A 72,089-nucleotide genomic window follows, 5' to 3' on the forward strand; every position below is an offset into this window, starting at 1 on the left:
TCTAATCTGCTCTGTCGAAAGAAAGGTTCAACTCTGTGAGCTGAATACACACAACACAAAGAAGTTACTCAAAATTCTTCTGTCTAGCATTATATAAAGAAATCCCGTTTCCAAAGAAGTCCTCAAAGAGGTCAAAATATCCACTTGCAGACTTTCAAACAGAGTATTTCCAAACTGCTCTATGAACACAAAGGTTAAACTCTGTGAGCTGAATGCACACATCACATAGTAGTTTCTGAGAATGATTCTGTCTAGTTTTTATACCAAGATATTTCGTTTTCTAACATTGGCCTAAAATCGCTTGAAATCTCCAATGTCAAATTCCAGAAAAAGAGAGTTTCAAATCTGCTCTGTCCAAAGAAATGTTCAACTCTGTGAGCTGAATACACACAACACAAAGAAGTTGCTCAAAATTCTTCTGTCTAGCATTATATGAAGAAATCCCGTTTCCAAAGAAGTCCTCAAAGAGGTCCAAATATCCACTTGCAGACTTTACAAACAGAGTGTTTCCAAACTGCTGTATGAACAGAAAGGTTAAACTCTGTGAGCTGAATGCACACATCACATAGTAGTTTCTGAGAATCATTCTGTCTAGTTTTTATACCAAGATATTTCCTTTTCTAACATTGGCCTCAAATCTTTTGAAATCTCCAATTGCAATTTCCACAAAAAGAGAGTTTCAAATCTGCTCTGTCCAAAGAAAGGGTCAACTCTGTGAGCTGAATACACACAACACAAAGAAGTTACTCAAAATTCTTCTGTCTAGCATTATATAAAAAATCCCTTTTCCAACGAAGTCCTCAAAGAGGTCCAAATATCCACTTGCAGACTTTACAAACAGAGTGTTTCCAAACTGCTCTATGAACAGAAAGGTTAAACTCTGTGAGCTGAATGCACACATCACATAGTAGTTTCTGAGAATGATTCTGTCTAGTTTTTATACCAAGATATTTCCTTTTCTAACATTGGCCTCAAATCGCTTGAAATCTCAAATTCCAAATTCCAGAAAAAGACAGTTTCAAACCTGCAGTGTGTAAGGAAAGGTTCAAATCTGTGAGTTGAATACACAACACAAAGAAGTTACTGAGAATTCTTCTGTCTAGCATTATATGAAGAAATCCCGTTTCCAACGACGGCCTCAAAGTGGTGCAAATATCCACTTTTAGACTTTAGAAACAGAGTGTTTCCAAACTGCTCTATGAACAGAAAAGTTAAACTCTGTGAGCTGAACGCACACATCACTAAGTTGCTTCTGAGAATGATTCTCTCTAGTTTTTATACCAAGATATTTCGTTTTCTAACATTGGCCTAAAATCGCTTGAAATCTCCAATTGCAATTTCCACAAAAAGAGAGTTTCAAATCTGCTCTGTCCAAAGAAAGGTTCAACTCTGTGAGCTGAATACACACAACACAAAGAAGTTACTGAAAATTCTTCTGTCTAGCATTATATGAAGAAATCCGGTTTCCAACGAAGTCCTCAAAGAGTTCCAAATATCCACTTGCAGACTTTAGAAACAGTGTTTCCAAACTGCTGTATGAACAGAAAGGTTAAACTCTGTGAGCTGAATGTACACATCACATAGTAGTTTCTCAGAATGATTCTGTCTAGTTTTTATACGAAGATATTTCCTTTTCTAACATTGGCCTAAAATCGCTTGAAATCTCCAATTGCAATTTTCCCAAAAAGAGAGTTTCAAATCTGCTCTGTCCAAAGAAAGGTTCAACTCTGTGAGCTGAATACACACAACACAAAGAAGTTACTGAAAATTCTTCTGTCTAGCATTATATGAAGAAATCCCGTTTCCAACGAACTCCTCAAAGAGGTCCAAATACCCCTTGCAGACTTTACAAACAGAGTGTTTCCAAACTGCTGTATGAACAGAAAGGTTAAACTCTGTGAGCTGAATGCACACATCACATAGTAGTTTCTGAGAATCATTCTGTCTAGTTTTTATACCAAGATATTTCCTTTTCTAACATTGGCCTCAAATCTTTTGAAATCTCCAATTGCAATTTCCACAAAAAGAGAGTTTCAAATCTGCTCTGTCCAAAGAAAGGTTCAACTCTGTGAGCTGAATACACACAACACAAAGAAGTTACTCAAAATTCTTCTGTCTACCATTATATAAAGAAATCCCGTTTCCAACGAAGTCCTCAAGAGGTCCAAATATCCACTTGCAGACTTTACAAACAGAGTGTTTCCAAACTGCTGTATGAACAGAAAGGTTAAACTCTGTGAGCTGAATGCACACATCACATAGTAGTTTCTGAGAATCATTCTGTCTAGTTTTTATACCAAGATATTTCCTTTTTAACATTGGCCTAAAATCGCTTGAAATCTCCAATTTCAAATTCCAGAAAAAGAGAGTTTCAAATCTGCTCTGTCCAAAGAAAGGTTCAACTCTGTGAGCTGAATACACACAACACAAAGAAGTTACTGAAAATTCTTCTGTCTAGCATTATATAAAGAAATCCCGTTTCCAACGAAGTCCTCAAAGAGGTCCAAATATCCACTTGCAGACTTTACACAGAGAGTGTTTCCAAACTGCTGTATGAACAGAAAGGTTAAACTCTGTGAGCTGAATGCACACATCACATAGTAGTTTCTGAGAATGATTCTGTCTAGTTTTTATACCAAGATATTTCCTTTTCTAACATTGGCCTAAAATCGCTTGAAATCTCCAATTTCAAATTCCAGAAAAAGAGAGTTTCAAATCTGCTCTGTCCAAAGAAAGGTTCAACTCTGTGAGCTGAATACACACAACACAAAGAAGTTACTGAAAATTCTTCTGTCTAGCATTATATGAAGAAATCCCGTTTCCAACGAAGTCCTCAAAGAGGTCCAAATATCCCCTTGCAGACTTTACAAACAGAGTGTTTCCAAACTGCTGTATGAACAGAAACGTTAAACTCTGTGAGCTGAATGCACACATCACATAGTAGTTTCTGAGAATCATTCTGTCTAGTTTTTATACCAAGATATTTCCTTTTCTAACATTGGCCTCAAATCGCTTGAAATCTCCAATTGCAATTTCCACAAAAAGTGAGTTTCAAATCTGCTCTGTCCAAAGAAAGGTTCAACTCTGTGAGCTGAATACACACAACACAAAGAAGTTACTCAAAATTCTTCTGTCTAGCATTATATAAAGAAATCCCGTTTCCAACGAAGTCCTCAAAGAGGTCCAAATATCCACTTGCAGACTTTACAAACAGAGTGTTTCCAAACTGCTCTATCAACAGAAAGGTTAAACTCTGTGAGCTGAATGCACACATCACATAGTAGTTTCTGAGAATGATTCTGTCTAGTTTTTATACCAAGATATTTCCTTTTCTAACATTGGCCTCAAATCGCTTGAAATCTCCAATTTCAAATTCCAGAAAAAGAGAGTTTCAAATCTGCTCTGTCCAAAGAAAGGTTCAACTCTGTGAGCTGAATACACACAACACAAAGAAGTTACTGAAAATTCTTCTGTCTAGCATTATATGAAGAAATCCCGTTTCCAACGAAGTCCTCAAAGAGGTCCAAATATCCCCTTGCAGACTTTACAAACAGAGTGTTTCCAAACTGCTGTATGAACAGAAAGGTTAAACTCTGTGAGCTGAATGCACACATCACATAGTAGTTTCTGAGAATCATTCTGTCTAGTTTTTATACCAAGACATTTCCTTTTCTAACATTGGCCTCAAATCGCTTGAAATCTCCAATTGCAATTTCCACAAAAAGAGAGTTTCAAATCTGCTCTGTCCAAAGAAAGCTTCAACTCTGTGAGCTGAATACACACAACACAGAGAAGTTACTCAAAATTCTTCTGTCTAGCATTATATAAAGAAATCCCGTTTCCAACGAAGTCCTCTAAGAGATCCAAATATCCACTTGCAGACTTTACAAACAGAGTGTTTCCAAACTGCTGTATGAACAGAAAGGTTAAACTCTGTGAGCTGAATGCACACATCACATAGTTGTTTCTGAGAATGATTCTGTCTAGTTTTTATACCAAGATATTTCCTTTTCTAACATTGGCCTCAAATCGCTTGAAATCTCCAATTGCAATTTCCACAAAAAGAGAGTTTCAAATATGCTCTGTCCAAAGAAAGGTTCAACTCTGTGAGCTGAATACACACAACACTAAGAAGTTACTCAAAATTCTTCTGTCTAGCACTATATAAAGTAATCCCGTTTCCAACGAAGTCCTCAAAGAGGTCCAAATATCCACTTGCAGACTTTACAAGCAGAGTGTTTCCAAACTGCTCTATGAACAGAAAGGTTAAACTCTGTGATCTGAATGCACACATCACAAAGTAGTTTCTGAGAATGATTCTGTCTAGTTTCTATACGAAGATATTTCCTTTTCTAACATTGGCCTCAAATCGCTTGAAATCTCAAATTCCAAATTCCAGAAAAAGACAGTTTCAAACCTGCAGTGTGTAAGGAAAGGTTCAAATCTGTGAGTTGAATACACACAACACAAAGAAGTTACTGAGAATTCTTCTGTCTAGCATTATATGAAGAAATCCCGTTTCCAACGACGGCCTCAAAGTGGTGCAAATATCCACTTTTAGACTTTAGAAACAGAGTGTTTCCAAACTGCTCTATGAACAGAAAAGTTAAACTCTGTGAGCTGAACGCACACATCACTAAGTTGCTTCTGAGAATGATTCTCTCTAGTTTTTATACCAAGATATTTCGTTTTCTAACATTGGCCTAAAATCGCTTGAAATCTCCAATTGCAATTTCCACAAAAAGAGAGTTTCAAATCTGCTCTGTCCAAAGAAAGGTTCAACTCTGTGAGCTGAATACACACAACACAAAGAAGTTACTGAAAATTCTTCTGTCTAGCATTATATGAAGAAATCCGGTTTCCAACGAAGTCCTCAAAGAGTTCCAAATATCCACTTGCAGACTTTAGAAACAGTGTTTCCAAACTGCTGTATGAACAGAAAGGTTAAACTCTGTGAGCTGAATGTACACATCACATAGTAGTTTCTCAGAATGATTCTGTCTAGTTTTTATACGAAGATATTTCCTTTTCTAACATTGGCCTAAAATCGCTTGAAATCTCCAATTGCAATTTTCCCAAAAAGAGAGTTTCAAATCTGCTCTGTCCAAAGAAAGGTTCAACTCTGTGAGCTGAATACACACAACACAAAGAAGTTACTGAAAATTCTTCTGTCTAGCATTATATGAAGAAATCCCGTTTCCAACGAACTCCTCAAAGAGGTCCAAATACCCCTTGCAGACTTTACAAACAGAGTGTTTCCAAACTGCTGTATGAACAGAAAGGTTAAACTCTGTGAGCTGAATGCACACATCACATAGTAGTTTCTGAGAATCATTCTGTCTAGTTTTTATACCAAGATATTTCCTTTTCTAACATTGGCCTCAAATCTTTTGAAATCTCCAATTGCAATTTCCACAAAAAGAGAGTTTCAAATCTGCTCTGTCCAAAGAAAGGTTCAACTCCGTGAGCTGAATACACACAACACAAAGAAGTTACTCAAAATTCTTCTGTCTACCATTATATAAAGAAATCCCGTTTCCAACGAAGTCCTCAAGAGGTCCAAATATCCACTTGCAGACTTTACAAACAGAGTGTTTCCAAACTGCTGTATGAACAGAAAGGTTAAACTCTGTGAGCTGAATGCACACATCACATAGTAGTTTCTGAGAATCATTCTGTCTAGTTTTTATACCAAGATATTTCCTTTTTAACATTGGCCTAAAATCGCTTGAAATCTCCAATTTCAAATTCCAGAAAAAGAGAGTTTCAAATCTGCTCTGTCCAAAGAAAGGTTCAACTCTGTGAGCTGAATACACACAACACAAAGAAGTTACTGAAAATTCTTCTGTCTAGCATTATATGAAGAAATCCCGTTTGCAACGAAGTCCTCAAAGAGGTCCAAATATCCCCTTGCAGACTTCACAAACAGAGTGTTTCCAAACTGCTGTATGAACAGAAAGGTTAAACTCTGTGAGCTGAATGCACACATCACATAGTAGTTTCTGAGCATCATTCTGTCTAGTTTTTACACCAAGATATTTCCTTTTCTAACATTGGCCTCAAATCTTTTGAAATCTCCAATTGCAATTTCCACAAAAAGAGGGTTTCAAATCTGCTCTGTCCAAAGAAAGGTTCAACTCTGTGAGCTGAATACACACAACACAAAGAAGTTACTCAAAATTCTTCTGTCTAGCATTATATAAAGAAATCCCGTTTCCAACGAAGTCCTCAAGAGGTCCAAATATCCACTTGCAGACTTTACAAACAGAGTGTTTCCAAACTGCTCTATGAACAGAAAGGTTAAACTCTGTGAGCTGAATGCACACATCACATAGTAGTTTCTGAGAATCATTCTGTCTAGTTTTTATACCATGATATTTCCTTTTATAACATTGGCCTCAAATCGCTTGAAATCTCCAATTGCAATTTCCACAAAAAGAGAGTTTCAAATCTGCTCTGTCCAAAGAAAGGTTCAACTCTGTGAGCTGAATACACACAACACAAAGAAGTTACTGAAAATTCTTCTGTCTAGCATTATATAAAGAAATCCTGTTTCCAACGAAGTCCTCAAAGAGGTCCAAATATCCCCTTGCAGACTTTACAAACAGAGTGTTTCCATACTGCTGTATGAACAGAAAGGTTAAACTCTGTGAGCTGAATGCACACATCACATAGTAGTTTCTGAGAATCATTCTGTCTAGTTTTTATACCAAGATATTTCCTTTTCTAAAGTTGGCCTCAAATCTTTTGAAATCTCCAATCTCAATTTCCACAAAAAGAGAGTTTCAAATCTGCTCTGTCCAAAGAAAGGTTCAACTCTGTGAGCTGAATACACACAACACAAAGAAGTTACTCAAAATTCTTCTGTCTAGCATTATATAAAGAAATCCCGTTTCCAACGAAGTCCTCAAAGAGGTCCAAATATCCACTTGCAGACTTTACACACAGAGTGTTTCCAAACTGCTGTATGAACAGAAAGGTTAAACTCTGTGAGCTGAATGCACACATCACATAGTAGTTTCTGAGAATGATTCTGTCTAGTTTTTATACCAAGATATTTCCTTTTCTAACATTGGCCTAAAATCGCTTGAAATCTCCAATTTCAAATTCCAGAAAAAGAGAGTTTCAAATCTGCTCTGTCCAAAGAAAGGTTCAACTCTGTGAGCTGAATACACACAACACAAAGAAGTTACTGAAAATTCTTCTGTCTAGCATTATATGAAGAAATCCCGTTTCCAACGAAGTCCTCAAAGAGGTCCAAATATCCCCTTGCAGACTTTACAAACAGAGTGTTTCCAAACTGCTGTATGAACAGAAACGTTAAACTCTGTGAGCTGAATGCACACATCACATAGTAGTTTCTGAGAATCATTCTGTCTAGTTTTTATACCAAGATATTTCCTTTTCTAACATTGGCCTCAAATCGCTTGAAATCTCCAATTGCAATTTCCACAAAAAGTGAGTTTCAAATCTGCTCTGTCCAAAGAAAGGTTCAACTCTGTGAGCTGAATACACACAACACAAAGAAGTTACTCAAAATTCTTCTGTCTAGCATTATATAAAGAAATCCCGTTTCCAACGAAGTCCTCAAAGAGGTCCAAATATCCACTTGCAGACTTTACAAACAGAGTGTTTCCAAACTGCTCTATCAACAGAAAGGTTAAACTCTGTGAGCTGAATGCACACATCACATAGTAGTTTCTGAGAATGATTCTGTCTAGTTTTTATACCAAGATATTTCCTTTTCTAACATTGGCCTCAAATCGCTTGAAATCTCCAATTTCAAATTCCAGAAAAAGAGAGTTTCAAATCTGCTCTGTCCAAAGAAAGGTTCAACTCTGTGAGCTGAATACACACAACACAAAGAAGTTACTGAAAATTCTTCTGTCTAGCATTATATGAAGAAATCCCGTTTCCAACGAAGTCCTCAAAGAGGTCCAAATATCCCCTTGCAGACTTTACAAACAGAGTGTTTCCAAACTGCTGTATGAACAGAAAGGTTAAACTCTGTGAGCTGAATGCACACATCACATAGTAGTTTCTGAGAATCATTCTGTCTAGTTTTTATACCAAGATATTTCCTTTTCTAACATTGGCCTCAAATCGCTTGAAATCTCCAATTGCAATTTCCACAAAAAGAGAGTTTCAAATCTGCTCTGTCCAAAGAAAGCTTCAACTCTGTGAGCTGAATACACACAACACAGAGAAGTTACTCAAAATTCTTCTGTCTAGCATTATATAAAGAAATCCCGTTTCCAACGAAGTCCTCTAAGAGATCCAAATATCCACTTGCAGACTTTACAAACAGAGTGTTTCCAAACTGCTGTATGAACAGAAAGGTTAAACTCTGTGAGCTGAATGCACACATCACATAGTAGTTTCTGAGAATGATTCTGTCTAGTTTTTATACCAAGATATTTCCTTTTCTAACATTGGCCTCAAATCGCTTGAAATCTCCAATTGCAATTTCCACAAAAAGAGAGTTTCAAATCTGCTCTGTCCAAAGAAAGGTTCAACTCTGTGAGCTGAATACACACAACACAAAGAAGTTACTGAAAATTCTTCTGTCTAGCATTATATGAAGAAATCCCGTTTCCAACGAAGTCCTCAAAGAGGTCCAAATATCCCCTTGCAGACTTTACAAACAGAGTGTTTCCAAACTGCTGTATGAACAGAAAGGTTAAACTCTGTGAGCTGAATGCACACATCACATAGTAGTTTCTGAGAATCATTCTGTCTAGTTTTTATACCAAGATATTTCCTTTTCTAACATTGGCCTCAAATCGCTTGAAATCTCCAATTGCAATTTCCACAAAAAGAGAGTTTCAAATCTGCTCTGTCCAAAGAAAGGTTCAAATCTGTGAGCTGAATACACACAACACAAAGAAGTTACTCAAAATTCTTCTGTCTAGCATTATATAAAGAAATCCCGTTTCCAACGAAGTCCTCAAAGAGGTCCAAATATCCACTTGCAGACTTTACAAACAGAGTGTTTCCAAACTGCTCTATGAACAGAAAGGTTAAACTCTGTGAGCTGAATGCACACATCACATAGTAGTTTCTGAGAATGATTCTGTCTAGTTTTTATACCAAGATATTTCCTTTTCTAACATTGGCCTAAAATCGCTTGAAATCTCCAATTTCAAATTCCAGAAAAAGAGAGTTTCAAATCTGCTCTGTCCAAAGAAAGGTTCAACTTTGTGAGCTGAATACACACAACACAAAGAAGTTACTCAAAATTCTTCTGTCTAGCATTATATAAAGAAATCCCGTTTCCAACGAAGTCCTCAAAGAGGTCCAAATAACCACTTGCAGACTTTACAAACAGAGTGTTTCCAAACTGCTCTATCAACAGAAAGGTTAAACTCTGTGAGCTGAATGCACACATCACATAGTAGTTTCTGAGAATCATTCTGTCTAGTTTTTATACCAAGATATTTCCTTTTCTAACATTGGCCTCAAATCGCTTGAAATCTCCAATTGCAATTTCCACAAAAAGAGAGTTTCATATCTGCTCTGTCCAAAGAAAGGTTCAACTCTGTGAGCTGAATACACACAACACAAAGAAGTTACTCAAAATTCTTCTGTCTACCATTATATAAAGAAATCCCGTTTCCAACGAAGTCCTCAAGAGGTCCAAATATCCACTTGCAGACTTTACAAACAGAGTGTTTCCAAACTGCTCTATGAACAGAAAGGTTAAACTCTGTGAGCTGAATGCACACATCACATAGTAGTTTCTGAGAATCATTCTGTCTAGTTTTTATACCAAGATATTTCCTTTTCTAACATTGGCCTCAAATCTTTTGAAATCTCCAATTGCAATTTCCACAAAAAGAGAGTTTCAAATCTGCTCTGTCCAAAGAAAGGTTCAACTCTGTGAGCTGAATACACACAACACAAAGAAGTTACTCAAAATTCTTCTGTCTAGCATTATATAAAGAAATCCCGTTTCCAACGAAGTCCTCAAAGAGGTCCAAATATCCACTTGCAGACTTTACAAACAGAGTGTTTCCAAACTGCTGTATGAACAGAAAGGTTAAACTCTGTGAGCTGAATGCACACATCACATAGTAGTTTCTGAGAATGATTCTGTCTAGTTTTTATACCAAGATATTTCCTTTTTAACATTGGCCTAAAATCGCTTGAAATCTCCAATTTCAAATTCCAGAAAAAGAGAGTTTCAAATCTGCTCTGTCCAAAGAAAGGTTCAACTCTGTGAGCTGAATACACACAACACAAAGAAGTTACTGAAAATTCTTCTGTCTAGCATTATATGAAGAAATCCCGTTTTCAACGAAGTCCTCAAAGAGGTCCAAATATCCCCTTGCAGACTTCACAAACAGAGTGTTTCCAAACTGCTGTATGAACAGAAAGGTTAAACTCTGTGAGCTGAATGCACACATCACATAGTAGTTTCTGAGCATCATTCTGTCTAGTTTTTACACCAAGATATTTCCTTTTCTAACATTGGCCTCAAATCTTTTGAAATCTCCAATTGCAATTTCCACAAAAAGAGGGTTTCAAATCTGCTCTGTCCAAAGAAAGGTTCAACTCTGTGAGCTGAATACACACAACAAAAAGAAGTTACTCAAAATTCTTCTGTCTAGCATTATATAAAGAAATCCCGTTTCCAACGAAGTCCTCAAGAGGTCCAAATATCCCCTTGCAGACTTTACAAACAGAGTGTTTCCAAACTGCTGTATGAACAGAAAGGTTAAACTCTGTGAGCTGAATGCACACATCACATAGTAGTTTCTGAGAATCATTCTGTCTAGTTTTTATACCATGATATTTCCTTTTATAACATTGGCCTCAAATCGCTTGAAATCTCCAATTGCAATTTCCACAAAAAGAGAGTTTCAAATCTGCTCTGTCCAAAGAAAGGTTCAACTCTGTGAGCTGAATACACACAACACAAAGAAGTTACTGAAAATTCTTCTGTCTAGCATTATATAAAGAAATCCCGTTTCCAACGAAGTCCTCAAAGAGGTCCAAATATCCCCTTGCAGACTTTACAAACAGAGTGTTTCCATACTGCTGTATGAACAGAAAGGTTAAACTCTGTGAGCTGAATGCACACATCACATAGTAGTTTCTGAGAATGATTCTGTCTAGTTTTTATACCAAGATATTTCCTTTTATAACATTGGCCTCAAATCGCTTGAAATCTCCAATTTCAAATTCCAGAAAAAGAGAGTTTCAAATCTGCTCTGTCCAAAGAAAGGTTCAACTCTGTGAGCTGAATACACACAACACAAAGAAGTTACTGAAAATTCTTCTGTCTAGCATTATATGAAGAAATCCCGTTTCCAACGAAGTCCTCAAAGAGGTCCAAATATCCCCTTGCAGACTTTACAAACAGAGTGTTTCCAAACTGCTGTATGAACAGAAAGGTTAAACTCTGTGAGCTGAATGCACACATCACATAGTAGTTTCTGAGAATCATTCTGTCTAGTTTTTATACCAAGATATTTCCTTTTCTAACATTGGCCTCAAATCGCTTGAAATCTCCAATTGCAATTTCCACAAAAAGAGAGTTTCAAATATGCTCTGTCCAAAGAAAGGTTCAACTCTGTGAGCTGAATACACACAACACAAAGAAGTTACTCAAAATTCCTCTGTCTAGCATTATATAAAGAAATCCCGTTTCCAACGAAGTCCTCAAAGAGGTCCAAATATCCACTTGCAGACTTTACAAACAGAGTGTTTCCAAACTGCTCTATCAACAGAAAGGTTAAACTCTGTGAGCTGAATGCACACATCACATAGTAGTTTCTGAGAATGATTCTGTCTAGTTTTTATACCAAGATATTTCCTTTTCTAACATTGGCCTAAAATCGCTTGAAATCTCCAATTTCAAATTCCAGAAAAAGAGAGTTTCAAATCTGCTCTGTCCAAAGAAAGGTTCAACTCTGTGAGCTGAATACACACAACACAAAGAAGTTACTGAAAATTCTTCTGTCTAGCATTATATGAAGAAATCCCGTTTCCAACGAAGTCCTCAAAGAGGTCCAAATATCCCCTTGCAGACTTTACAAACAGAGTGTTTCCAAACTGCTGTATGAACAGAAAGGTTAAACTCTGTGAGCTGAATGCACACATCACATAGTAGTTTCTGAGAATCATTCTGTCTAGTTTTTATACCAAGATATTTCCTTTTCTAACATTGTCCTCAAATCGCTTGAAATCTCCAATTGCAATTTCCACAAAAAGAGAGTTTCAAATCTGCTCTGTCCAAGGAAAGGTTCAACTCTGTGAGCTGAATACACACAACACAGAGAAGTTACTCAAAATTCTTCTGTCTAGCATTATATAAAGAAATCCCGTTTCCAACGAAGTCCTCAAAGAGGTCCAAATATGCACTTGCAGATTTTACAAACAGAGTGTTTCCAAACTGCTGTATGAACAGAAAGGTTAAACTCTGTGAGCTGAATGCACACATCACATAGTAGTTTCTGAGAATGATTCTGTCTAGTTTTTATACCAAGATATTTCCTTTTCTAACATTGGCCTCAAATCGCTTGAAATCTCCAATTGCAATTTCCACAAAAAGAGAGTTTCAAATCTGCTCTGTCCAAAGAAAGGTTCAACTCTGTGAGCTGAATACACACAACACAAAGAAGTTACTCAAAATTCTTCTGTCAAGCATTATATAAAGAAATCCCGTTTCCAACGAAGTCCTCAAAGAGGTCCAAATAACCACTTGCAGACTTTACAAACAGAGTGTTTCCAAACTGCTCTATCAACAGAAAGGTTAAACTCTGTGAGCTGAATGCACACATCACATAGTAGTTTCTGAGAATCATTCTGTCTAGTTTTTATACCAAGATATTTCCTTTTCTAACATTGGCCTCAAATCGCTTGAAATCTCCAATTGCAATTTCCACAAAAAGAGAGTTTCAAATTTGCTCTCTCCAAAGAAAGATTCAACTCTGTGAGCTGAATACACACAACACAAAGAAGTTACTCAAAATTCTTCTGTCTAGCATTATATGAAGAAATCCCGTTTCCAACGAAGACCTCAAAGAGGTCCAAATATCCACTTGCAGACTTTACAAACAGAGTGTTTCCAAACTGCTCTATGAACAGAAAGGTTAAACTCTGTGAGCTGAATGCACACATCACATAGTAGTTTCTGAGAATGATTCTGTCTAGTTTTTATACCAAGATATTTCCTTTTCTAACATTGGCCTCAAATCGCTTGAAATCTCCAATTTCAAATTCCAGAAAAAGAGAGTTTCAAATCTGCTCTGTCCAAAGAAAGGTTCAACTCTGTGAGCTGAATACACACAACACAAAGAAGTTACTGAAAATTCTTCTGTCTAGCATTATATGAAGAAATCCCGTTTCCAACGAAGTCCTCAAAGAGGTCCAAATATCCCCTTGCAGACATTACAAACAGAGTGTTTCCAAACTGCTGTATGAACAGAAAGGTTAAACTCTGTGAGCTGAATGCACACATCACATAGTAGTTTCTGAGAATCATTCTGTCTAGTTTTTATACCAAGATATTTCCTTTTCTAACATTGGCCTCAAATCTTTTGAAATCTCCAATTGCAATTTCCACAAAAAGAGAGTTTCAAATCTGCTCTGTCCAAAGAAAGGTTCAACTCTGTGAGCTGAATACACACAACACAAAGAAGTTACTCAAAATTCTTCTGTCTAGCATTATATAAAGAAATCCCGTTTCCAACGAAGTCCTCAAGAGGTCCAAATATCCACTTGCAGACTTTACAAACAGAGTGTTTCCAAACTGCTCTATGAACAGAAAGGTTAAACTCTGTGAGCTGAATGCACACATCACATAGTAGTTTCTGAGAATCATTCTGTCTAGTTTTTATACCAAGATATTTCCTTTTCTAACATTGGCCTCAAATCTTTTGAAATCTCCAATTGCAATTTCCACAAAAAGAGAGTTTCAAATCTGCTCTGTCCAAAGAAAGGTTCAACTCTGTGAGCTGAATACACACAACACAAAGAAGTTACTCAAAATTCTTCTGTCTAGCATTATATAAAGAAATCCCGTTTCCAACGAAGTCCTCAAAGAGGTCCAAATATCCACTTGCAGACTTTACAAACAGAGTGTTTCCAAACTGCTGTATGAACAGAAAGGTTAAACTCTGTGAGCTGAATGCACACATCACATAGTAGTTTCTGAGAATGATTCTGTCTAGTTTTTATACCAAGATATTTCCTTTTTAACATTGGCCTAAAATCGCTTGAAATCTCCAATTTCAAATTCCAGAAAAAGAGAGTTTCAAATCTGCTCTGTCCAAAGAAAGGTTCAACTCTGTGAGCTGAATACACACAACACAAAGAAGTTACTTAAAATTCTTCTGTCTAGCATTATATGAAGAAATCCCGTTTCCAACGAAGTCCTCAAAGAGGTCCAAATATCCCCTTGCAGACTTCACAAACAGAGTGTTTCCAAACTGCTGTATGAACAGAAAGGTTAAACTCTGTGAGCTGAATGCACACATCACATAGTAGTTTCTGAGCATCATTCTGTCTAGTTTTTATACCAAGATATTTCCTTTTCTAACATTGGCCTCAAATCTTTTGAAATCTCCAATTGCAATTTCCACAAAAAGAGGGTTTCAAATCTGCTCTGTCCAAAGAAAGGTTCAACTCTGTGAGCTGAATACACACAACACAAAGAAGTTACTCAAAATTCTTCTGTCTAGCATTATATAAAGAAATCCCGTTTCCAACGAAGTCCTCAAGAGGTCCAAATATCCACTTGCAGACTTTACAAACAGAGTGTTTCCAAACTGCTCTATGAACAGAAAGGTTAAACTCTGTGAGCTGAATGCACACATCACATAGTAGTTTCTGAGAATCATTCTGTCTAGTTTTTATACCATGATATTTCCTTTTATAACATTGGCCTCAAATCGCTTGAAATCTCCAATTGCAATTTCCACAAAAAGAGAGTTTCAAATCTGCTCTGTCCAAAGAAAGGTTCAACTCTGTGAGCTGAATACACACAACACAAAGAAGTTACTGAAAATTCTTCTGTCTAGCATTATATAAAGAAATCCCTTTTCCAACGAAGTCCTCAAAGAGGTCCAAATATCCCCTTGCAGACTTTACAAACAGAGTGTTTCCAAACTGCTGTATGAACAGAAAGGTTAAACTCTGTGAGCTGAATGCACACATCACATAGTAGTTTCTGAGAATGATTCTGTCTAGTTTTTATACCAAGATATTTCCTTTTTAACATTGGCCTAAAATCGCTTGAAATCTCCAATTTCAAATTCCAGAAAAAGAGAGTTTCAAATCTGCTCTGTCCAAAGAAAGGTTCAACTCTGTGAGCTGAATACACACAACACAAAGAAGTTACTTAAAATTCTTCTGTCTAGCATTATATGAAGAAATCCCGTTTCCAACGAAGTCCTCAAAGAGGTCCAAATATCCCCTTGCAGACTTCACAAACAGAGTGTTTCCAAACTGCTGTATGAACAGAAAGGTTAAACTCTGTGAGCTGAATGCACACATCACATAGTAGTTTCTGAGCATCATTCTGTCTAGTTTTTATACCAAGATATTTCCTTTTCTAACATTGGCCTCAAATCTTTTGAAATCTCCAATTGCAATTTCCACAAAAAGAGGGTTTCAAATCTGCTCTGTCCAAAGAAAGGTTCAACTCTGTGAGCTGAATACACACAACACAAAGAAGTTACTCAAAATTCTTCTGTCTAGCATTATATAAAGAAATCCCGTTTCCAACGAAGTCCTCAAGAGGTCCAAATATCCACTTGCAGACTTTACAAACAGAGTGTTTCCAAACTGCTCTATGAACAGAAAGGTTAAACTCTGTGAGCTGAATGCACACATCACATAGTAGTTTCTGAGAATCATTCTGTCTAGTTTTTATACCATGATATTTCCTTTTATAACATTGGCCTCAAATCGCTTGAAATCTCCAATTGCAATTTCCACAAAAAGAGAGTTTCAAATCTGCTCTGTCCAAAGAAAGGTTCAACTCTGTGAGCTGAATACACACAACACAAAGAAGTTACTGAAAATTCTTCTGTCTAGCATTATATAAAGAAATCCCTTTTCCAACGAAGTCCTCAAAGAGGTCCAAATATCCCCTTGCAGACTTTACAAACAGAGTGTTTCCAAACTGCTGTATGAACAGAAAGGTTAAACTCTGTGAGCTGAATGCACACATCACATAGTAGTTTCTGAGAATCATTCTGTCTAGTTTTTATACCAAGATATTTCCTTTTCTAACGTTGGCCTCAAATCTTTTGAAATCTCCAATTTCAATTTCCACAAGAAGAGAGTTTCAAATCTGCTCTGTCCAAAGAAAGGTTCAACTCTGTGAGCTGAATACACACAACACAAAGAAGTTACTCAAAATTCTTCTGTCTAGCATTATATAAAGAAATCCCGTTTCCAACGAAGTCCTCAAAGAGGTCCAAATATCCACTTGCAGACTTTACACACAGAGTGTTTCCAAACTGCTGTATGAACAGAAAGGTTAAACTCTGTGAGCTGAATGCACACATCACATAGTAGTTTCTGAGCATCATTCTGTCTAGTTTTTACACCAAGATATTTCCTTTTCTAACATTGGCCTCAAATCTTTTGAAATCTCCAATTGCAATTTCCACAAAAAGAGGGTTTCAAATCTGCTCTGTCCAAAGAAAGGTTCAACTCTGTGAGCTGAATACACACAACAAAAAGAAGTTACTCAAAATTCTTCTGTCTAGCATTATATAAAGAAATCCCGTTTCCAACGAAGTCCTCAAGAGGTCCAAATATCCCCTTGCAGACTTTACAAACAGAGTGTTTCCAAACTGCTCTATGAACAGAAAGGTTAAACTCTGTGAGCTGAATGCACACATCACATAGTAGTTTCTGAGAATCATTCTGTCTAATTTTTATACCATGATATTTCCTTTTATAACATTGGCCTCAAATCGCTTGAAATCTCCAATTGCAATTTCCACAAAAAGAGAGTTTCAAATCTGCTCTGTCCAAAGATAGGTTCAACTCTGTGAGCTGAATACACACAACACAAAGAAGTTACTGAAAATTCTTCTGTCTAGCATTATATAAAGAAATCCCGTTTCCAACGAAGTCCTCAAAGAGGTCCAAATATCCCCTTGCAGACTTTACAAACAGAGTGTTTCCATACTGCTGTATGAACAGAAAGGTTAAACTCTGTGAGCTGAATGCACACATCACATAGTAGTTTCTGAGAATGATTCTGTCTAGTTTTTATACCAAGATATTTCCTTTTATAACATTGGCCTCAAATCGCTTGAAATCTCCAATTTCAAATTCCAGAAAAAGAGAGTTTCAAATCTGCTCTGTCCAAAGAAAGGTTCAACTCTGTGAGCTGAATACACACAACACAAAGAAGTTACTGAAAATTCTTCTGTCTAGCATTATATGAAGAAATCCCGTTTCCAACGAAGTCCTCAAAGAGGTCCAAATATCCCCTTGCAGACTTTACAAACAGAGTGTTTCCAAACTGCTGTATGAACAGAAAGGTTAAACTCTGTGAGCTGAATGCACACATCACATAGTAGTTTCCGAGAATCATTCTGTCTAGTTTTTATACCAAGATATTTCCTTTTCTAACATTGGCCTCAAATCGCTTGAAATCTCCAATTGCAATTTCCACAAAAAGTGAGTTTCAAATCTGCTCTGTCCAAAGAAAGGTTCAACTCTGTGAGCTGAATACACACAACACAAAGAAGTTACTCAAAATTCTTCTGTCTAGCATTATATAAAGAAATCCCGTTTCCAACGAAGTCCTCAAAGAGGTCCAAATATCCACTTGCAGACTTTACAAACAGAGTGTTTCCAAACTGCTCTATCAACAGAAAGGTTAAACTCTGTGAGCTGAATGCACACATCACATAGTAGTTTCTGAGAATGATTCTGTCTAGTTTTTATACCAAGATATTTCCTTTTCTAACATTGGCCTAAAATCGCTTGAAATCTCCAATTTCAAATTCCAGAAAAAGAGAGTTTCAAATCTGCTCTGTCCAAAGAAAGGTTCAACTCTGTGAGCTGAATACACACAACACAAAGAAGTTACTGAAAATTCTTCTGTCTAGCATTATATGAAGAAATCCCGTTTCCAACGAAGTCCTCAAAGAGGTCCAAATATCCCCTTGCAGACTTTACAAACAGAGTGTTTCCAAACTGCTGTATGAACAGAAAGGTTAAACTCTGTGAGCTGAATGCACACATCACATAGTAGTTTCTGAGAATCATTCTGTCTAGTTTTTATACCAAGATATTTCCTTTTCTAACATTGGCCTCAAATCGCTTGAAATCTCCAATTGCAATTTCCACAAAAAGAGAGTTTCAAATCTGCTCTGTCCAAGGAAAGGTTCAACTCTGTGAGCTGAATACACACAACACAGAGAAGTTACTCAAAATTCTTCTGTCTAGCATTATATAAAGAAATCCCGTTTCCAACGAAGTCCTCAAAGAGGTCCAAATATCCACTTGCAGACTTTACAAACAGAGTGTTTCCAAACTGCTGTATGAACAGAAAGGTTAAACTCTGTGAGCTGAATGCACACATCACATAGTAGTTTCTGAGAATGATTCTGTCTAGTTTTTATACCAAGATATTTCCTTTTCTAACATTGGCCTCAAATCGCTTGAAATCTCCAATTGCAATTTCCACAAAAAGAGAGTTTCAAATCTGCTCTGTCCAAAGAAAGGTTCAACTCTGTGAGCTGAATACACACAACACAAAGAAGTTACTCAAAATTCTTCTGTCTAGCATTATATAAAGAAATCCCGTTTCCAACGAAGTCCTCAAAGAGGTCCAAATAACCACTTGCAGACTTTACAAACAGAGTGTTTCCAAACTGCTCTATCAACAGAAAGGTTAAACTCTGTGAGCTGAATGCACACATCACATAGTAGTTTCTGAGAATCATTCTGTCTAGTTTTTATACCAAGATATTTCCTTTTCTAACATTGGCCTCAAATCGCTTGAAATCTCCAATTGCAATTTCCACAAAAAGAGAGTTTCAAATTTGCTCTCTCCAAAGAAAGATTCAACTCTGTGAGCTGAATACACACAACACAAAGAAGTTACTCAAAATTCTTCTGTCTAGCATTATATGAAGAAATCCCGTTTCCAACGAAGACCTCAAAGAGGTCCAAATATCCACTTGCAGACTTTACAAACAGAGTGTTTCCAAACTGCTCTATGAACAGAAAGGTTAAACTCTGTGAGCTGAATGCACACATCACATAGTAGTTTCTGAGAATGATTCTGTCTAGTTTTTATACCAAGATATTTCCTTTTCTAACATTGGCCTAAAATCGCTTGAAATCTCCAATTTCAAATTCCAGAAAAAGAGAGTTTCAAATCTGCTCTGTCCAAAGAAAGGTTCAACTCTGTGAGCTGAATACACACAACACAAAGAAGTTACTGAAAATTCTTCTGTCTAGCATTATATGAAGAAATCCCGTTTCCAACGAAGTCCTCAAAGAGGTCCAAATATCCCCTTGCAGACATTACAAACAGAGTGTTTCCAAACTGCTGTATGAACAGAAAGGTTAAACTCTGTGAGCTGAATGCACACATCACATAGTAGTTTCTGAGAATCATTCTGTCTAGTTTTTATACCAAGATATTTCCTTTTCTAACATTGGCCTGAAATCTTTTGAAATCTCCAATTGCAATTTCCACAAAAAGAGAGTTTCAAATCTGCTCTGTCCAAAGAAAGGTTCAACTCTGTGAGCTGAATACACACAACACAAAGAAGTTACTCAAAATTCTTCTGTCTAGCATTATATAAAGAAATCCCGTTTCCAACGAAGTCCTCAAGAGGTCCAAATATCCACTTGCAGACTTTACAAACAGAGTGTTTCCAAACTGCTCTATGAACAGAAAGGTTAAACTCTGTGAGCTGAATGCACACATCACATAGTAGTTTCTGAGAATCATTCTGTCTAGTTTTTATACCAAGATATTTCCTTTTCTAACATTGGCCTCAAATCTTTTGAAATCTCCAATTGCAATTTCCACAAAAAGAGAGTTTCAAATCTGCTCTGTCCAAAGAAAGGTTCAACTCTGTGAGCTGAATACACACAACACAAAGAAGTTACTCAAAATTCTTCTGTCTAGCATTATATAAAGAAATCCCGTTTCCAACGAAGTCCTCAAAGAGGTCCAAATATCCACTTGCAGACTTTACAAACAGAGTGTTTCCAAACTGCTCTATGAACAGAAAGGTTAAACTCTGTGAGCTGAATGCACACATCACATAGTAGTTTCTGAGAATCATTCTGTCTAGTTTTTATACCATGATATTACCTTTTATAACATTGGCCTCAAATCGCTTGAAATCTCCAATTGCAATTTCCACAAAAAGAGAGTTTCAAATCTGCTCTGTCCAAAGAAAGGTTCAACTCTGTGAGCTGAATACACACAACACAAAGAAGTTACTGAAAATTCTTCTGTCTAGCATTATATAAAGAAATCCCTTTTCCAACGAAGTCCTCAAAGAGGTCCAAATATCCCCTTGCAGACTTTACAAACAGAGTGTTTCCAAACTGCTGTATGAACAGAAAGGTTAAACTCTGTGAGCTGAATGCACACATCACATAGTAGTTTCTGAGAATCATTCTGTCTAGTTTTTATACCAAGATATTTCCTTTTCTAACGTTGGCCTCAAATCTTTTGAAATCTCCAATTTCAATTTCCACAAGAAGAGAGTTTCAAATCTGCTCTGTCCAAAGAAAGGTTCAACTCTGTGAGCTGAATACACACAACACAAAGAAGTTACTCAAAATTCTTCTGTCTAGCATTATATAAAGAAATCCCGTTTCCAACGAAGTCCTCAAAGAGGTCCAAATATCCACTTGCAGACTTTACACACAGAGTGTTTCCAAACTGCTGTATGAACAGAAAGGTTAAACTCTGTGAGCTGAATGCACACATCACACAGTAGTTTCTGAGAATGATTCTGTCTAGTTTTTATACCAAGATATTTCCTTTTCTAACATTGGCCTAAAATCGCTTGAAATCTCCAATTTCAAATTCCAGAAAAAGAGAGTTTCAAATCTGCTCTGTCCAAAGAAAGGTTCAACTCTGTGAGCTGAATACACACAACACAAAGAAGTTACTGAAAATTCTTCTGTCTAGCATTATATGAAGAAATCCCGTTTCCAACGAAGTCCTCAAAGAGGTCCAAATATCCCCTTGCAGACTTTACAAACAGAGTGTTTCCAAACTGCTGTATGAACAGAAAGGTTAAACTCTGTGAGCTGAATGCACACATCACATAGTAGTTTCTGAGAATCATTCTGTCTAGTTTTTATACCAAGATATTTCCTTTTCTAACATTGGCCTCAAATCGCTTGAAATCTCCAATTGCAATTTCCACAAAAAGAGAGTTTCAAATCTGCTCTGTCCAAAGAAAGGTTCAACTCTGTGAGCTGAATACACACAACACAGAGAAGTTACTCAAAATTCTTCTGTCTAGCATTATATAAAGAAATCCCGTTTCCAACGAAGTCCTCAAAGAGGTCCAAATATCCACTTGCAGACTTTACAAACAGAGTGTTTCCAAACTGCTCTATGAACAGAAAGGTTAAACTCTGTGAGCTGAATGCACACATCACATAGTAGTTTCTGAGAATGATTCTGTCTAGTTTTTATACCAAGATATTTCCTTTTCTAACATTGGCCTAAAATCGCTTGAAATCTCCAATTTCAAATTCCAGAAAAAGAGAGTTTCAAATCTGCTCTGTCCAAAGAAAGGTTCAACTCTGTGAGCTGAATAAACACAACACAAAGAAGTTACTGAAAATTCTTCTGTCTAGCATTATATGAAGAAATCCCGTTTCCAACGAAGTCCTCAAAGAGGTCCAAATATCCCCTTGCAGACTTTACAAACAGAGTGTTTCCAAACTGCTGTATGAACAGAAAGGTTAAACTCTGTGAGCTGAATGCACACATCACATAGTAGTTTCTGAGAATCATTCTGTCTAGTTTTTATACCAAGATATTTCCTTTTCTAACATTGGCCTCAAATCTTTTGAAATCTCCAATTGCAATTTCCACAAAAAGAGAGTTTCAAATCTGCTCTGTCCAAAGAAAGGTTCAACTCTGTGAGCTGAATACACACAACACAAAGAAGTTACTCAAAATTCTTCTGTCTAGCATTATATAAAGAATTCCCGTTTCCAACGAAGTCCTCAAGAGGTCCAAATATCCACTTGCAGACTTTACAAACAGAGTGTTTCCAAACTGCTCTATGAACAGAAAGGTTAAACTCTGTGAGCTGAATGCACACATCACATAGTAGTTTCTGAGAATGATTCTGTCTAGTTTTTATTCAAAGATATTTCCTTTTCTAACATTGGCCTAAAATCGCTTGAAATCTCCAATTTCAAATTCCAGAAAAAGAGAGTTTCAAATCTGCTCTGTCCAAAGAAAGGTTCAACTCTGTGAGCTGAATACACACAACACAAAGAAGTTACTCAAAATTCTTCTGTCTAGCATTATATAAAGAAATCCCGTTTCCAACGAAGTCCTCAAGAGGTCCAAATATCCACTTGCAGACTTTACAAACAGAGTGTTTCCAAACTGCTCTATGAACAGAAAGGTTAAACTCTGTGAGCTGAATGCACACATCACATAGTAGTTTCTGAGAATGATTCTGTCTAGTTTTTATACCAAGATATTTCCTTTTCTAACATTGGCCTAAAATCGCTTGAAATCTCCAATTGCAATTTCCAGAAAAAGAGAGTTTCAAATCTGCTCTGTCCAAAGAAAGGTTCAACTCTGTGAGCTGAATACACACAACACAAAGGAGTTACTGAAAATTCTTCTGTCTAGCATTATATGAAGAAATCCCGTTTCCAACGAAGTCCTCAAAGAGGTCCAAATATCCCCTTGCAGACTTTACAAACAGAGTGTTTCCAAACTGCTGTATGAACAGAAAGGTTAAACTCTGTGAGCTGAATGCACACATCACATAGTAGTTTCTGAGAATCATTCTGTCTAGTTTTTATACCAAGATATTTCCTTTTCTAACATTGGCCTCAAATCTTTTGAAATCTCCAATTGCAATTTCCACAAAAAGAGAGTTTCAAATCTGCTCTGTCCAAAGAAAGGTTCAACTCTGTGAGCTGAATACACACAACACAAAGAAGTTACTCAAAATTCTTCTGTCTAGCATTATATAAAGAAATCCCGTTTCCAACGAAGTCCTCAAGAGGTCCAAATATCCACTTGCAGACTTTACAAACAGAGTGTTTCCAAACTGCTCTATGAACAGAAAGGTTAAACTCTGTGAGCTGAATGCACACATCACATAGTAGTTTCTGAGAATGATTCTGTCTAGTTTTTATTCCAAGATATTTCCTTTTCTAACATTGGCCTAAAATCGCTTGAAATCTCCAATTTCAAATTCCAGAAAAAGAGAGTTTCAAATCTGCTCTGTCCAAAGAAAGGTTCAACTCTGTGAGCTGAATACACACAACACAAAGAAGTTACTGAAAATTCTTCTGTCTAGCATTATATGAAGAAATCCCGTTTCGAACGAAGTCCTCAAAGAGGTCCAAATATCCCCTTGCAGACTTTACAAACAGAGTGTTTCCAAACTGCTGTATGAACAGAAAGGTTAAACTCTGTGAGCTGAATGCACACATCACATAGTAGTTTCTGAGAATCATTCTGTCTAGTTTTTATACCAAGATATTTCCTTTTCTAACATTGGCCTCAAATCGCTTGAAATCTCCAATTGCAATTTCCACAAAAAGAGAGTTTCAAATCTGCTCTGTCCAAAGAAAGGTTCAACTCTGTGAGCTGAATACACACAACACAAAGAAGTTACTCAAAATTCTTCTGTCTAGCACTATATAAAGAAATCCCGTTTCCAACGAAGTCCTCAAAGAGGTCCAAATATCCACTTGCAGACTTTACAAACAGAGTGTTTCCAAACTGCTCTATGAACAGAAAGGTTAAACTCTGTGAGCTGAATGCACACATCACATAGTAGTTTCTGAGAATGATTCTGTCTAGTTTTTATACCAAGATATTTCCTTTTCTAACATTGGCCTAAAATCGCTTGAAATCTCCAATTGCAAATTCCAGAAAAAGAGAGTTTCAAATCTGCTCTGACCAAAGAAAGGTTCAACTCTGAGAGCTGAATACACACAACACAAAGAAGTTACTGAAAATTCTTCTGTCTAGCATTATATGAAGAAATCCCGTTTCCAACGAAGTCCTCAAAGAGGTCCAAATATCCCCTTGCAGACTTTACAAACAGAGTGTTTCCAAACTGCTGTATGAACAGAAAGGTTAAACTCTGTGAGCTGAATGCACACATCACATAGTAGTTTCTGAGAATCATTCTGTCTAGTTTTTATACCAAGATATTTCCTTTTCTAACATTGGCCTCAAATCTTTTGAAATCTCCAATTGCAATTTCCACAAAAAGAGAGTTTCAAATCTGCTCTGTCCAAAGAAAGGTTCAACTCTGTGAGCTGAATACACACAACATAAAGAAGTTACTCAAAATTCTTCTGTCTAGCATTATATAAAGAAATCCCGTTTCCAACGAAGTCCTCAAGAGGTCCAAATATCCACTTGCAGACTTTACAAACAGAGTGTTTCCAAACTGCTCTATGAACAGAAAGGTTAAACTCTGTGAGCTGAATGCAGACATCACATAGTAGTTTCTGAGAATGATTCTGTCTAGTTTTTATACCAAGATATTTCCTTTTCTAACATTGGCCTAAAATCGCTTGAAATCTCCAATTGCAAATTCCAGAAAAAGAGAGTTTCAAATCTGCTCTGTCCAAAGAAAGGTTCAACTCTGTGAGCTGAATACACACAACACAAAGAAGTTACTGAAAATTCTTCTGTCTAGCATTATATGAAGAAATCCCGTTTCCAACGAAGTCCTCAAAGAGTTCCAAATATCCCCTTGCAGACTTTACAAACAGAGTGTTTCCAAACTGCTGTATGAACAGAAAGGTTAAACTCTGTGAGCTGAATGCACACATCACATAGTAGTTTCTGAGAATCATTCTGTCTAGTTTTTATACCAAGATATTTCCTTTTCTAACATTGGCCTCAAATCTTTTGAAATCTCCAATTGCAATTTCCACAAAAAGAGAGTTTCAAATCTGCTCTGTCCAAAGAAAGGTTCAACTCTGTGAGCTGAATACACACAACACAAAGAAGTTACTCAAAATTCTTCTGTCTAGCATTATATAAAGAAATCCCGTTTCCAACGAAGTCCTCAAGAGGTCCAAATATCCACTTGCAGACTTTACAAACAGAGTGTTTCCAAACTGCTCTATGAACAGAAAGGTTAAACTCTTTGAGCTGAATGCACACATCACATAGTAGTTTCTGAGAATCATTCTGTCTAGTTTTTATACCAAGATATTTCCTTTTCTAACATTGGCCTCAAATCTTTTGAAATCTCCAATTGCAATTTCCACAAAAAGAGAGTTTCAAATCTGCTCTGTCCAAAGAAAGGTTCAACTCTGTGAGCTGAATACACACAACACAAAGAAGTTACTCAAAATTCTTCTGTCTAGCATTATATAAAGAATTCCCGTTTCCAACGAAGTCCTCAAGAGGTCCAAATATCCACTTGCAGACTTTACAAACAGAGTGTTTCCAAACTGCTCTATGAACAGAAAGGTTAAACTCTGTGAGCTGAATGCACACATCACATAGTAGTTTCTGAGAATGATTCTGTCTAGTTTTTATTCAAAGATATTTCCTTTTCTAACATTGGCCTAAAATCGCTTGAAATCTCCAATTTCAAATTCCAGAAAAAGAGAGTTTCAAATCTGCTCTCTCCAAAGAAAGGTTCAACTCTGTGAGCTGAATACACACAACACAAAGAAGTTACTGAAAATTCTTCTGTCTAGCATTATATGAAGAAATCCCGTTTCCAACGAAGTCCTCAAAGAGGTCCAAATATCCCCTTGCAGACTTTACAAACAGAGTGTTTCCAAACTGCTGTATGAACAGAAAGGTTAAACTCTGTGAGCTGAATGCACACATCACATAGTAGTTTCTGAGAATCATTCTGTCTAGTTTTTATACCAAGATATTTCCTTTTCTAACATTGTCCTCAAATCGCTTGAAATCTCCAATTGCAATTTCCACAAAAAGAGAGTTTCAAATCTGCTCTGTCCAAAGAAAGGTTCAACTCTGTGAGCTGAATACACACAACACAAAGAAGTTACTCAAAATTCTTCTGTCTAGCATTATATAAAGAAATCCCGTTTCCAACGAAGTCCTCAAAGAGGTCCAAATATCCACTTGCAGACTTTACAAACAGAGTGTTTCCAAACTGCTCTATGAACAGAAAGGCTAAACTCTGTGAGCTGAATGCACACATCACATAGTAGTTTCTGAGAATGATTCTGTCTAGTTTTTATACCAAGATATTTCCTTTTCTAACATTGGCCTAAAATCGCTTGAAATCTCCAATTGCAAATTCCAGAAAAAGAGAGTTTCAAATCTGCTCTGACCAAAGAAAGGTTCAACTCTGAGAGCTGAACACACACAACACAAAGAAGTTACTGAAAATTCTTCTGTCTAGCATTATATGAAGAAATCCCGTTTCCAACGAAGTCCTCAAAGAGGTCCAAATATCCCCTTGCAGACTTTACAAACAGAGTGTTTCCAAACTGCTGTATGAACAGAAAGGTTAAACTCTGTGAGCTGAATGCACACATCACATAGTAGTTTCTGAGAATCATTCTGTCTAGTTTTTATACCAAGATATTTCCTTTTCTAACATTGGCCTCAAATCTTTTGAAATCTCCAATTGCAATTTCCACAAAAAGAGAGTTTCAAATCTGCTCTGTCCAAAGAAAGGTTCAACTCTGTGAGCTGAATACACACAACACAAAGAAGTTACTCAAAATTCTTCTGTCTAGCATTATATAAAGAAATCCCGTTTCCAGCGAAGTCCACAAGAGGTCCAAATATCCACTTGCAGACTTTACAAACAGAGTGTTTCCAAACTGCTCTATGAACAGAAAGGTTAAACTCTGTGAGCTGAATGCACACATCACATAGTAGTTTCTGAGAATGATTCTGTCTAGTTTTTATACCAAGATATTTCCTTTTCTAACATTGGCCTAAAATCGCTTGAAATCTCCAATTTCAAATTCCAGAAAAAGAGAGTTTCAAATCTGCTCTGTCCAAAGAAAGGTTCAACTCTGTGAGCTGAATACACACAACACAAAGGAGTTACTGAAAATTCTTCTGTCTAGCATTATATGAAGAAATCCCGTTTCCAACGAAGTCCTCAAAGAGGTCCAAATATCCCCTTGCAGACTTTACAAACAGAGTGTTTCCAAACTGCTGTATGAACAGAAAGGTTAAACTCTGTGAGCTGAATGCACACATCACATAGTAGTTTCTGAGAATCATTCTGTCTAGTTTTTATACCAAGATATTTCCTTTTCTAACATTGGCCTCAAATCTTTTGAAATCTCCAATTGCAATTTCCACAAAAAGAGAGTTTCAAATCTGCTCTGTCCAAAGAAAGGTTCAACTCTGTGAGCTGAATACACACAACACAAAGAAGTTACTCAAAATTCTTCTGTCTAGCATTATATAAAGAAATCCCGTTTCCAACGAAGTCCTCAAGAGGTCCAAATATCCACTTGCAGACTTTACAAACAGAGTGTTTCCAAACTGCTCTATGAACAGAAAGGTTAAACTCTGTGAGCTGAATGCACACATCACATAGTAGTTTCTGAGAATGATTCTGTCTAGTTTTTATTCCAAGATATTTCCTTTTCTAACATTGGCCTAAAATCGCTTGAAATCTCCAATTTCAAATTCCAGAAAAAGAGAGTTTCAAATCTGCTCTGTCCAAAGAAAGGTTCAACTCTGTGAGCTGAATACACACAACACAAAGAAGTTACTGAAAATTCTTCTGTCTAGCATTATATGAAGAAATCCCGTTTCCAACGAAGTCCTCAAAGAGGTCCAAATATCCCCTTGCAGACTTTACAAACAGAGTGTTTCCAAACTGCTGTATGAACAGAAAGGTTAAACTCAGTGAGCTGAATGCACACATCACATAGTAGTTTCTGAGAATCATTCTGTCTAGTTTTTATACCAAGATATTTCCTTTTCTAACATTGGCCTCAAATCGCTTGAAATCTCCAATTGCAATTTCCACAAAAAGAGAGTTTCAAATCTGCTCTGTCCAAAGAAAGGTTCAACTCTGTGAGCTGAATACACACAACACAAAGAAGTTACTCAAAATTCTTCTGTCTAGCATTATATAAAGAAATCCCGTTTCCAACGAAGTCCTCAAAGAGGTCCAAATATCCACTTGCAGACTTTACAAACAGAGTGTTTCCAAACTGCTCTATGAACAGAAAGGTTAAACTCTGTGAGCTGAATGCACACATCACATAGTAGTTTCTGAGAATGATTCTGTCTAGTTTTTATACCAAGATATTTCCTTTTCTAACATTGGCCTAAAATCGCTTGAAATCTCCAATTTCAAATTCCAGAAAAAGAGAGTTTCAAATCTGCTCTGTCCAAAGAAAGGTTCAACTCTGTGAGCTGAATACACACAACACAAAGGAGTTACTGAAAATTCTTCTGTCTAGCATTATATGAAGAAATCCCGTTTCCAACGAAGTCCTCAAAGAGGTCCAAATATCCCCTTGCAGACTTTACAAACAGAGTGTTTCCAAACTGCTGTATGAACAGAAAGGTTAAACTCTGTGAGCTGAATGCACACATCACATAGTAGTTTCTGAGAATCATTCTGTCTAGTTTTTATACCAAGATATTTCCTTTTCTAACATTGGCCTCAAATCTTTTGAAATCTCCAATTGCAATTTCCACAAAAAGAGAGTTTCAAATCTGCTCTGTCCAAAGAAAGGTTCAACTCTGTGAGCTGAATACACACAACACAAAGAAGTTACTCAAAATTCTTCTGTCTAGCATTATATAAAGAAATCCCGTTTCCAACGAAGTCCTCAAGAGGTCCAAATATCCACTTGCAGACTTTACAAACAGAGTGTTTCCAAACTGCTCTATGAACAGAAAGGTTAAACTCTGTGAGCTGAATGCACACATCACATAGTAGTTTCTGAGAATGATTCTGTCTAGTTTTTATTCCAAGATATTTCCTTTTCTAACATTGGCCTAAAATCGCTTGAAATCTCCAATTTCAAATTCCAGAAAAAGAGAGTTTCAAATCTGCTCTGTCCAAAGAAAGGTTCAACTCTGTGAGCTGAATACACACAACACAAAGAAGTTACTGAAAATTCTTCTGTCTAGCATTATATGAAGAAATCCCGTTTCCAACGAAGTCCTCAAAGAGGTCCAAATATCCCCTTGCAGACTTTACAAACAGAGTGTTTCCAAACTGCTGTATGAACAGAAAGGTTAAACTCTGTGAGCTGAATGCACACATCACATAGTAGTTTCTGAGAATCATTCTGTCTAGTTTTTAAACCAAGATATTTCCTTTTCTAACATTGGCCTCAAATCGCTTGAAATCTCCAATTGCAATTTCCACAAAAAGAGAGTTTCAAATCTGCTCTGTCCAAAGAAAGGTTCAACTCTGTGAGCTGAATACACACAACACAAAGAAGTTACTCAAAATTCTTCTGTCTAGCATTATATAAAGAAATCCCGTTTCCAACGAAGTCCTCAAAGAGGTCCAAATATCCACTTGCAGACTTTACAAACAGAGTGTTTCCAAACTGCTCTATCAACAGAAAGGTTAAACTCTGTGAGCTGAATGCACACATCACATAGTAGTTTCTGAGAATCATTCTGTCTAGTTTTTATACCAAGATATTTCCTTTCCTAACATTGGCCTCAAATCGCTTGAAATCTCCAATTGCAATTTCCACAAAAAGAGAGTTTCAAATCTGCTCTCTCCAAAGAAAGATTCAACTCTGTGAGCTGAATACACACAACACAAAGAAGTTACTCAAAATTCTTCTGTCTAGCATTATATGAAGAAATCCCGTTTCCAACGAAGTCCTCAAAGAGGTCCAAATATCCACTTGCAGACTTTACAAACAGAGTGTTTCCAAACTGCTCTATGAACAGAAAGGTTAAACTCTGTGAGCTGAATGCACACATCACATAGTAGTTTCTGAGAATGATTCTGTCTAGTTTTTATACCAAGATATTTCCTTTTCTAACATTGGCCTAAAATCGCTTGAAATCTCCAATTTCAAATTCCAGAAAAAGAGAGTTTCAAATCTGCTCTGTCCAAAGAAAGGTTCAACTCTGTGAGCTGAATACACAGAACACAAAGAAGTTACTGAAAATTCTTCTGTCTAGCATTATATGAAGAAATCCCGTTTCCAACGAAGTCCTCAAAGAGGTCCAAATATCCCCTTGCAGACTTTACAAACAGAGTGTTTCCAAACTGCTGTATGAACAGAAAGGTTAAACTCTGTGAGCTGAATGCACACATCACATAGTAGTTTCTGAGAATCATTCTGTCTAGTTTTTATACCAAGATATTTCCTTTTCTAACATTGGCCTCAAATCGCTTGAAATCTCCAATTGCAATTTCCACAAAAAGAGAGTTTCAAATCTGCTCTGTCCAAAGAAAGTTTCAACTCTGTGAGCTGAATACACACAACACAAAGAAGTTACTCAAAATTCTTCTTTCTAGCATTATATAAAGAAATCCCGTTTCCAACGAAGTCCTCAAAGAGGTCCAAATATCCACTTGCAGACTTTACAAACAGAGTGTTTCCAAACTGCTGTATGAACAGAAAGGTTAAACTCTGTGAGCTGAATGCACACATCACATAGTAGTTTCTGAGAATCATTCTGTCTAGTTTTTATACCAAGATATTTCCTTTTCTAACATTGGCCTCAAATCGCTTGAAATCTCCAATTGCAATTTCCACAAAAAGAGAGTTTCAAATCTGCTCTCTCCAAAGAAAGATTCAACTCTGTGAGCTGAATACACACAACACAAAGAAGTTACTCAAAATTCTTCTGTCTAGCATTATATAAAGAAATCCCGTTTCCAACGAAGTCCTCAAAGAGGTCCAAATATCCACTTGCAGACTTTACAAACAGAGTGTTTCCAAACTGCTCTATGAACAGAAAGGTTAAACTCTGTGAGCTGAATGCACACATCACATAGTAGTTTCTGAGAATGATTCTGTCTAGTTTTTATTCCAAGATATTTCCTTTTCTAACATTGGCCTAAAATCGCTTGAAATCTCCAATTTCAAATTCCAGAAAAAGAGAGTTTCAAATCTGCTCTGTCCAAAGAAAGGTTCAACTCTGTGAGCTGAATACACACAACACAAAGAAGTTACTGAAAATTCTTCTATCTAGCATTATATGAAGAAATCCCGTTTCCAACGAAGTCCTCAAAGAGGTCCAAATATCCCCTTGCAGACTTTACAAACAGAGTGTTTCCAAACTGCTCTATCAACAGAAAGGTTAAACTCTGTGAGCTGAATGCACACATCACATAGTAGTTTCTGAGAATCATTCTGTCTAGTTTTTATACCAAGATATTTCCTTTTCTAACATTGGCCTCAAATCGCTTGAAATCTCCAATTGCAATTTCCACAAAAAGAGAGTTTCAAATCTGCTCTCTCCAAAGAAAGATTCAACTCTGTGAGCTGAATACACACAACACAAAGAAGTTACTCAAAATTCTTCTGTCTAGCATTATATGAAAAAATCCCGTTTCCAACGAAGTCCTCAAAGAGGTCCAAATATCCACTTGCAGACTTTACAAACAGAGTGTTTCCAAACTGCTCTATGAACAGAAAGGTTAAACTCTGTGAGCTGAATGCACACATCACATAGTAGTTTCTGAGAATGATTCTGTCTAGTTTTTATACCAAGATATTTCCTTTTCTAACATTGGCCTAAAATCGCTTGAAATCTCCAATTTCAAATTCCAGAAAAAGAGAGTTTCAAATCTGCTCTGTCCAAAGAAAGGTTCAACTCTGTGAGCTGAATACACACAACACAAAGAAGTTACTGAAAATTCTTCTGTCTAGCATTATATGAAGAAATCCCGTTTCCAACGAAGTCCTCAAAGAGGTCCAAATATCCCCTTGCAGACTTTACAAACAGAGTGTTTCCAAACTGCTGTATGAACAGAAAGGTTAAACTCTGTGAGCTGAATGCACACATCACATAGTAGTTTCTGAGAATCATTCTGTCTAGTTTTTATACCAAGATATTTCCTTTTCTAACATTGGCCTCAAATGGCTTGAAATCTCCAATTGCAATTTCCACAAAAAGAGAGTTTCAAATCTGCTCTGTCCAAAGAAAGTTTCAACTCTGTGAGCTGAATACACACAACACAAAGAAGTTACTCAAAATTCTTCTTTCTAGCATTATATAAAGAAATCCCGTTTCCAACGAAGTCCTCAAAGAGGTCCAAATATCCAATTGCAGACTTTACAAACAGAGTGTTTCCAAACTGCTCTATCAACAGAAAGGTTAAACTCTGTGAGCTGAATGCACACATCACATAGTAGTTTCTGAGAATCATTCTGTCTAGTTTTTATACCAAGATATTTCCTTTTCTAACATTGGCCTCAAATCGCTTGAAATCTCCAATTGCAATTTCCACAAAAAGAGAGTTTCAAATCTGCTCTCTCCAAAGAAAGATTCAACTCTGTGAGCTGAATACACACAACACAAAGAAGTTACTCAAAATTCTTCTGTCTAGCATTATATGAAGAAATCCCGTTTCCAACGAAGTCCTCAAAGAGGTCCAAATATCCACTTGCAGACTTTACAAACAGAGTGTTTCCAAACTGCTCTATGAACAGAAAGGTGAAACTCTGTGAGCTGAATGCACACATCACATAGTAGTTTCTGAGAATGATTCTGTCTAGTTTTTATACCAAGATATTTCCTTTTCTAACATTGGCCTAAAATCGCTTGAAATCTCCAATTTCAAATTCCAGAAAAAGAGAGTTTCAAATCTGCTCTGTCCAAAGAAAGGTTCAACTCTGTGAGCTGAATACACACAACACAAAGAAGTTACTGAAAATTCTTCTGTCTAGCATTATATGAAGAAATCCCGTTTCCAACGAAGTCCTCAAAGAGGTCCAAATATCCACTTGCAGACTTTACAAACAGAGTGTTTCCAAACTGCTGTATGAACAGAAAGGTTAAACTCTGTGAGCTGAATGCACACATCACATAGTAGTTTCTGAGAATCATTCTGTCTAGTTTTTATACCAAGATATTTCCTTTTCTAACATTGGCCTCAAATCGCTTGAAATCTCCAATTGCAATTTCCACAAAAAGAGAGTTTCAAATCTGCTCTGTCCAAAGAAAGGTTCAACTCTGTGAGCTGAATACACACAACACAAAGAAGTTACTCAAAATTCTTCTTTCTAGCATTATATAAAGAAATCCCGTTTCCAACGAAGTCCTCAAAGAAGTCCAAATATCCACTTGCAGACTTTACAAACAGAGTGTTTCCAAACTGCTCTATGAACAGAAAGGTTAAACTCTGTGAGCTGAATGCACACATCACATAGTAGTTTCTGAGAATGATTCTGTCTAGTTTTTATACCAACATATTTCCTTTTCTAACATTGGCCTAAAATCGCTTGAAATCTCCAATTTCAAATTGCAGAAAAAGAGAGTTTCAAATCTGCTCTGTCCAAAGAAAGGTTCAACTCTGAGAGCTGAATACACAACACAAAGAAGTTACTGAAAATTCTTCTGTCTAGCATTATATGAAGAAATCCCGTTTCCAACGAAGTCCTCAAAGAGGTCCAAATATCCCCTTGCAGACTTTACAAACAGAGTGTTTCCAAACTGCTGTATGAACAGAAAGGTTAAACTCTGTGAGCTGAATGCACACATCACATAGTAGTTTCTGAGAATCATTCTGTCTAGTTTTTATACCAAGATATTTCCTTTTCTAACATTGGCCTCAAATCTTTTGAAATCTCCAATTGCAATTTCCACAAAAAGAGAGTTTCAAATCTGCTCTGTCCAAAGAAAGGTTCAACTCTGTGAGCTGAATACACACAACACAAAGAAGTTATTGAAAATTCTTCTGTCTAGCATTATATAAAGAAATCCCGTTTCCAACGAAGTCCTCAAGAGGTCCAAATATCCACTTGCAGACTTTACAAACAGAGTGTTTCCAAACTGCTGTATGAACAGAAAGGTTAAACTCTGTGAGCTGAATGCACACATCACATAGTAGTTTCTGAGAATCATTCTGTCTAGTTTTTATACCAAGATATTTCCTTTTCTAACATTGGCCTCAAATCGCTTGAAATCTCCAATTTCAAATTCCAGAAAAAGAGAGTTTCAAATCTGCTCTGTCCAAAGAAAGATTCAACTCTGGGAGCTGAATACACACAACACAAAGAAGTTACTCAAAATTCTTCTGTCTAGCATTATATGAAGAAATCCCGTTTCCAACGAAGTCCTCAAAGAGGTCCAAATATCCACTTGCAGACTTTACAAACAGAGTGTTTCCAAACTGCTCTATGAACAGAAAGGTTAAACTCTGTGAGCTGAATGCACACATCACATAGTAGTTTCTGAGAATCATTCTGTCTAGTTTTTATACCAAGATATTTCCTTTTCTAACATTGGCCTCAAATCGCTTGAAATCTCCAATTTCAAATTCCAGAAAAAGAGAGTTTCAAATCTGCTCTGTCCAAAGAAAGGTTCAACTCTGAGAGCTGAATACACACAACACAAAGAAGTTACTGAAAATTCTTCTGTCTAGCATTATATGAAGAAATCCCGGTTCCAACGAAGTCCTCAAAGAGGTCCAAATATCCCCTTGCAGACTTTACAAACAGAGTGTTTCCAAACTGCTGTATGAACAGAAAGGTTAAACTCTGTGAGCTGAATGCTCACATCACGTAGTAGTTTCTGAGAATCATTCTGTCTAGTTTTTATACCAAGATATTTCCTTTTCTAACATTGGCCTCAAATCTTTTGAAATCTCCAATTGCAATTTCCACAAAAAGAGAGTTTCAAATCTGCTCTGTCCAAAGAAAGGTTCAACTCTGTGAGCTGAATACACACAACACAAAGAAGTTACTCAAAATTCTTCTGTCTAGCATTATACAAAGAAATCCCGTTTCCAACGAAGTCCTCAAGAGGTCCAAATATCCACTTGCAGACTTTACAAACAGAGTGTTTCCAAACTGCTCTATGAACAGAAAGGTTAAACTCTGTGAGCTGAATGCACACATCACATAGTAGTTTCTGAGAATGATTCTGTCTAGTTTTTATACCAAGATATTTCCTTTTCTAACATTGGCCTAAAATCGCTTGAAATCTCCAATTTCAAATTCCAGAAAAAGAGAGTTTCAAATCTGCTCTGTCCAAAGAAATGTTCAACTCTGTGAGCTGAATACACACAACACAAAGAAGTTACTGAAAATTCTTCTGTCTAGCATTATATGAAGAAATCCCGTTTCCAACGAAGTCCTCAAAGGGGTCCAAATATCCCCTTGCAGACTTTACAAACAGAGTGTTTCCAAACTGCTGTATGAACAGAAAGGTTAAATTCTGTGAGCTGAATGCACACATCACATAGTAGTTTCTGAGAATCATTCTGTCTAGTTTTTATACCAAGATATTTCCTTTTCTAACATTGGCCTCAAATCTTTTGAAATCTCCAATTGCAATTTCCACAAAAAGAGAGTTTCAAATCTGCTCTGTCCAAAGAAAGGTTCAACTCTGTGAGCTGAATACACACAACACAAAGAAGTTACTCAAAATTCTTCTGTCTAGCATTATATAAAGAAATCCCGTTTCCAACGAAGTCCTCAAGAAGTCCAAATATCCACTTGCAGACTTTACAAACAGAGTGTTTCCAAACTGCTGTATGAACAGAAAGGTTAAACTCTGTGAGCTGAATGCACACATCACATAGTAGTTTCTGAGAATGATTCTGTCTAGTTTTTATTCCAAGATATTTCCTTTTCTAACATTGGCCTAAAATCGCTTGAAATCTCCAATTTCAAATTCCAGAAAAAGAGAGTTTCAAATCTGCTCTGTCCAAAGAAAGGTTCAACTCTGTGAGCTGAATACACACAACACAAAGAAGTTACTGAAAATTCTTCTGTCTAGCATTATATGAAGAAATCCCGTTTCCAACGAAGTCCTCAAAGAGGTCCAAATATCCCCTTGCAGACTTTACAAACAGAGTGTTTCCAAACTGCTGTATGAACAGAAAGGTTAAACTCTGTGAGCTGAATGCACACATCACATAGTAGTTTCTGAGAATCATTCTGTCTAGTTTTTATACCAAGATATTTCCTTTTCTAACATTGGCCTCAAATCGCTTGAAATCTCCAATTGCAATTTCCACAAAAAGAGAGTTTCAAATCTGCTCTGTCCAAAGAAAGGTTCAACTCTGTGAGCTGAATACACACAACACAAAGAAGTTACTGAAAATTCTTCTGTCTAGCATTATATGAAAAAATCCCGTTTCCAACGAAGTCCTCAAAGAGGTCCAAATATCCCCTTGCAGACTTTACAAACAGAGTGTTTCCAAACTGCTGTATGAACAGAAAGGTTAAACTCTGTGAGCTGAATGCTCACATCACGTAGTAGTTTCTGAGAATCATTCTGTCTAGTTTTTATACCAAGATATTTCCTTTTCTAACATTGGCCTCAAATCGCTTGAAATCTCCAATTGCAATTTCCACAAAAAGAGAGTTTCAAATCTGCTCTGTCCAAAGAAAGGTTCAACTCTGTGAGCTGAATACACACAACACAAAGAAGTTACTCAAAATTCTTCTGTCTAGCATTATATAAAGAAATCCCGTTTCCAACGAAGTCCTCAAGAGGTCCAAATATCCACTTGCAGACTTTACAAACAGAGTGTTTCCAAACTGCTCTATGAACAGAAAGGTTAAACTCTGTGAGCTGAATGCACACATCACATAGTAGTTTCTGAGAATGATTCTGTCTAGTTTTTATACCAAGATATTTCCTTTTCTAACATTGGCCTAAAATCGCTTGAAATCTCCAATTTCAAATTCCAGAAAAAGAGAGTTTCAAATCTGCTCTGTCCAAAGAAATGTTCAACTCTGTGAGCTGAATACACACAACACAAAGAAGTTACTGAAAATTCTTCTGTCTAGCATGATATGAAGAAATCCCTTTTCCAACGAAGTCCTCAAAGGGGTCCAAATATCCCCTTGCAGACTTTACAAACAGAGTGTTTCCAAACTGCTGTATGAACAGAAAGGTTAAACTCTGTGAGCTGAATGCACACATCACATAGTAGTTTCTGAGAATCATTCTGTCTAGTTTTTATACCAAGATATTTCCTTTTCTAACATTGGCCTCAAATCGCTTGAAATCTCCAATTGCAATTTCCACAAAAAGAGAGTTTCAAATCTGCTCTGTCCAAAGAAAGGTTCAACTCTGTGAGCTGAATACACACAACACAAAGAAGTTACTCAAAATTCTTCTGTCTAGCATTATATAAAGAAATCCCGTTTCCAACGAAGTCCTCAAGAGGTCCAAATATCCACTTGCAGACTTTACAAACAGAGTGTTTCCAAACTGCTCTATGAACAGAAAGGTTAAACTTTGTGAGCTGAATGCACACATCACATAGTAGTTTCTGAGAATGATTCTGTCTAGTTTTTATTCCAAGATATTTCCTTTTCTAACATTGGCCTAAAATCGCTTGAAATCTCCAATTTCAAATTCCAGAAAAAGAGAGTTTCAAATCTGCTCTGTCCAAAGAAAGGTTCAACTCTGTGAGCTGAATACACACAACACAAAGAAGTTACTGAAAATTCTTCTGTCTAGCATTATATGAAGAAATCCCGTTTCCAACGAAGTCCTCAAAGAGGTCCAAATATCCCCTTGCAGACTTTACAAACAGAGTGTTTCCAAACTGCTGTATGAACAGAAAGGTTAAACTCTGTGAGCTGAATGCACACATCACATAGTAGTTTCTGAGAATCATTCTGTCTAGTTTTTATACCAAGATATTTCCTTTTCTAACATTGGCCTCAAATCGCTTGAAATCTCCAATTGCAATTTCCACAAAAAGAGAGTTTCAAATCTGCTCTGTCCAAAGAAAGGTTCAACTCTGTGAGCTGAATACACACAACACAAAGAAGTTACTCAAAATTCTTCTGTCTAGCATTATATAAAGAAATCCCGTTTCCAACGAAGTCCTCAAAGAGGTCCAAATATCCACTTGCAGACTTTACAAACAGAGTGTTTCCAAACTGCTCTATCAACAGAAAGGTTAAACTCTGTGAGCTGAATGCACACATCACATAGTAGTTTCTGAGAATCATTCTGTCTAGTTTTTATACCAAGATATTTCCTTTTCTAACATTGGCCTAAAATCGCTTGAAATCTCCAATTTCAAATTCCAGAAAAAGAGAGTTTCAAATCTGCTCTGTCCAAAGAAAGGTTCAACTCTGAGAGCTGAATACACACAACACAAAGAAGTTACTGAAAATTCTTCTGTCTAGCATTATATGAAGAAATCCCGTTTCCAACGAAGTCCTCAAAGAGGTCCAAATATCCCCTTGCAGACTTTACAAACAGAGTGTTTCCAAACTGCTGTATGAACAGAAAGGTTAAACTCTGTGAGCTGAATGCACACATCACATAGTAGTTTCTGAGAATCATTCTGTCTAGTTTTTATACCAAGATATTTCCTTTTCTAACATTGGCCTCAAATCTTTTGAAATCTCCAATTGCAATTTCCACAAAAAGAGAGTTTCAAATCTGCTCTGTCCAAAGAAAGGTTCAACTCTGTGAGCTGAATACACACAACACAAAGAAGTTACTCAAAATTCTTCTGTCTAGCATTATATAAAGAAATCCCGTTTCCAACGAAGTCCTCAAGAGGTCCAAATATCCACTTGCAGACTTTACAAACAGAGTGTTTCCAAACTGCTCTATGAACAGAAAGGTTAAACTCTGTGAGCTGAATGCACACATCACATAGTAGTTTCTGAGAATGATTCTGTCTAGTTTTTATACCAAGATATTTCCTTTTCTAACATTGGCCTAAAATCGCTTGAAATCTCCAATTTCAAATTCCAGAAAAAGAGAGTTTCAAATCTGCTCTGTCCAAAGAAAGGTTCAACTCTGTGAGCTGAATACACACAACACAAAGAAGTTACTGAAAATTCTTCTGTCTAGCATTATATGAAGAAATCCCGTTTCCAACGAAGTCCTCAAAGAGGTCCAAATATCCACTTGCAGACTTTACAAACAGAGTGTTTCCAAACTGCTGTATGAACAGAAAGGTTAAACTCTGTGAGCTGAATGCACACATCACATAGTAGTTTCTGAGAATCATTCTGTCTAGTTTTTATACCAAGATATTTCCTTTTCTAACATTGGCCTCAAATCTTTTGAAATCTCCAATTGCAATTTCCACAAAAAGAGAGTTTCAAATCTGCTCTGTCCAAAGAAAGGTTCAACTCTGTGAGCTGAATACACACAACACAAAGAAGTTACTCAAAATTCTTCTGTCTAGCATTATATAAAGAAATCCCGTTTCCAACGAAGTCCTCAAGAGGTCCAAATATCCACTTGCAGACTTTACAAACAGAGTGTTTCCAAACTGCTCTATGAACAGAAAGGTTAAACTCTTTGAGCTGAATGCACACATCACATAGTAGTTTCTGAGAATCATTCTGTCTAGTTTTTATACCAAGATATTTCCTTTTCTAACATTGGCCTCAAATCTTTTGAAATCTCCAATTGCAATTTCCACAAAAACAGAGTTTCAAATCTGCTCTGTCCAAAGAAAGTTTCAACTCTGTGAGCTGAATACACACAACACAAAGAAGTTACTCAAAATTCTTCTGTCTAGCATTATATAAAGAATTCCCGTTTCCAACGAAGTCCTCAAGAGGTCCAAATATCCACTTGCAGACTTTACAAACAGAGTGTTTCCAAACTGCTCTATGAACAGAAAGGTTAAACTCTGTGAGCTGAATGCACACATCACATAGTAGTTTCTGAGAATGATTCTGCCTAGTTTTTATTCAAAGATATTTCCTTTTTTAACATTGGCCTAAAATCGCTTGAAATCTCCAATTTCAAATTCCAGAAAAAGAGAGTTTCAAATCTGCTCTGTCCAAAGAAAGGTTCAACTCTGTGAGCTGAATACACACAACACAAAGAAGTTACTGAAAATTCTTCTGTCTAGCATTATATGAAGAAATCCCGTTTCCAACGAAGTCCTCAAAGAGGTCCAAATATCCCCTTGCAGACTTTACAAACAGAGTGTTTCCAAACTGCTGTATGAACAGAAAGGTTAAACTCTGTGAGCTGAATGCACACATCACATAGTAGTTTCTGAGAATCATTCTGTCTAGTTTTTATACCAAGATATTTCCTTTTCTAACATTGGCCTCAAATCTTTTGAAATCTCCAATTGCAATTTCCACAAAAAGAGAGTTTCAAATCTGCTCTGTCCAAAGAAAGGTTCAACTCTGTGAGCTGAATACACACAACACAAAGAAGTTACTCAAAATTCTTCTGTCTAGCATTATATAAAGAAATCCCGTTTCCAACGAAGTCCTCAAGAGGTCCAAATATCCACTTGCAGACTTTACAAACAGAGTGTTTCCAAACTGCTCTATGAACAGAAAGGTTAAACTCTGTGAGCTGAATGCACACATCACATAGTAGTTTCTGAGAATGATTCTGTCTAGTTTTTATACCAAGATATTTCCTTTTCTAACATTGGCCTCAAATCGCTTGAAATCTCCAATTTCAAATTCCAGAAAAAGAGAGTTTCAAATCTGCTCTGTCCAAAGAAAGGTTCAACTCTGTGAGCTGAATACACACAACACAAAGGAGTTACTGAAAATTCTTCTGTCTAGCATTATATGAAGAAATCCCGTTTCCAACGAAGTCCTCAAAGAGGTCCAAATATCCCCTTGCAGACTTTACAAACAGAGTGTTTCCAAACTGCTGTATGAACAGAAAGGTTAAACTCTGTGAGCTGAATGCACACATCACATAGTAGTTTCTGAGAATCATTCTGTCTAGTTTTTATACCAAGATATTTCCTTTTCTAACATTGGCCTCAAATCGCTTGAAATCTCCAATTGCAATTTCCACAAAAAGAGAGTTTCAAATCTGCTCTGTCCAAAGAAAGGTTCAACTCTGTGAGCTGAATACACACAACACAAAGAAGTTACTCAAAATTCTTCTGTCTAGCATTATATAAAGAAATCCCGTTTCCAACGAAGTCCTCAAAGACGTCCAAATATCCACTTGCAGACTTTACAAACAGAGTGTTTCCAAACTGCTCTATGAACAGAAAGGTTAAACTCTGTGAGCTGAATGCACACATCACATAGTAGTTTCTGAGAATGATTCTGTCTAGTTTTTATACCAAGATATTTCCTTTTCTAACATTGGCCTAAAATCGCTTGAAATCTCCAATTTCAAATTCCAGAAAAAGAGAGTTTCAAATCTGCTCTGTCCAAAGAAAGGTTCAACTCTGAGAGCTGAATACACACAACACAAAGAAGTTACTGAAAATTCTTCTGTCTAGCATTATATGAAGAAATCCCGTTTCCAACGAAGTCCTCAAAGAGGTCCAAATATCCCCTTGCAGACTTTACAAACAGAGTGTTTCCAAACTGCTGTATGAACAGAAAGGTTAAACTCTGTGAGCTGAATGCACACATCACATAGTAGTTTCTGAGAATCATTCTGTCTAGTTTTTATACCAAGATATTTCCTTTTATAACATTGGCCTCAAATCTTTTGAAATCTCCAATTGCAATTTCCACAAAAAGAGAGTTTCAAATCTGCTCTGTCCAAAGAAAGGTTCAACTCTGTGAGCTGAATACACACAACACAAAGAAGTTACTCAAAATTCTTCTGTCTAGCATTATATAAAGAAATCCCGTTTCCAACGAAGTCCTCAAGAGGTCAAAATATCCACTTGCAGACTTTACAAACAGAGTGTTTCCAAACTGCTCTATGAACAGAAAGGTTAAACTCTGTGAGCTGAATGCACACATCACATAGTAGTTTCTGAGAATGATTCTGTCTAGTTTTTATACCAAGATATTTCCTTTTCTAACATTGGCCTAAAATCGCTTGAAATCTCCAATTTCAAATTCCAGAAAAAGAGAGTTTCAAATCTGCTCTGTCCAAAGAAAGGTTCAACTCTGTGAGCTGAATACACACAACACAAAGAAGTTACTGAAAATTCTTCTGTCTAGCATTATATGAAGAAATCCCGTTTCCAACGAAGTCCTCAAAGAGGTCCAAATATCCCCTTGCAGACTTTACAAACAGAGTGTTTCCAAACTGCTGTATGAACAGAAAGGTTAAACTCTGTGAGCTGAATGCACACATCACATAGTAGTTTCTGAGAATGATTCTGTCTAGTTTTTATACCAAGATATTTCCTTTTCTAACATTGGCCTCAAATCGCTTGAAATCTCCAATTGCAAATTCCAGAAAAAGAGAGTTTCAAATCTGCTCTGACCAAAGAAAGGTTCAACTCTGAGAGCTGAATACACACAACACAAAGAAGTTACTGAAAATTCTTCTGTCTAGCATTATATGAAGAAATCCCGTTTCCAACGAAGTCCTCAAAGAGGTCCAAATATCCCCTTGCAGACTTTACAAACAGAGTGTTTCCAAACTGCTGTATGAACAGAAAGGTTAAACTCTGTGAGCTGAATGCACACATCACATAGTAGTTTCTGAGAATCATTCTGTCTAGTTTTTATACCAAGATATTTCCTTTTCTAACATTGGCCTCAAATCTTTTGAAATCTCCAATTGCAATTTCCACAAAAAGAGAGTTTCAAATCTGCTCTGTCCAAAGAAAGGTTCAACTCTGTGAGCTGAATACACACAACACAAAGAAGTTACTCAAAATTCTTCTGTCTAGCATTATATAAAGAAATCCCGTTTCCAACGAAGTCCTCAAGAGGTCCAAATATCCACTTGCAGACTTTACAAACAGAGTGTTTCCAAACTGCTCTATGAACAGAAAGGTTAAACTCTGTGAGCTGAATGCACACATCACATAGTAGTTTCTGAGAATGATTCTGTCTAGTTTTTATACCAAGATATTTCCTTTTCTAACATTGGCCTAAAATCGCTTGAAATCTCCAATTTCAAATTCCAGAAAAAGAGAGTTTCAAATCTGCTCTGTCCAAAGAAAGGTTCAACTCTGTGAGCTGAATACACACAACACAAAGGAGTTACTGAAAATTCTTCTGTCTAGCATTATATGAAGAAATCCCGTTTCCAACGAAGTCCTCAAAGAGGTCCAAATATCCCCTTGCAGACTTTACAAACAGAGTGTTTCCAAACTGCTGTATGAACAGAAAGGTTAAACTCTGTGAGCTGAATGCACACATCACATAGTAGTTTCTGAGAATCATTCTGTCTAGTTTTTATACCAAGATATTTCCTTTTCTAACATTGGCCTCAAATCGCTTGAAATCTCCAATTGCAATTTCCACAAAAAGAGAGTTTCAAATCTGCTCTGTCCAAAGAAAGGTTCAACTCTGTGAGCTGAATACACACAACACAAAGAAGTTACTCAAAATTCTTCTGTCTAGCATTATATAAAGAAATCCCGTTTCCAACGAAGTCCTCAAAGACGTCCAAATATCCACTTGCAGACTTTACAAACAGAGTGTTTCCAAACTGCTCTATGAACAGAAAGGTTAAACTCTGTGAGCTGAATGCACACATCACATAGTAGTTTCTGAGAATGATTCTGTCTAGTTTTTATACCAAGATATTTCCTTTTCTAACATTGGCCTAAAATCGCTTGAAATCTCCAATTTCAAATTCCAGAAAAAGAGAGTTTCAAATCTGCTCTGTCCAAAGAAAGGTTCAACTCTGAGAGCTGAATACACACAACACAAAGAAGTTACTGAAAATTCTTCTGTCTAGCATTATATGAAGAAATCCCGTTTCCAACGAAGTCCTCAAAGAGGTCCAAATATCCCCTTGCAGACTTTACAAACAGAGTGTTTCCAAACTGCTGTATGAACAGAAAGGTTAAACTCTGTGAGCTGAATGCACACATCACATAGTAGTTTCTGAGAATCATTCTGTCTAGTTTTTATACCAAGATATTTCCTTTTATAACATTGGCCTCAAATCTTTTGAAATCTCCAATTGCAATTTCCACAAAAAGAGAGTTTCAAATCTGCTCTGTCCAAAGAAAGGTTCAACTCTGTGAGCTGAATACACACAACACAAAGAAGTTACTCAAAATTCTTCTGTCTAGCATTATATAAAGAAATCCCGTTTCCAACGAAGTCCTCAAGAGGTCCAAATATCCACTTGCAGACTTTACAAACAGAGTGTTTCCAAACTGCTCTATGAACAGAAAGGTTAAACTCTGTGAGCTGAATGCACACATCACATAGTAGTTTCTGAGAATGATTCTGTCTAGTTTTTATACCAAGATATTTCCTTTTCTAACATTGGCCTAAAATCGCTTGAAATCTCCAATTTCAAATTCCAGAAAAAGAGAGTTTCAAATCTGCTCTGTCCAAAGAAAGGTTCAACTCTGTGAGCTGAATACACACAACACAAAGAAGTTACTGAAAATTCTTCTGTCTAGCATTATATGAAGAAATCCCGTTTCCAACGAAGTCCTCAAAGAGGTCCAAATATCCCCTTGCAGACTTTACAAACAGAGTGTTTCCAAACTGCTGTATGAACAGAAAGGTTAAACTCTGTGAGCTGAATGCACACATCACATAGTAGTTTCTGAGAATCATTCTGTCTAGTTTTTATACCAAGATATTTCCTTTTCTAACATTGGCCTCAAATCGCTTGAAATCTCCAATTGCAATTTCCACAAAAAGAGAGTTTCAAATCTGCTCTGTCCAAAGAAAGGTTCAACTCTGTGAGCTGAATACACACAACACAAAGAAGTTACTCAAAATTCTTCTTTCTAGCATTATATAAAGAAATCCCGTTTCCAACGAAGTCCTCAAAGAGGTCCAAATATCCACTTGCAGACTTTACAAACAGAGTGTTTCCAAACTGCTCTATCAACAGAAAGGTTAAACTCTGTGAGCTGAATGCACACATCACATAGTAGTTTCTGAGAATCATTCTGTCTAGTTTTTATACCAAGATATTTCCTTTTCTAACATTGGCCTCAAATCGCTTGAAATCTCCAATTGCAATTTCCACAAAAAGAGAGTTTCAAATCTGCTCTCTCCAAAGAAAGATTCAACTCTGTGAGCTGAATACACACAACACAAAGAAGTTACTCAAAATTCTTCTGTCTAGCATTATATGAAGAAATCCCGTTTCCAACGAAGTCCTCAAAGAGGTCCAAATATCCACTTGCAGACTTTACAAACAGAGTGTTTCCAAACTGCTCTATGAACAGAAAGGTTAAACTCTGTGAGCTGAACGCACACATCACATAGTAGTTTCTGAGAATGATTCTGTCTAGTTTTTATACCAAGATATTTCCTTTTCTAACATTGGCCTAAAATCGCTTGAAATCTCCAATTTCAAATTCCAGAAAAAGAGAGTTTCAAATCTGCTCTGTCCAAAGAAAGGTTCAACTCTGTGAGCTGAATACACACAACACAAAGAAGTTACTGAAAATTCTTCTGTCTAGCATTATATGAAGAAATCCCGTTTCCAACGAAGTCCTCAAAGAGGTCCAAATATCCACTTGCAGACTTTACAAACAGAGTGTTTCCAAACTGCTGTATGAACAGAAAGGTTAAACTCTGTGAGCTGAATGCACACATCACATAGTAGTTTCTGAGAATCATTCTGTCTAGTTTTTATACCAAGATATTTCCTTTTCTAACATTGGCCTCAAATCTTTTGAAATCTCCAATTGCAATTTCCACAAAAAGAGAGTTTCAAATCTGCTCTGTCCAAAGAAAGGTTCAACTCTGTGAGCTGAATACACACAACACAAAGAAGTTACTCAAAATTCTTCTGTCTAGCATTATATAAAGAAATCCCGTTTCCAACGAAGTCCTCAAGAGGTCCAAATATCCACTTGCAGACTTTACAAACAGAGTGTTTCCAAACTGCTCTATGAACAGAAAGGTTAAACTCTGTGAGCTGAATGCACACATCACATAGTAGTTTCTGAGAATGATTCTGTCTAGTTTTTATTCCAAGATATTTCCTTTTCTAACATTGGCCTAAAATCGCTTGAAATCTCCAATTTCAAATTCCAGAAAAAGAGAGTTTCAAATCTGCTCTGTCCAAAGAAAGGTTCAACTCTGTGAGCTGAATACACACAACACAAAGAAGTTACTGAAAATTCTTCTGTCTAGCATTATATGAAGAAATCCCGTTTCCAACGAAGTCCTCAAAGAGGTCCAAATATCCACTGGCAGACTTTACAAACAGAGTGTTTCCAAACTGCTGTATGAACAGAAAGGTTAAACTCTGTGAGCTGAATGCACACATCACAGAGTAGTTTCTGAGAATCATTCTGTCTAGTTTTTATACCAAGATATTTCCTTTTCTAACATTGGCCTCAAATCGCTTGAAATCTCCAATTGCAATTTCCACAAAAAGAGAGTTTCAAATCTGCTCTGTCCAAAGAAAGGTTCAACTCTGTGAGCTGAATACACACAACACAAAGAAGTTACTCAAAATTCTTCTGTCTAGCATTATATAAAGAAATCCCGTTTCCAACGAAGTCCTCAAAGAGGTCCAAATATCCACTTGCAGACTTTACAAACAGAGTGTTTCCAAACTGTTGTATGAACAGAAAGGTTAAACTCTGTGAGCTGAATGCACACATCACATAGTAGTTTCTCAGAATGATTTTGTCTAGTTTTTATACCAAGATATTTCCTTTTCTAACATTGGCCTAAAATCGCTTGAAATCTCCAATTTCAAATTGCAGAAAAAGAGAGTTTCAAATCTGCTCTGTCCAAAAAAGGTTCAACTCTGTGAGCTGAATACACACAACACAAAGAAGTTACTGAAAATTCTTCCGTCTAGCATTATATGAAGAAATCCCGTTTCCAACGAAGTCCTCAAAGAGGTCCAAATATCCACTGGCAGACTTTACAAACAGAGTGTTTCCAAACTGCTGTATGAACAGAAAGGTTAAACTCTGTGAGCTGAATGCACACATCACATAGTAGTTTCTGAGAATCATTCTGTCTAGTTTTTATACCAAGATATTTCCTTTTCTAACATTGGCCTCAAATCTTTTGAAATCTCCAATTGCAATTTCCACAAAAAGAGAGTTTCAAATCTGCTCTGTCCAAAGAAAGGTTCAACTCTGTGAGCTGAATACACACAACACAAAGAAGTTACTCAAAATTCTTCTGTCTAGCATTATATAAAGAAATCCCGTTTCCAACGAAGTCCTCAAGAGGTCCAAATATCCACTTGCAGACTTTACAAACAGAGTGTTTCCAAACTGCTCTATGAACAGAAAGGTTAAACTCTGTGAGCTGAATGCACACATCACATAGTAGTTTCTGAGAATGATTCTGTCTAGTTTTTATTCCAAGATATTTCCTTTTCTAACATTGGCCTAAAATCGCTTGAAATCTCCAATTTCAAATTCCAGAAAAAGAGAGTTTCAAATCTGCTCTGTCCAAAGAAAGGTTCAACTCTGTGAGCTGAATACACACAACACAAAGAAGTTACTGAAAATTCTTCTGTCTAGCATTATATGAAGAAATCCCGTTTCCAACGAAGTCCTCAAAGAGGTCCAAATATCCACTGGCAGACTTTACAAACAGAGTGTTTCCAAACTGCTGTATGAACAGAAAGGTTAAACTCTGTGAGCTGAATGCACACATCACAGAGTAGTTTCTGAGAATCATTCTGTCTAGTTTTTATACCAAGATATTTCCTTTTCTAACATTGGCCTCAAATCGCTTGAAATCTCCAATTGCAATTTCCACAAAAAGAGAGTTTCAAATCTGCTCTGTCCAAAGAAAGGTTCAACTCTGTGAGCTGAATACACACAACACAAAGAAGTTACTCAAAATTCTTCTATCTAGCATTATATAAAGAAATCCCATTTCCAACGAAGTCCTCAAAGACGTCCAAATATCCACTTGCAGACTTTACAAACAGAGTGTTTCCAAACTGCTCTATGAACAGAAAGGTTAAACTCTGTGAGCTGAATGCACACATCACATAGTAGTTTCTGAGAATGATTCTGTCTAGTTTTTATACCAAGATATTTCATTTTCTAACATTGGCCTAAAATCGCTTGATATCTCCAATTTCCAATTCCAGAAAAAGAGAGTTTCAAATCTGCTCTGTCCAAAGAAAGGTTCAACTCTGTGAGCTGAATACACACAACACAAAGTAGTTACTCAAAATTCTTCTGTCTAGCATTATATGAAGAAATCCCGTTTCCAACGAAGTCCTCAAAGAGGTCCAAATATCCACTTGCAGACTTTACAAACAGAGTGTTTCCAAACTGCTGTATGAACAGAAAGGTTAAACTCTGTGAGCTGAATGCACACATCACATAGTAGTTTCTGAGAATCATTCTGTCTAGTTTTTATACCAAGATATTTCCTTTTCTAACATTGGCCTCAAATATTTTGAAATCTCCAATTGCAATTTCCACAAAAAGAGACTTTCAAATCTGCTCTGTCCAAAGAAAGGTTCAACTCTGTGAGCTGAATACACACAACACAAAGAAGTTACTGAAAATTCTTCTGTCAAGCATTATATGAAGAAATCCCGTTTCCAACGAAGTCCTCAACGAGGTCCAAATATCCCCTTGCAGACTTTACAAACAGAGTGTTTCCAAACTGCTGTATGAACAGAAAGTTTAAACTCTGTGAGCTGAATGCACACATCACATAGTAGTTTCTGAGAATCATTCTGTCTAGTTTTTATACCAAGATATTTCCTTCTCTAACATTGGCCTCAAATCGCTTGAAATCTCCAATTGCAATTTCCACAAAAAGAGAGTTTCAAATCTGCTCTTTCCAAAGAAAGGTTCAACTCTGTGAGCTGAATACGCACAACACAAAGAAGTTACTGAAAATTCTTCTGTCTAGCATTATATGAAGAAATCCCGTTTCCAACGAAGTCCTCAAAGAGGTCCAAATATCCCCTTGCACACATTACAAACAGAGTGTTTCCAAACTGCTGTATGAACAGAAAGGTTAAACTCGGTGAGCTGAATGCACACATCACATAGTAGTTTCTGAGAATGATTCTGTCTAGTTTTTATACCAAGATATTTCCTTTTCTAACATTGGCCTCAAATCGCTTGAAATCTCCAATTGCAATTTCCACAAAAAGAGAGTTTCAAATCTGCTCTGTCCAAAGAAAGGTTCAACTCTGTGAGCTGAATACACACAACACAAAGAAGTTACTCAAAATTCTTCTGTCTAGCATTATGTAAAGAAATCTCGTTTCCAACGAAGTCCTCAAAGAGGTCCAAATATCCACTTGCAGACTTTACAAACAGAGTGTTTCCAAACTGCTCTATGAACAGAAAGGTTAAACTCTGTGAGCTGAATGCACACATCACATAGTAGTTTCTGAGAATGATTCTGTCTAGTTTTTATACCAAGATATTTCCTTTTCTAACATTGGCCTAAAATCGCTTGAAATCTCCAATTTCAAATTCCAGAAAAAGAGAGTTTCAAATCTGCTCTGTCCAAAGAAAGGTTCAACTCTGTGAGCTGAATACACACAACACAAAGAAGTTACTCAAAATTCTTCTGTCTAGCATTATATGAAGAAATCCCCTTTCCAACGAAGTCCTCAAAGAGGTCAAAATATCCCCTTGCAGACTTTACAAACAGAGTGTTTCCAAACTGCTGTATGAACAGAAAGGTTAAACTCTGTGAGCTGAATGCACACATCACATAGTAGTTTCTGAGAATCATTCTGTCTAGTTTTTATACCAAGATATTTCCTTTTCTAACATTGCCCTCAAATCGCTTGAAATCTCCAATTGCAATTTCCACAAAAAGAGAGTTTCAAACCTGCTCTGTCCAAAGAAAGGTTCAACTCTGTGAGCTGAATACACACAGCACAAAGAAGTTACTCAAAATTCTTCTGTCTAGCATTATATAAAGAAATCCCGTTTCCAACGAAGTCCTCAAAGAGGTCCAAATATCCACTTGCAGACTTTACAAACAGAGTGTTTCCAAACTGCTCTATGAACACAAAGGTTAAACTCTGTGAGCTGAATGCACACATCACATAGTAGTTTCTGAGAATGATTCTGTCTAGTTTTTATACCAAGATATTTCCTTTTCTAACATTGGCCTAAAATCGCTTGAAATCTCCAATTTCAAATTCCAGAAAAAGAGAGTTTCAAATCTGCTCTGTCCAAAGAAAGGTTCAACTCTGTGAGCTGAATACACACAACACAAAGAAGTTACTCAAAATTCTTCTGTCTAGCATTATATGAAGAAATCCCGTTTCCAACGAAGTCCTCAAGAGGTCCAAATATCCACTTGCAGACTTTACAAACAGAGTGTTTCCAAACTGCTCTATGAACAGAAAGGTTAAACTCTGTGAGCTGAATGCACACACCACATAGTAGTTTCTGAGAATGATTCTGTCTAGTTTTTATTCCAAGATATTTCCTTTTCTAACATTGGCCTAAAATCGCTTGAAATCTCCAATTTCAAATTCCAGAAAAAGAGAGTTTCAAATCTGCTCTGTCCAAAGAAAGGTTCAACTCTGTGAGCTGAATACACACAACACAAAGAAGTTACTGAAAATTCTTCTGTCTAGCATTATATGAAGAAATCCCGTTTCCAACGAAGTCCTCAAAGAGGTCCAAATATCCCCTTGCAGACTTTACAAACAGAGTGTTTCCAAACTGCTGTATGAACAGAAAGGTTAAACTCTGTGAGCTGAATGCACACATCACATAGTAGTTTCTGAGAATCATTCTGTCTAGTTTTTATACCAATATATTTCCTTTTCTAACATTGGCCTCAAATCGCTTGAAATCTCCAATTGCAATTTCCACAAAAAGGGAGTTTCAAATCTGCTCTGTCCAAAGAAAGGTTCAACTCTGTGAGCTGAATACACACAACACAAAGAAGTTACTCAAAATTCTTCTGTCTAGCATTATATAAAGAAATCCCGTTTCCAACGAAGTCCTCAAAGAGGTCCAAATATCCACTTGCAGACTTTACAAACAGAGTGTTTCCAAACTGCTCTATGAACAGAAAGGTTAAACTCTGTGAGCTGAATGCACACATCACATAGTAGTTTCTGAGAATCATTCTGTCTAGTTTTTATACCAAGATATTTCCTTTTCTAACATTGCCCTCAAATCGCTTGAAATCTCCAATTGCAATTTCCACAAAAAGAGAGTTTCAAACCTGCTCTGTCCAAAGAAAGGTTCAACTCTGTGAGCTGAATACACACAACACAAAGAAGTTACTCAAAATTCTTCTGTCTAGCATTATATAAAGAAATCCCGTTTCCAACGAAGTCCTCAAGGAGGTCCAAATATCCACTTGCAGACTTTACAAACAGAGTGTTTCCAAACTGCTCTATGAACAGAAAGGTTAAACTCTGTGAGCTGAATGCACACATCACATAGTAGTTTCTGAGAATGATTCTGTCTAGTTTTTATACCAAGATATTTCCTTTTCTAACATTGGCCTAAAATCGCTTGAAATCGCCAATTTCAAATTGCAGAAAAAGAGAGTTTCAAATCTGCTCTGTTCAAAGAAAGGTTCAACTCTGTGAGCTGAATACACACAACACAAAGAAGTTACTGAAAATTCTTCTGTCTAGCATTATATGAAGAAATCCCGTTTCCAACGATGTCCTCAAAGAGGTCAAAATATCCCCTTGCAGACTTTACAAACAGAGTGTTTCCAAACTGCTGTATGAACAGAAAGGTTAAACTCTGTGAGCTGAATGCACACATCACATAGTAGTTTCTGAGAATGATTCTGTCTAGTTTTTATACCAAGATATTTCCTTTTCTAATATTGGCCTTAAATCGCTTGAAATCTCCAATTTCAAATTCCAGAAAAAGAGAGTTTCAAATCTGCTCTGTCCAAAGAAAGATTCAACTCTGTGAGCTGAATACACACAACACAAAGAAGTTACTCAAAATTCTTCTGTCTAGCATTATATGAAGAAATCCCGTTTCCAACGAAGTCCTCAAAGAGGTCCAAATATCCACTTGCAGACTTTACAAACAGAGTGTTTCCAAACTGCTGTATGAACAGAAAGGTTAAACTCTGTGAGCTGAATGCACACATCACATAGTAGTTTCTGAGAATCATTCTGTCTAGTTTTTATACCAAGATATTTCCTTTTCTAACATTGGCCTCAAATCGCTTGAAATCTCCAATTGCAATTTCCACAAAAAGAGAGTTTCAAATCTGCACTGTCCAAAGAAAGGTTCAACTCTGTGAGCTGAATACACACAACACAAAGAAGTTACTCAAAATTCTTCTATCTAGCATTATATAAAGAAATCCCATTTCCAACGAAGTCCTCAAAGACGTCCAAATATCCACTTGCAGACTTTACAAACAGAGTGTTTCCAAACTGCTCTATGAACAGAAAGGTTAAACTCTGTGAGCTGAATCCACACATCACATAGTAGTTTCTGAGAATGATTCTGTCTAGTTTTTATACCAAGATATTTCGTTTTCTAACATTGGCCTAAAATCGCTTGATATCTCCAATTTCCAATTCCAGAAAAAGAGAGTTTCAAATCTGCTCTGTCCAAAGAAAGGTTCAACTCTGTGAGCTGAATACACACAACACAAAGTAGTTACTCAAAATTCTTCTGTCTAGCATTATATGAAGAAATCCCGTTTCCAACGAAGTCCTCAAAGAGGTCCAAATATCCACTTGCAGACTTTACAAACAGAGTGTTTCCAAACTGCTGTATGAACAGAAAGGTTAAACTCTGTGAGCTGAATGCACACATCACATAGTAGTTTCTGAGAATCATTCTGTCTAGTTTTTATACCAAGATATTTCCTTTTCTAACATTGGCCTCAAATATTTTGAAATCTCCAATTGCAATTTCCACAAAAAGAGACTTTCAAATCCGCTCTGTCCAAAGAAAGGTTCAACTCTGTGAGCTGAATACACACAACACAAAGAAGTTACTCAAAATTCTTCTGTCAAGCATTATATGAAGAAATCCCGTTTCCAACGAAGTCCTCAAAGATGTCCAAATATCCCCTTGCAGACTTTACAAACAGAGTGTTTCCAAACTGCTGTATGAACAGAAAGGTTAAACTCTGTGAGCTGAATGCACACATCACATAGTAGTTTCTGAGAATCATTCTGTCTAGTTTTTATACCAAGATATTTCCTTCTCTAACATTGGCCTCAAATCGCTTGAAATCTCCAATTGCAATTTCCACAAAAAGAGAGTTTCAAATCTGCTCTGTCCAAAGAAAGGTTCAACTCTGTGAGCTGAATACACACAACACAAAGAAGTTACTGAAAATTCTTCTGTCTAGCATTATATGAAGAAATCCCGTTTCCAACGAAGTCCTCAAAGAGGTCCAAATATCCCCTTGCAGACTTTACAAACAGAGTGTTTCCAAACTGCTGTATGAACAGAAAGGTTAAACTCTGTGAGCTGAATGCACACATCACATAGTAGATTCTGAGAATGATTCTGTCTAGTTTTTATACCAAGATATTTCCTTTTCTAACATTGGCCTCAAATCGCTTGAAATCTCCAATTGCAATTTCCACAAAAAGAGAGTTTCAAATCTGCTCTGTCCAAAGAAAGGTTCAACTCTGTGAGCTGAATACACACAACACAAAGAAGTTACTCAAAATTCTTCTGTCTAGCATTATGTAAAGAAAACTCGTTTCCAACGAAGTCCTCAAAGAGGTCCAAATATCCACTTGCAGACTTTACAAACAGAGTGTTTCCAAACTGCTCTATGAACAGGAAGGTTAAAATCTGTGAGCTGAATGCACACATCACATAGTAGTTTCTGAGAATGATTCTGTCTAGTTTTTATACCAAGATATTTCCTTTTCTAACATTGGCCTAAAATCGCTTGAAATCTCCAATTTCAAATTGCAGAAAAAGAGAGTTTCAAATCTGCTCTGTCCAAAGAAATGTTCAACTCTGAGAGCTGAATACACACAACACAAAGAAGTTACTGAAAATTCTTCTGTCTAGCATTATATGAAGAAATCCCGTTTCCAACGAAGTCCTCAAAGAGGTCCAAATATCCCCTTGCAGACTTTACAAACAGAGTGTTTCCAAACTGCTGTATGAACAGAAAGGTTAAACTCTGTGAGCTGAATGCACACATCACATAGTAGTTTCTGAGAATCATTCTGTCTAGTTTTTATACCAAGATATTTCCTTTTCTAACATTGCCCTCAAATCGCTTGAAATCTCCAATTGCAATTTCCACAAAAAGAGAGTTTCAAACCTGCTCTGTCCAAAGAAAGGTTCAACTCTGTGAGCTGAATACACACAACACAAAGAAGTTACTCAAAATTCTTCTGTCTAGCATTATATAAAGAAATCCCGTATCAAACGAAGTCCTCAAAGAGGTCCAAATATCCACTTGCAGACTTTAAAAACAGAGTGTTTCCAAACTGCTCTATGAACAGAAAGGTTAAACTCTGTGAGCTGAATGCACACATCACATAGTAGTTTCTGAGAATGATTCTGTCTAGTTTTTATACCAAGATATTTCCTTTTCTAACATTGGCCTAAAATCGCTTGAAATCTCCAATTTCAAATTCCAGAAAAAGAGAGTTTCAAATCTGCTCTGTCCAAAGAAAGGTTCAACTCTGTGAGCTGAATACACACAACACAAAGAAGTTACTGAAAATTCTTCTGTCTAGCATTATATGAAGAAATCCCGTTTCCAACGAAGTCCTCAAAGAGGTCCAAATATCCCCTTGCAGACTTTACAAACAGAGTGTTTCCAAACTGCTGTATGAACAGAAAGGTTTAACTCTGTGAGCTGAATGCACACATCACATAGTAGTTTCTGAGAATGATTCTGTCTAGTTTTTATACCAAGATATTTCCTTTTCTAACATTGGCCTAAAATCGCTTGAAATCTCCAATTTCAAATTGCAGAAAAAGAGAGTTTCAAATCTGCTCTGTCCAAAGAAAGGTTCAACTCTGTGAGCTGAATACACACAACACAAAGAAGTTACTCAAAATTCTTCTGTCTAGCATTATATGAAGAAATCCCGTTTCCAACGAAGTCCTCAAAGAGGTCCAAATATCCCCTTGCAGACTTTACAAACAGAGTGTTTCCAAACTGCTGTATGAACAGAAAGGTTAAACTCTGTGAGCTGAATGCACACATCACATAGTAGTTTCTGAGAATGATTCTGTCTAGTTTTTATACCAAGATATTTCCTATTCTAACATTGGCCTTAAATCGCTTGAAATCTCCAATTTCAAATTCCAGAAAAAGAGAGTTTCAAATCTGCTCTGTCCAAAGAAAGATTCAACTCTGGGAGCTGAATACACACAACACAAAGAAGTTACTCAAAATTCTTCTGTCTAGCATTATATGAAGAAATCCCGTTTCCAACGAAGTCCTCAAAGAGGTCCAAATATCCCCTTGCAGACTTTACAAACAGAGTGTTTCCAAACTGCTGTATGAACAGAAAGGTTAAACTCTGTGAGCTGAATGCACACATCACATAGTAGTTTCTGAGAATCATTCTGTCTAGTTTTTATACCAAGATATTTCCTTTCCTAACATTGCCCTCAAATCGCTTGAAATCTCCAATTGCAATTTTCACAAAAAGAGAGTTTCAAATCTGCTCTGTCCAAAGAAAGGTTCAACTCTGTGAGCTGAATACACACAACACAAAGAAGTTACTCAAAATTCTTCTGTCTAGCATTATATGAAGAAATCCCGTTTCCAACGAAGTCCTCAAGAGGTCCAAATATCCACTTGCAGACTTTACAAACAGAGTGTTTCCAAACTGCTCTATGAACAGAAAGGTTAAACTCTGTGAGCTGAATGCACACACCACATAGTAGTTTCTGAGAATGATTCTGTCTAGTTTTTATTCCAAGATATTTCCTTTTCTAACATTGGCCTAAAATCGCTTGAAATCTCCAATTTCAAATTCCAGAAAAAGAGAGTTTCAAATCTGCTCTGTCCAAAGAAAGGTTCAACTCTGTGAGCTGAATACACACAACACAAAGAAGTTACTGAAAATTCTTCTGTCTAGCATTATATGAAGAAATCCCGTTTCTAACGAAGTCCTCAAAGAGGTCCAAATATCCCCTTGCAGACTTTACAAACAGAGTGTTTCCAAACTGCTGTATGAACAGAAAGGTTAAACTCTGTGAGCTGAATGCCCACATCACATAGTAGTTTCTGAGAATGATTCTGTCTAGTTTTTATACCAAGATATTTCCTTTTCTAATATTGGCCTAAAATCGCTTGAAATCTCCAATTTCAAATTGCAGAAAAAGAGAGTTTCAAATCTGCTCTGTCCAAAGAAAGTTTCAACTCTGTGAGCTGAATACACACAACACAAAGAAGTTACTGAAAATTCTTCTGTCTATCATTATATGAAGAAATCCCGTTTCCAACGAAGTCCTCAAAGAGGTCCAAATATCCCCTTGCAGACTTTACAAACAGAGTGTTTCCAAACTGCTGTATGAACAGAAAGGTTAAACTCTGTGAGCTGAATGCACACATCACATAGTAGTTTCTGAGAATCATTCTGTCTAGTTTTTATACCAAGATATTTCCTTTTCTAACATTGGCCTTAAATCGCTTGAAATCTCCAATTTCAAATTCCAGAAAAAGAGAGTTTCCAATCTGCTCTGTCCAAAGAAAGATTCAACTCTGGGAGCTGAATACACACAACACAAAGAAGTTACTCAAAATTCTTCTGTCTAGCATTATATGAAGAAATCCCGTTTCCAACGAAGTCCTAAAAGAGGTCCAAATATCCACTTGCAGACTTTACAAACAGAGTGTTTCCAAACTGCTGTATGAACAGAAAGGTTAAACTCTGTGAGCTGAATGCACACATCACATAGTAGTTTCTGAGAATCATTCTGTCTAGTTTTTATACCAAGATATTTCCTTTCCTAACATTGCCCTCAAATCGCTTGAAATCTCCAATTGCAATTTTCACAAAAAGAGAGTTTCAAATCTGCTCTGTCCAAAGAAAGGTTCAACTCTGTGAGCTGAATACACACAACACAAAGAAGTTATTGAAAATTCTTCTGTCTAGCATTATATGAAGAAATCCCGTTTCCAAGGATGTCCTCAAAGAAGTCCAAATATCCCCTTGCAGACTTTACAAACAGAGTGTTTCCAAACTGCTGTATGAACAGAAAGGTTAAACTCTGTGAGCTGAATGCACACATCACATAGTAGTTTCTGAGAATCATTCTGTGTAGTTTTTATACCAAGATATTTCCTTTTCTAACATTGGCCTCAAATCGCTTGAAATCTCCAATTTCAAATTGCAGAAAAAGAGAGTTTCAAATCTGCTCTGTCCAAAGAAAGGTTCAACTCTGTGAGCTGAATACACACAACACAAAGAAGTTACTGAAAATTCTTCTGTCTAGCATTATATGAAGAAATCCCGTTTCCAACGAAGTCCTCAAAGAGGTCCAAATATCCCCTTGCAGACTTTACAAACAGAGTGTTTCCAAACTGCTGTATGAACAGAAAGGTTAAACTCTGTGAGCTGAATGCACACATCACATAGTAGTTTCTGAGAATGATTCTGTCTAGTTTTTATACCAAGATATTTCCTTTTCTAACATTGGCCTTAAATCGCTTGAAATCTCCAATTTCAAATTCCAGAAAAAGAGAGTTTCAAATCTGCTCTGTCCAAAGAAAGATTCAACTCTGGGAGCTGAATACACACAACACAAAGAAGTTACTCAAAATTCTTCTGTCTAGCATTATATGAAGAAATCCCGTTTCCAACGAAGTCCTCAAGAGGTCCAAATATCCACTTGCAGACTTTACAAACAGAGTGTTTCCAAACTGCTCTATGAACAGAAAGGTTAAACTTTGTGAGCTGAATGCACACATCACATAGTAGTTTCTGAGAATGATTCTGTCTAGTTTTTATTCCAAGATATTTCCTTTTCTAACATTGGCCTAAAATCGCTTGAAATCTCCAATTTCAAATTCCAGAAAAAGAGAGTTTCAAATCTGCTCTGTCCAAAGAAAGGTTCAACTCTGTGAGCTGAATACACACAACACAAAGAAGTTACTGAAAATTCTTCTGTCTAGCATTATATGAAGAAATCCCGTTTCCAACGAAGTCCTCAAAGAGGTCCAAATATCCCCTTGCAGACTTTACAAACAGAGTGTTTCCAAACTGCTGTATGAACAGAAAGGTTAAACTCTGTGAGCTGAATGCACACATCACATAGTAGTTTCTGAGAATCATTCTGTCTAGTTTTTATACCAAGATATTTCCTTTTCTAACATTGGCCTCAAATCGCTTGAAATCTCCAATTGCAATTTCCACAAAAAGAGAGTTTCAAATCTGCTCTGTCCAAAGAAAGGTTCAACTCTGTGAGATGAATACACACAACACAAAGAAGTTACTCAAAATTCTTCTGTCTAGCATTATATAAAGAAATCCCGTTTCCAACGAAGTCCTCAAAGAGGTCCAAATATCCACTTGCAGACTTTACAAACAGAGTGTTTCCAAACTGCTCTATCAACAGAAAGGTTAAACTCTGTGAGCTGAATGCACACATCACATAGTAGTTTCTGAGAATCATTCTGTCTAGTTTTTATACCAAGATATTTCCTTTTCTAACATTGGCCTAAAATCGCTTGAAATCTCCAATTTCAAATTCCAGAAAAAGAGAGTTTCAAATCTGCTCTGTCCAAAGAAAGGTTCAACTCTGAGAGCTGAATACACACAACACAAAGAAGTTACTGAAAATTCTTCTGTCTAGCATTATATGAAGAAATCCCGTTTCCAACGAAGTCCTCAAAGAGGTCCAAATATCCCCTTGCAGACTTTACAAACAGAGTGTTTCCAAACTGCTGTATGAACAGAAAGGTTAAACTCTGTGAGCTGAATGCACACATCACATAGTAGTTTCTGAGAATCATTCTGTCTAGTTTTTATACCAAGATATTTCCTTTTCTAACATTGGCCTCAAATCTTTTGAAATCTCCAATTGCAATTTCCACAAAAAGAGAGTTTCAAATCTGCTCTGTCCAAAGAAAGGTTCAACTCTGTGAGCTGAATACACACAACACAAAGAAGTTACTCAAAATTCTTCTGTCTAGCATTATATAAAGAAATCCCGTTTCCAACGAAGTCCTCAAGAGGTCCAAATATCCACTTGCAGACTTTACAAACAGAGTGTTTCCAAACTGCTCTATGAACAGAAAGGTTAAACTCTGTGAGCTGAATGCACACATCACATAGTAGTTTCTGAGAATGATTCTGTCTAGTTTTTATACCAAGATATTTCCTTTTCTAACATTGGCCTAAAATCGCTTGAAATCTCCAATTTCAAATTCCAGAAAAAGAGAGTTTCAAATCTGCTCTGTCCAAAGAAAGGTTCAACTCTGTGAGCTGAATACACACAACACAAAGAAGTTACTGAAAATTCTTCTGTCTAGCATTATATGAAGAAATCCCGTTTCAAACGAAGTCCTCAAAGAGGTCCAAATATCCCCTTGCAGACTTTACAAACAGAGTGTTTCCAAACTGCTGTATGAACAGAAAGGTTAAACTCTGTGAGCTGAATGCACACATCACATAGTAGTTTCTGAGAATCATTCTGTCTAGTTTTTATACCAAGATATTTCCTTTTCTAACATTGGCCTCAAATCTTTTGAAATCTCCAATTGCAATTTCCACAAAAAGAGAGTTTCAAATCTGCTCTGTCCAAAGAAAGGTTCAACTCTGTGAGCTGAATACACACAACACAAAGAAGTTACTCAAAATTCTTCTGTCTAGCATTATATAAAGAAATCCCGTTTCCAACGAAGTCCTCAAGAGGTCCAAATATCCACTTGCAGACTTTACAAACAGAGTGTTTCCAAACTGCTCTATGAACAGAAAGGTTAAACTCTTTGAGCTGAATGCACACATCACATAGTAGTTTCTGAGAATCATTCTGTCTAGTTTTTATACCAAGATATTTCCTTTTCTAACATTGGCCTCAAATCTTTTGAAATCTCCAATTGCAATTTCCACAAAAACAGAGTTTCAAATCTGCTCTGTCCAAAGAAAGGTTCAACTCTGTGAGCTGAATACACACAACACAAAGAAGTTACTCAAAATTCTTCTGTCTAGCATTATATAAAGAATTCCCGTTTCCAACGAAGTCCTCAAGAGGTCCAAATATCCACTTGCAGACTTTACAAACAGAGTGTTTCCAAACTGCTCTATGAACAGAAAGGTTAAACTCTGTGAGCTGAATGCACACATCACATAGTAGTTTCTGAGAATGATTCTGCCTAGTTTTTATTCAAAGATATTTCCTTTTTTAACATTGGCCTAAAATCGCTTGAAATCTCCAATTTCAAATTCCAGAAAAAGAGAGTTTCAAATCTGCTCTGTCCAAAGAAAGGTTCAACTCTGTGAGCTGAATACACACAACACAAAGAAGTTACTGAAAATTCTTCTGTCTAGCATTATATGAAGAAATCCCGTTTCCAACGAAGTCCTCAAAGAGGTCCAAATATCCCCTTGCAGACTTTACAAACAGAGTGTTTCCAAACTGCTGTATGAACAGAAAGGTTAAACTCTGTGAGCTGAATGCACACATCACATACTAGTTTCTGAGAAGCATTCTGTCTAGTTTTTATACCAAGATATTTCCTTTTCTAACATTTGCCTCAAATCGCTTGAAATCTCCAATTGCAATTTCCACAAAAAGAGAGTTTCAAATCTGCTCTGTCCAAAGAAAGGTTCAACTCTGTGAGCTGAATACACACAACACAAAGAAGTTACTCAAAATTCTTCTGTCTAGCATTATATAAAGAAATCCCGTTTCCAACGAAGTCCTCAAAGAGGTCCAAATATCCACTTGCAGACTTTACAAACAGAGTGTTTCCAAACTGCTCTATGAACAGAAAGGTTAAACTCTGTGAGCTGAATGCACACATCACATAGTAGTTTCTGAGAATGATTCTGTCTAGTTTTTATACCAAGATATTTCCTTTTCTAACATTGGCCTCAAATCGCTTGAAATCTCCAATTGCAAATTCCAGAAAAAGAGAGTTTCAAATCTGCTCTGACCAAAGAAAGGTTCAACTCTGAGAGCTGAATACACACAACACAAAGAAGTTACTGAAAATTCTTCTGTCTAGCATTATATGAAGAAATCCCGTTTCCAACGAAGTCCTCAAAGAGGTCCAAATATCCCCTTGCAGACTTTACAAACAGAGTGTTTCCAAACTGCTGTATGAACAGAAAGGTTAAACTCTGTGAGCTGAATGCACACATCACATAGTAGTTTCTGAGAATCATTCTGTCTAGTTTTTATACCAAGATATTTCCTTTTCTAACATTGGCCTCAAATCTTTTGAAATCTCCAATTGCAATTTCCACAAAAAGAGAGTTTCAAATCTGCTCTGTCCAAAGAAAGGTTCAACTCTGTGAGCTGAATACACACAACACAAAGAAGTTACTCAAAATTCTTCTGTCTAGCATTATATAAAGAAATCCCGTTTCCAACGAAGTCCTCAAGAGGTCCAAATATCCACTTGCAGACTTTACAAACAGAGTGTTTCCAAACTGCTCTATGAACAGAAAGGTTAAACTCTGTGAGCTGAATGCACACATCACATAGTAGTTTCTGAGAATGATTCTGTCTAGTTTTTATACCAAGATATTTCCTTTTCTAACATTGGCCTAAAATCGCTTGAAATCTCCAATTTCAAATTGCAGAAAAAGAGAGTTTCAAATCTGCTCTGTCCAAAGAAAGGTTCAACTCTGTGAGCTGAATACACACAACACAAAGAAGTTACTGAAAATTCTTCTGTCTAGCATTATATGAAGAAATCCCGTTTCCAACGAAGTCCTCAAAGAGGTCCAAATATCCCCTTGCAGACTTTACAAACAGAGTGTTTCCAAACTGCTGTATGAACAGAAAGGTTAAACTCTGTGAGCTGAATGCACACATCACATAGTAGTTTCTGAGAATGATTCTGTCTAGTTTTTATACCAAGATATTTCCTTTTCTAACATTGGCCTTAAATCGCTTGAAATCTCCAATTTCAAATTCCAGAAAAAGAGAGTTTCAAATCTGCTCTGTCCAAAGAAAGATTCAACTCTGGGAGCTGAATACACACAACACAAAGAAGTTACTCAAAATTCTTCTGTCTAGCATTATATGAAGAAATCCCGTTTCCAACGAAGTCCTCAAGAGGTCCAAATATCCACTTGCAGACTTTACAAACAGAGTGTTTCCAAACTGCTCTATGAACAGAAAGGTTAAACTTTGTGAGCTGAATGCACACATCACATAGTAGTTTCTGAGAATGATTCTGTCTAGTTTTTATTCCAAGATATTTCCTTTTCTAACATTGGCCTAAAATCGCTTGAAATCTCCAATTTCAAATTCCAGAAAAAGAGAGTTTCAAATCTGCTCTGTCCAAAGAAAGGTTCAACTCTGTGAGCTGAATACACACAACACAAAGAAGTTACTGAAAATTCTTCTGTCTAGCATTATATGAAGAAATCCCGTTTCCAACGAAGTCCTCAAAGAGGTCCAAATATCCCCTTGCAGACTTTACAAACAGAGTGTTTCCAAACTGCTGTATGAACAGAAAGGTTAAACTCTGTGAGCTGAATGCACACATCACATAGTAGTTTCTGAGAATCATTCTGTCTAGTTTTTATACCAAGATATTTCCTTTTCTAACATTGGCCTCAAATCGCTTGAAATCTCCAATTGCAATTTCCACAAAAAGAGAGTTTCAAATCTGCTCTGTCCAAAGAAAGGTTCAACTCTGTGAGATGAATACACACAACACAAAGAAGTTACTCAAAATTCTTCTGTCTAGCATTATATAAAGAAATCCCGTTTCCAACGAAGTCCTCAAAGAGGTCCAAATATCCACTTGCAGACTTTACAAACAGAGTGTTTCCAAACTGCTCTATCAACAGAAAGGTTAAACTCTGTGAGCTGAATGCACACATCACATAGTAGTTTCTGAGAATCATTCTGTCTAGTTTTTATACCAAGATATTTCCTTTTCTAACATTGGCCTAAAATCGCTTGAAATCTCCAATTTCAAATTCCAGAAAAAGAGAGTTTCAAATCTGCTCTGTCCAAAGAAAGGTTCAACTCTGAGAGCTGAATACACACAACACAAAGAAGTTACTGAAAATTCTTCTGTCTAGCATTATATGAAGAAATCCCGTTTCCAACGAAGTCCTCAAAGAGGTCCAAATATCCCCTTGCAGACTTTACAAACAGAGTGTTTCCAAACTGCTGTATGAACAGAAAGGTTAAACTCTGTGAGCTGAATGCACACATCACATAGTAGTTTCTGAGAATCATTCTGTCTAGTTTTTATACCAAGATATTTCCTTTTCTAACATTGGCCTCAAATCTTTTGAAATCTCCAATTGCAATTTCCACAAAAAGAGAGTTTCAAATCTGCTCTGTCCAAAGAAAGGTTCAACTCTGTGAGCTGAATACACACAACACAAAGAAGTTACTCAAAATTCTTCTGTCTAGCATTATATAAAGAAATCCCGTTTCCAACGAAGTCCTCAAGAGGTCCAAATATCCACTTGCAGACTTTACAAACAGAGTGTTTCCAAACTGCTCTATGAACAGAAAGGTTAAACTCTGTGAGCTGAATGCACACATCACATAGTAGTTTCTGAGAATGATTCTGTCTAGTTTTTATACCAAGATATTTCCTTTTCTAACATTGGCCTAAAATCGCTTGAAATCTCCAATTTCAAATTCCAGAAAAAGAGAGTTTCAAATCTGCTCTGTCCAAAGAAAGGTTCAACTCTGTGAGCTGAATACACACAACACAAAGAAGTTACTGAAAATTCTTCTGTCTAGCATTATATGAAGAAATCCCGTTTCAAACGAAGTCCTCAAAGAGGTCCAAATATCCCCTTGCAGACTTTACAAACAGAGTGTTTCCAAACTGCTGTATGAACAGAAAGGTTAAACTCTGTGAGCTGAATGCACACATCACATAGTAGTTTCTGAGAATCATTCTGTCTAGTTTTTATACCAAGATATTTCCTTTTCTAACATTGGCCTCAAATCTTTTGAAATCTCCAATTGCAATTTCCACAAAAAGAGAGTTTCAAATCTGCTCTGTCCAAAGAAAGGTTCAACTCTGTGAGCTGAATACACACAACACAAAGAAGTTACTCAAAATTCTTCTGTCTAGCATTATATAAAGAAATCCCGTTTCCAACGAAGTCCTCAAGAGGTCCAAATATCCACTTGCAGACTTTACAAACAGAGTGTTTCCAAACTGCTCTATGAACAGAAAGGTTAAACTCTTTGAGCTGAATGCACACATCACATAGTAGTTTCTGAGAATCATTCTGTCTAGTTTTTATACCAAGATATTTCCTTTTCTAACATTGGCCTCAAATCTTTTGAAATCTCCAATTGCAATTTCCACAAAAACAGAGTTTCAAATCTGCTCTGTCCAAAGAAAGGTTCAACTCTGTGAGCTGAATACACACAACACAAAGAAGTTACTCAAAATTCTTCTGTCTAGCATTATATAAAGAATTCCCGTTTCCAACGAAGTCCTCAAGAGGTCCAAATATCCACTTGCAGACTTTACAAACAGAGTGTTTCCAAACTGCTCTATGAACAGAAAGGTTAAACTCTGTGAGCTGAATGCACACATCACATAGTAGTTTCTGAGAATGATTCTGCCTAGTTTTTATTCAAAGATATTTCCTTTTTTAACATTGGCCTAAAATCGCTTGAAATCTCCAATTTCAAATTCCAGAAAAAGAGAGTTTCAAATCTGCTCTGTCCAAAGAAAGGTTCAACTCTGTGAGCTGAATACACACAACACAAAGAAGTTACTGAAAATTCTTCTGTCTAGCATTATATGAAGAAATCCCGTTTCCAACGAAGTCCTCAAAGAGGTCCAAATATCCCCTTGCAGACTTTACAAACAGAGTGTTTCCAAACTGCTGTATGAACAGAAAGGTTAAACTCTGTGAGCTGAATGCACACATCACATACTAGTTTCTGAGAAGCATTCTGTCTAGTTTTTATACCAAGATATTTCCTTTTCTAACATTTGCCTCAAATCGCTTGAAATCTCCAATTGCAATTTCCACAAAAAGAGAGTTTCAAATCTGCTCTGTCCAAAGAAAGGTTCAACTCTGTGAGCTGAATACACACAACACAAAGAAGTTACTCAAAATTCTTCTGTCTAGCATTATATAAAGAAATCCCGTTTCCAACGAAGTCCTCAAAGAGGTCCAAATATCCACTTGCAGACTTTACAAACAGAGTGTTTCCAAACTGCTCTATGAACAGAAAGGTTAAACTCTGTGAGCTGAATGCACACATCACATAGTAGTTTCTGAGAATGATTCTGTCTAGTTTTTATACCAAGATATTTCCTTTTCTAACATTGGCCTCAAATCGCTTGAAATCTCCAATTGCAAATTCCAGAAAAAGAGAGTTTCAAATCTGCTCTGACCAAAGAAAGGTTCAACTCTGAGAGCTGAATACACACAACACAAAGAAGTTACTGAAAATTCTTCTGTCTAGCATTATATGAAGAAATCCCGTTTCCAACGAAGTCCTCAAAGAGGTCCAAATATCCCCTTGCAGACTTTACAAACAGAGTGTTTCCAAACTGCTGTATGAACAGAAAGGTTAAACTCTGTGAGCTGAATGCACACATCACATAGTAGTTTCTGAGAATCATTCTGTCTAGTTTTTATACCAAGATATTTCCTTTTCTAACATTGGCCTCAAATCTTTTGAAATCTCCAATTGCAATTTCCACAAAAAGAGAGTTTCAAATCTGCTCTGTCCAAAGAAAGGTTCAACTCTGTGAGCTGAATACACACAACACAAAGAAGTTACTCAAAATTCTTCTGTCTAGCATTATATAAAGAAATCCCGTTTCCAACGAAGTCCTCAAGAGGTCCAAATATCCACTTGCAGACTTTACAAACAGAGTGTTTCCAAACTGCTCTATGAACAGAAAGGTTAAACTCTGTGAGCTGAATGCACACATCACATAGTAGTTTCTGAGAATGATTCTGTCTAGTTTTTATACCAAGATATTTCCTTTTCTAACATTGGCCTAAAATCGCTTGAAATCTCCAATTTCAAATTCCAGAAAAAGAGAGTTTCAAATCTGCTCTGTCCAAAGAAAGGTTCAACTCTGTGAGCTGAATACACACAACACAAAGGAGTTACTGAAAATTCTTCTGTCTAGCATTATATGAAGAAATCCCGTTTCCAACGAAGTCCTCAAAGAGGTCCAAATATCCCCTTGCAGACTTTACAAACAGAGTGTTTCCAAACTGCTGTATGAACAGAAAGGTTAAACTCTGTGAGCTGAATGCACACATCACATAGTAGTTTCTGAGAATCATTCTGTCTAGTTTTTATACCAAGATATTTCCTTTTCTAACATTGGCCTCAAATCGCTTGAAATCTCCAATTGCAATTTCCACAAAAAGAGAGTTTCAAATCTGCTCTGTCCAAAGAAAGGTTCAACTCTGTGAGCTGAATACACACAACACAAAGAAGTTACTCAAAATTCTTCTGTCTAGCATTATATAAAGAAATCCCGTTTCCAACGAAGTCCTCAAAGAGGTCCAAATATCCACTTGCAGACTTTACAAACAGAGTGTTTCCAAACTGCTCTATGAACAGAAAGGTTAAACTCTGTGAGCTGAATGCACACATCACATAGTAGTTTCTGAGAATGATTCTGTCTAGTTTTTATACCAAGATATTTCCTTTTCTAACATTGGCCTAAAATCGCTTGAAATCTCCAATTTCAAATTCCAGAAAAAGAGAGTTTCAAATCTGCTCTGTCCAAAGAAAGGTTCAACTCTGAGAGCTGAATACACACAACACAAAGAAGTTACTGAAAATTCTTCTGTCTAGCATTATATGAAGAAATCCCGTTTCCAACGAAGTCCTCAAAGAGGTCCAAATATCCCCTTGCAGACTTTACAAACAGAGTGTTTCCAAACTGCTGTATGAACAGAAAGGTTAAACTCTGTGAGCTGAATGCACACATCACATAGTAGTTTCTGAGAATCATTCTGTCTAGTTTTTATACCAAGATATTTCCTTTTATAACATTGGCCTCAAATCTTTTGAAATCTCCAATTGCAATTTCCACAAAAAGAGAGTTTCAAATCTGCTCTGTCCAAAGAAAGGTTCAACTCTGTGAGCTGAATACACACAACACAAAGAAGTTACTCAAAATTCTTCTGTCTAGCATTATATAAAGAAATCCCGTTTCCAACTAAGTCCTCAAGAGGTCCAAATATCCACTTGCAGACTTTACAAACAGAGTGTTTCCAAACTGCTCTATGAACAGAAAGGTTAAACTCTGTGAGCTGAATGCACACATCACATAGTAGTTTCTGAGAATGATTCTGTCTAGTTTTTATACCAAGATATTTCCTTTTCTAACATTGGCCTAAAATCGCTTGAAATCTCCAATTTCAAATTCCAGAAAAAGAGAGTTTCAAATCTGCTCTGTCCAAAGAAAGGTTCAACTCTGTGAGCTGAATACACACAACACAAAGAAGTTACTGAAAATTCTTCTGTCTAGCATTATATGAAGAAATCCCGTTTCCAACGAAGTCCTCAAAGAGGTCCAAATATCCCCTTGCAGACTTTACAAACAGAGTGTTTCCAAACTGCTGTATGAACAGAAAGGTTAAACTCTGTGAGCTGAATGCACACATCACATAGTAGTTTCTGAGAATCATTCTGTCTAGTTTTTATACCAAGATATTTCCTTTTCTAACATTGGCCTCAAATCGCTTGAAATCTCCAATTGCAATTTCCACAAAAAGAGAGTTTCAAATCTGCTCTGTCCAAAGAAAGGTTCAACTCTGTGAGCTGAATACACACAACACAAAGAAGTTACTCAAAATTCTTCTTTCTAGCATTATATAAAGAAATCCCGTTTCCAACGAAGTCCTCAAAGAGGTCCAAATATCCACTTGCAGACTTTACAAACAGAGTGTTTCCAAACTGCTCTATCAACAGAAAGGTTAAACTCTGTGAGCTGAATGCACACATCACATAGTAGTTTCTGAGAATCATTCTGTCTAGTTTTTATACCAAGATATTTCCTTTTCTAACATTGGCCTCAAATCGCTTGAAATCTCCAATTGCAATTTCCACAAAAAGAGAGTTTCAAATCTGCTCTCTCCAAAGAAAGATTCAACTCTGTGAGCTGAATACACACAACACAAAGAAGTTACTCAAAATTCTTCTGTCTAGCATTATATGAAGAAATCCCGTTTCCAACGAAGTCCTCAAAGAGGTCCAAATATCCACTTGCAGACTTTACAAACAGAGTGTTTCCAAACTGCTCTATGAACAGAAAGGTTAAACTCTGTGAGCTGAACGCACACATCACATAGTAGTTTCTGAGAATGATTCTGTCTAGTTTTTATACCAAGATATTTCCTTTTCTAACATTGGCCTAAAATCGCTTGAAATCTCCAATTTCAAATTCCAGAAAAAGAGAGTTTCAAATCTGCTCTGTCCAAAGAAAGGTTCAACTCTGTGAGCTGAATACACACAACACAAAGAAGTTACTGAAAATTCTTCTGTCTAGCATTATATGAAGAAATCCCGTTTCCAACGAAGTCCTCAAAGAGGTCCAAATATCCACTTGCAGACTTTACAAACAGAGTGTTTCCAAACTGCTGTATGAACAGAAAGGTTAAACTCTGTGAGCTGAATGCACACATTACGTAGTAGTTTCTGAGAATCATTCTGTCTAGTTTTTATACCAAGATATTTCCTTTTCTAACATTGGCCTCAAATCGCTTGAAATCTCCAATTGCAATTTCCACAAAAAGAGAGTTTCAAATCTGCTCTGTCCAAAGAAAGGTTCAACTCCGTGAGCTGAATACACACAACACAAAGAAGTTACTCAAAATTCTTCTTTCTAGCATTATATAAAGAAATCCCGTTTCCAACGAAGTCCTCAAAGAGGTCCAAATATCCACTTGCAGACTTTACAAACAGAGTGTTTCCAAACTGCTCTATGAACAGAAAGGTTAAACTCTGTGAGCTGAATGCACACATCACATAGTAGTTTCTGAGAATGATTCTGTCTAGTTTTTATACCAAGATATTTCCTTTTCTAACATTGGCCTAAAATCGCTTGAAATCTCCAATTTCAAATTGCAGAAAAAGAGAGTTTCAAATCTGCTCTGTCCAAAGAAATGTTCAACTCTGAGAGCTGAATACACACAACACAAAGAAGTTACTGAAAATTCTTCTGTCTAGCATTATATAAAGAAATCCCGTTTCCAACGAAGTCCTCAAGAGGTCCAAATATCCACTTGCAGACTTTACAAACAGAGTGTTTCCAAACTGCTCTATGAACAGAAAGGTTAAACTCTGTGAGCTGAATGCACACATCACATAGTAGTTTCTGAGAATGATTCTGTCTAGTTTTTATTCCAAGATATTTCCTTTTCTAACATTGGCCTAAAATCGCTTGAAATCTCCAATTTCAAATTCCAGAAAAAGAGAGTTTCAAATCTGCTCTGTCCAAAGAAAGGTTCAACTCTGTGAGCTGAATACACACAACACAAAGAAGTTACTGAAAATTCTTCTGTCTAGCATTATATGAAGAAATCCCGTTTCCAACGAAGTCCTCAAAGAGGTCCAAATATCCACTGGCAGACTTTACAAACAGAGTGTTTCCAAACTGCTGTATGAACAGAAAGGTTAAACTCTGTGAGCTGAATGCACACATCACAGAGTAGTTTCTGAGAATCATTCTGTCTAGTTTTTATACCAAGATATTTCCTTTTCTAACATTGGCCTCAAATCGCTTGAAATCTCCAATTGCAATTTCCACAAAAAGAGAGTTTCAAATCTGCTCTGTCCAAAGAAAGGTTCAACTCTGTGAGCTGAATACACACAACACAAAGAAGTTACTCAAAATTCTTCTGTCTAGCATTATATAAAGAAATCCCGTTTCCAACGAAGTCCTCAAAGAGGTCCAAATATCCACTGGCAGACTTTACAAACAGAGTGTTTCCAAACTGCTGTATGAACAGAAAGGTTAAACTCTGTGAGCTGAATGCACACATCACAGAGTAGTTTCTGAGAATCATTCTGTCTAGTTTTTATACCAAGATATTTCCTTTTCTAACATTGGCCTCAAATCGCTTGAAATCTCCAATTGCAATTTCCACAAAAAGAGAGTTTCAAATCTGCTCTGTCCAAAGAAAGGTTCAACTCTGTGAGCTGAATACACACAACACAAAGAAGTTACTCAAAATTCTTCTGTCTAGCATTATATAAAGAAATCCCGTTTCCAACGAAGTCCTCAAAGAGGTCCAAATATCCACTGGCAGACTTTACAAACAGAGTGTTTCCAAACTGCTGTATGAACAGAAAGGTTAAACTCTGTGAGCTGAATGCACACATCACATAGTAGTTTCTGAGAATCATTCTGTCTAGTTTTTATACCAAGATATTTCCTTTTCTAACATTGGCCTCAAATCTTTTGAAATCTCCAATTGCAATTTCCACAAAAAGAGAGTTTCAAATCTGCTCTGTCCAAAGAAAGGTTCAACTCTGTGAGCTGAATACACACAACACAAAGAAGTTACTCAAAATTCTTCTGTCTAGCATTATATAAAGAAATCCCGTTTCCAACGAAGTCCTCAAGAGGTCCAAATATCCACTTGCAGACTTTACAAACAGAGTGTTTCCAAACTGCTCTATGAACAGAAAGGTTAAACTCTGTGAGCTGAATGCACACATCACATAGTAGTTTCTGAGAATGATTCTGTCTAGTTTTTATTCCAAGATATTTCCTTTTCTAACATTGGCCTAAAATCGCTTGAAATCTCCAATTTCAAATTCCAGAAAAAGAGAGTTTCAAATCTGCTCTGTCCAAAGAAAGGTTCAACTCTGTGAGCTGAATACACACAACACAAAGAAGTTACTGAAAATTCTTCTGTCTAGCATTATATGAAGAAATCCCGTTTCCAACGAAGTCCTCAAAGAGGTCCAAATATCCACTGGCAGACTTTACAAACAGAGTGTTTCCAAACTGCTGTATGAACAGAAAGGTTAAACTCTGTGAGCTGAATGCACACATCACAGAGTAGTTTCTGAGAATCATTCTGTCTAGTTTTTATACCAAGATATTTCCTTTTCTAACATTGGCCTCAAATCGCTTGAAATCTCCAATTGCAATTTCCACAAAAAGAGAGTTTCAAATCTGCTCTGTCCAAAGAAAGGTTCAACTCTGTGAGCTGAATACACACAACACAAAGAAGTTACTCAAAATTCTTCTATCTAGCATTATATAAAGAAATCCCATTTCCAACGAAGTCCTCAAAGACGTCCAAATATCCACTTGCAGACTTTACAAACAGAGTGTTTCCAAACTGCTCTATGAACAGAAAGGTTAAACTCTGTGAGCTGAATGCACACATCACATAGTAGTTTCTGAGAATGATTCTGTCTAGTTTTTATACCAAGATATTTCATTTTCTAACATTGGCCTAAAATCGCTTGATATCTCCAATTTCCAATTCCAGAAAAAGAGAGTTTCAAATCTGCTCTGTCCAAAGAAAGGTTCAACTCTGTGAGCTGAATACACACAACACAAAGTAGTTACTCAAAATTCTTCTGTCTAGCATTATATGAAGAAATCCCGTTTCCAACGAAGTCCTCAAAGAGGTCCAAATATCCACTTGCAGACTTTACAAACAGAGTGTTTCCAAACTGCTGTATGAACAGAAAGGTTAAACTCTGTGAGCTGAATGCACACATCACATAGTAGTTTCTGAGAATCATTCTGTCTAGTTTTTATACCAAGATATTTCCTTTTCTAACATTGGCCTCAAATATTTTGAAATCTCCAATTGCAATTTCCACAAAAAGAGACTTTCAAATCTGCTCTGTCCAAAGAAAGGTTCAACTCTGTGAGCTGAATACACACAACACAAAGAAGTTACTGAAAAT

The sequence above is a fragment of the Pan troglodytes genome, chromosome 23 (genome assembly GCF_028858775.2).
Source record: "Pan troglodytes isolate AG18354 chromosome 23, NHGRI_mPanTro3-v2.0_pri, whole genome shotgun sequence".
NCBI lineage: Eukaryota > Metazoa > Chordata > Mammalia > Primates > Hominidae > Pan > Pan troglodytes.